The sequence below is a fragment of the Miscanthus floridulus genome, chromosome 9, assembly GCF_019320115.1.
Source record: "Miscanthus floridulus cultivar M001 chromosome 9, ASM1932011v1, whole genome shotgun sequence".
Lineage (NCBI taxonomy): Eukaryota > Viridiplantae > Streptophyta > Magnoliopsida > Poales > Poaceae > Miscanthus > Miscanthus floridulus.
The window spans coordinates 41,612,285-41,684,373 of record NC_089588.1 but is presented as its reverse complement, the minus strand read 5'-3'; the positions used below and the strand labels follow the sequence as shown (position 1 = coordinate 41,684,373).

General features: G+C 45.2%; 2 protein-coding genes across 6 annotated transcripts; both read left to right on the top strand.

Annotated features, from left to right (window-relative positions):
* The first annotated feature begins 22,405 nt into the window (after positions 1 to 22,405).
* LOC136481810 (uncharacterized) lies at positions 22,406 to 46,118 on the top strand. 5 transcript variants are annotated; one of them, XR_010764855.1, is made up of 3 exons: positions 22,406 to 22,920; positions 22,994 to 23,268; positions 46,055 to 46,118. XR_010764855.1 is itself a non-coding variant. In XM_066479100.1 (2 exons), the coding sequence occupies exons 1-2, from the start codon at positions 22,592 to 22,594 to the stop codon at positions 23,151 to 23,153; spliced, it is 489 nt and encodes a 162-aa protein (XP_066335197.1). In that variant the 5' UTR covers positions 22,406 to 22,591; the 3' UTR covers positions 23,154 to 23,491. The 5 variants fall into 5 exon arrangements, 1 of the variants encoding a protein (XP_066335197.1); XR_010764856.1 differs by lacking the exon at positions 46,055 to 46,118 and adding an exon at positions 41,886 to 41,915; XR_010764854.1 differs by lacking the exon at positions 46,055 to 46,118 and adding an exon at positions 24,664 to 24,970.
* A 3,236-nt stretch (positions 46,119 to 49,354) lies between these two features.
* Positions 49,355 to 52,612, top strand: LOC136481809 (LRR receptor-like serine/threonine-protein kinase FLS2). The gene is made up of 2 exons (XM_066479099.1): positions 49,355 to 52,309; positions 52,425 to 52,612. The coding sequence occupies exons 1-2, from the start codon at positions 49,396 to 49,398 to the stop codon at positions 52,487 to 52,489; spliced, it is 2,979 nt and encodes a 992-aa protein (XP_066335196.1). The 5' UTR covers positions 49,355 to 49,395; the 3' UTR covers positions 52,490 to 52,612.
* Positions 52,613 to 72,089: the final 19,477 nt, after the last annotated feature.

The following is a 72,089-nucleotide window of genomic DNA, read 5'->3' as shown; positions in this document are numbered from 1 at the left end:
AAGAGGTTCACAACAACACGCCAATTTTACAACAAATACAACAACACACGTTACATCGATAAAAAATAGACATCAAGTCGACCCTTGGCGTTGGAACTCCCAAACATCGGGAGCATCCTCTTCAAAACACACCTCCCATGCCATATCCCTCGCCATCTCCATAACTATATTTTCAAGCACACTCTCAACCACTTCATCTGCTACACCCTTCATAGACTCAGCTATATCATCCACAACCACCTGCAAACCAACCTTCACCCACCAAAAATGATCGAATGAGGGCGGCGTAACCCTAAACCCTAGGGCGAACGAGGGCGGCGGTGCTCCGCTGTATAAACCCTAGGGCAAACGAGGGCGGCGGTGCTCCGCCGTATAAACCCTAGGGCGAACGAGGGCGGCGGTGCTCCGCCATATACATAGAAACACATGGCGCTTATACATAGAAACGCATGGCGCTTATAGATGGCGCGTATACACTAGAATTTTTTTCTATCTGTTCCTTTGGCGCTTTCTTTCTTATAATAGTTAGCGCGACAGAGAATAATGCCCGTCTGAACGCTGTGTGCGACGTGCCATGAAAATTAGCTAAGTATACATTTGGGTTTGTGATCGATACACACATTTGTTGACGTACGTACATATGCAAGTGACAACCAACAAAGTTTCACTACTGTATCAAAGCATGTACGTAGGAATAAAAGAAAACATGAACAACATGTATGTACGGTTACCATGATCGTTGCCTAAACATATGTGTTTCATGCATGGAGATCGATGGAATAGGATCGGAGCAAGCATAGCTAGCGTACCTCGGGGCGGCCGGCGGTGTGGCCGCGTGTCTGGCCGGGGTGAGGGTACCGGCGGTGTGGCCGCGCGTCTGGCCGAGGCGAGGGTACCGGCGTGGTGTGGCCGCGCGCGCACGTCTGGTCGGGGTGAGAGAGTACCAGCGGTATGGCCTTGCGTCTGGCCGGGGCGGTCGGGCAGCAGCTGGCGCCGCGAGGTCATCGGCGTGCGGGGTGGCGTGGGGACCATGGACACGCGCGAGGCGGTGGCGATGACCGACGTCGGGCGGGGTGGCGGCGGTGTCCTCGGTGTGGCGGGCCAAGTGGCGTGGGCGCAGGGGGAGAGGAATCGGCGAAGAACGCAAGGAAGAAGATGGCACTAGTATATATATATGCCACGCCCCTTTACTCCCGGTGCCATCCCCCCACCGGGAGTAAACGTCCTTTACTCCCGGTGCGTGTTACCAACTGGGACTAAAGGTATACCTTTACTCCCGGTTGGTAACACGCACCGGGAGTACCCTGTTGGTAATATGTATCGGGAGTAGAGGTTTTTTTGGCGGGCCATGAAACTGCAGGCCACCTTTACTCCCGGGTGGGCTTCCAACCCAGGAGTAAAGGTGGGCTGCAGTTTTGTTTCCCACGTGTTTTAAGAAATAGTCTTGTTAAATACAATAGAAATGCAATAGTTTTTGTTAAATACATAGTAAATTAAATAAAAGGCATAAAATTATTTTGTTAAAAATATGGATTTTCTTTTTCTTTATTGCACATAGGAAAAATCTATAACCTAACTTTTTTTATTTTTTGTTACAATTATAAAACATATTGTAACTAATATGTATTATTTCATTAATGCAAAAATGTAGTGTTTAATTAAAATTTTTAAAACTATTGGTTTTGGATAGGAAATTTGTTTTCACATCAATTTAACGTTAATATTTTAATTTTTCATCACTCAATATCCTAATTTACCTTTTTGAGAGAGAAATCCCACCAAATCAAACATTGATTTAATTTGAAACATGACATAATAAACATCTGAATTCACAATTATTACATAATATCTCAAACACACACTATATTAAATCACTATATCATCAAGTGGGCATAGCAGTGAACTTCTTTACGTATGTCCCTTGGTTATGATCACGTCGTAACCATGGAGTGTCCTCATCATTTACCAAGATGCTAGGGTCTTTGTTCACTTTGAAGGGTGGAATTCGGTCATCCTTTTCATAATCTTCTGACATGTCCGACTTGTCCTCAATTCCCACGATGACTCTTTTCCCTGAAAGAACTATGTGGTGCTTTGGCTCTTTGGTTGAGTCATTATCGTTTTTCCCTCTTTTTTGGTTTGGTAAACATATCATTGACATAGAACACCTGATTCACATCCTTGGCAAGGACAAATGGTTCGTCTTTGTACCCAATATTACTAAGGTCTATTGTTGTCATTCCATACTCGTTGTCTACTGTTACCCCACCTCCGGTCACCTTGACCCATTGGCACTTGAACAATGGGATCTTCAAAGTAGGTGCATATTCTAGTTCCCATATTTCATCTATGCGTCCATAATATGTCTGATTATTCCCATTCGGGTCTATGGCATCTATGCGGACACCACTGTTTTGGTTGATACTCCTTTTATCTTGGGCTACTGTGTAGAATATGTTCCCATTTATCTCGTACCCTTTGTATGTGACGATATGCCATGATGGTTGCATAACCAATAAATACAGTTGCTCATGGATGCTCTCATCACCTTGACATTTTTTTCGCAACCAACCACCGAAAGTTTCCATGTGCTTACGCGTAATCCAAGCTTCAGTCTTCCCTGGAAACTCGGATCGTAAGAGATCCTTGTGTGTCTCAATATACGGATCTACCAAAGAGGAGTTCTGTAGAACTGTGTAGTGCGCTTTATTGAAATAATCATCATCCATACCAATATATGTTTTCCTCCCTAGTGTCCCCTTTCCGCTTAGTCTCCCCTCATGTCTCGATTCAGGAACACCAACTGAGTCAAGGTCGGGAATAAAGTCAACACAAAACTCAATGACCTCTTCTGTTCCATAGCCCTTGGCGATGCTTCCTTCTAGGCGAGCATGGTTGTGAACATATTTCTTTAGGACTCCCATGAATCTCTCTAAGGGGAACATGTTGTGTAGGAACACAGGATCGAGAATGAAAATCTCCTTGACTAGGTGAACTAGGAGGTGTGTCATGATATCAAAGAAGGAAGGAGAGAACACCAACTCAAAGCTGACGAGACATTGAACCACATCATTCTGTAGTTTAGCTAGATTAGTTGGATCAATTGCCTTCTGAGAAATTGCATTGAGGAATGCACATAGCTTCACGGTGGCTAGACATACATTTGGAGGTAGAATTCCTCTTAATGCAACTGGAAGTAATTGCGTCATGAGAACGTGACAGTCATGGGACTTTAAGTTATAGAATTTCTTCTCTGGCACATTTATAATACCCTTTATATTCGAGGAGAATCCAGATGGTACCTTGATGTTGTTTAAGCATTCAAACATGATTTCCTTCTCCTCTTTGCTTAGAGTGTAGCTGGCAGGACGTAAGTAATGGCGTCCATCATCTGTCTTCTCTAGATGCAGGTTGTCTCTTTCTCTCAAACAACACAGGTGCTGTCGTGCTTCAAATGTGTCCTTAGGCTTTCCATACACACCCATGAAGCCTAGCAGGTTCACACAAAGATTCTTCGTCAGGTGCATCATGTCGATCGAGCTGCGGACCTCTAGGACTTGCCAATAGGGTAGGTCCCAAAATATGGACTTCTTCTTCCACATGGGTGCGTGACCGTTAGCGTCGTTCGAAACATGTTGGCTTCCATGTCCTTTTCCAAAGACGACTTTCACATCATTGACCATATCAAGTACATCCTCACCGGTTCGGTTGTGAGGCTTGGTCAGGTGGTATGCCTTCCCTTTAAAATGCTTGCCTTTCTTTCTTACGGGGTGATTTGCAGGAAGAAATCAACGATGGCCAAGGTACACGACCTTTCAACATTTTTTCAAGAATACACCTCTAATCTCACCGAAGCAGTGTGTGCATGCATTATATCCCTTGTTTGACTATCCTGAAAGATTACTTAGAGCAGGCCAATCATTGATTGTTATGAACAACAATGCTCGCAGATCAAAGTGTTCCTATTTGTACTCATCCCACACACGTACACCTTCTTTATTCCACAAAATGAGAAGTTCGTCAATAAGTGGTCTCAGGTACACATCGATGTCATTGCCAGGTTGCTTCGGGCCTTGGATGAGCACAGGCATCATAATGAACTTCCGCTTCATGCATAACCAAGGAGGAATGTTGTAGATACTTAGAGTAATAGGCCAAGTGCTATGACTACTGTTCTGCTCTCCAAAAGGATTGATACCATCTGTACTTAAAGCAAACCTTAAGTTTCTTGCGTCATTTGCAAACTCCGGAAATTCTCTGTCGATTGCTCTCCACTGGGACCCATCAGCAGGGTGTCTCAACATATTGTCTACCTTACGGTCTTCTTTGTGCCATCACAACAATTTTGCATGTTCTTTATTTCTGAACAGACGTTTCAAGCGTGGAATTATAGGAGCATACAACATAACTTTGGTAGGGATTTTCTTCCGCGGACGTTCGCCCTCAACATCACCAGGGTCATCTCGCCTGATCTTATACCGCGATGCATGGCATATCGGGCATGCATCCAATTTCTCGTACTCTTTGCCACGGTACAGGATGCAGTCATTAGGACATGCATGTATCTTCTCGATTTCTAGCCCCATAGGACAGACAACTTGTTTTGCTTCGTAGGTAGTGGCGGGCAATTCATTGTCCTTCGGAAGCATCTTCTTTTGGATTTTTAGTAACTCTCCAAATCCCTTGTCAGATACACCATTCTTTGCCTTCCATTGCAGCAATTCAAGTGTGGTTCCCAACTTTTTCTGCCCTGCATCACAAGTTGGGTACAACAATTTCTTGTGATCTTCTAGCATCCGCTCGAACTTGATTTTCTCCTTTTCACTTTCACATTCTCTTTGTGCGTCTCGAATGACCTAAGAAAGATCATCAGCCGGCTCATCTTCTGCGGCTACCTCTTCTTCAGCTTCTCCCATTGCAGTATCATTGAAGCACGCACCATCGGGAATAATATCATTGTCGTCCCATTGTTCTTCTTCACCTTCTTCCATTACAACACCGGTTTCTCCGTGCTTCGTCCAACAAATATAGTTTGGCATGAAACCCGACTTGAACAAGTGTGAATGAAGAGTCCTTGAGCAAGGATATTCCACCGTATTCTTACATATGGCACATGGGCAGCACATGAAACCGTCGCGTTTGTTTGCCTCGGCCGCACATAACAAAGAATGCACGCCGTCAAAGAACTCTTGGGAGCGGCGATCAGCATTGTACATCCAATGCCGGCTCATCTGCATTACATGATATAAATACCATATTAAAACTTAGATCATAATTAATTATTTATACAGCATGCGTGCCACCACAAAAGATACAAATTTATGAAAGCATCGCTACAATATAGACAATCCCAACTACCACTAAAAGAACTAAAGCTAAAATACATTTCAGGAGCACAAGGATTTCGCGACCAATCTCAACTAAAACAGACAGATCCCCCGATTGTGCAACATCTTTGGGCTTCTTCGGCTGGATCACTGCCTCATTAGCCGCCGTATCTGCCTATTGTGCAAGATATTTTTGCACGAGTTCAACATACTCTTCCTCCCAGTAGAAGCCTGAACATCGTCCACTGCCATCCCACTGAAATTAAAACAAAAAATTAGAACTTTAATCACAATCATCATTAAAATAGTTATAAACTAACCATAATCATTAAATACGATAAAATAACTCACATTGCGATCCGGACACTTGTAGAAGATACGATCCTTGTTGGGACCCTCCTTCTTTACTCGGTACTCCATCACAATCTTCGTCTCATCACGACACTTGCCGCATGGAATGAGAGGGATGCCCGGCCTAAGTCGCTTTGGAAACCCATGAGAGGCCGAGGACCCGGAAGCAGTTGCCATCTACTCTCTATACTCATTTTTTAATACACTATAAATTTCTCATTTTATAAACAAATAAAATTAAGAAACTATAAAATTATCTGTATCTCTAAACAATGAAGCAGTTGCCATCTACTCTCTATACTCATTTTTTAATACACTATAAATTTCTCCTTTTATAAACAAATAAAATTAAGAAACTATAAAATTATCTATATCTCTATACTCATTTTTAATATATTATAGCTCAAAAACATGTTTTAATATCCGTACTAGTTGACCTTGCTTACGTGATCATCTCGGCGAGCATTTCTCCACCGGACGACACCGTACTTGGTCAAGGAAGAGCTCCGATTCTACGAGGAAGGGAACACGGTCTTCCACGACCATTGTCGCTCTCCCTCATAGAATCAAAGATCCTCCTTGATATCCGTTACCGCTCGGCAGAGAACATGCTCGCCGAGTTGAACACGGTCCGTAAGTTCAGCTAGTACGGATTTTCTATAATTTTCTAACTATTTTCTAAGTTTATATTTATATATACTACATTTGAGTACGGTGATTGACAGACTACTGCGACGATATCGGGACATGTGAATAAATAACCATCCGTACTAGTTGAACTTGCTTACGTGATCATCTCGGCGAGCATTTCTCCACCGGACGGCACTGTACTTGGTCAAGGAAGAGCTCCGATTCTACAAGGAAGGGAACACGGTCTTCCATGACCGTTGTCGCTCTCCCTCGTAGAATCAAAGCTCCTCCTTGATGTCTATTACCGCTCGGCAAAGAACATGCTCGCCGAGCTGAACACGGTCCGCAAGTTCAACTAGTACGGATTTTCTATAATTTTCTAACTATTTTCTAAGTTTATATTTATATATACTACATTTAGGTACGGTGATTGACAGACTACTGCGACGATATCGGGATATGTGAATAAATAACCATCCGTACTAGTTGAACTTGCTTACGTGATCATCTCGGCGAGCATTTCTCCACCGGACGGCACCATACTTGGTCAAGGAAGAGCTCCGATTCTACGAGGAAGGGAACACGGTCTTCCACGACCGTTGCTGCTCTCCCTCATAGAATCAAAGCTCCTCCTTGACGTCCGTTATCGCTCGGCAGAGAACATGCTCACCGAGATGAACACAGTTCGCAAGTTCAACTAGTACGGATTTTCTATAATTTTCTAACTATTTTCTAAGTTTATATTTATATATATACTACGTTTGGGTACGGTGATTGATAGACTACTGCGACGATATCGGGACATGTGAATAAATAATCATCCGTACTAGTTGAACTTGCTTACGTGATCATCTCGGCGAGCATTTCTCCACCGGACGGCACCGTACTTGGCCACAGAAGAGCTCCGATTCTACGAGGAAGGGAACATGGTCTTCTACGACCGTTGCCGCTCTCCCTCGTAGAATCAAAGCTCCTCCTTGACGTTCGTTACCGCTCGGCAGAGAACATGCTCGCCGAGATGAACACGGTCCGCAAGTTCAACTAGTACGGATTTTCCATAATTTTCTAACTATTTTCTAAGTTTATATTTATATATACTTTAACCTTCTTTCATGTAAATATGCAAGCTTGAAGTGATTTTGAGCTCAAATTGCTTACAAATGAAAAAAACCACAATAAAGAACCATATATATATAGTGAACAAAATGACATAAGACAATGGTGAAAAATGAGAGTATGAGATTGGTAACCTTTACAACTGAAGAATCGATGGAGGAATCTAAGAAATCGACGGAGGAATCGAAGAATGGATGGACGAACAATGGAAGGAGGGATTAAGCAAGAACACTAGTGCAGTGAGCTTCAAAATGTGCTGAGCTCGGGCTCGGGGAGAAAGAAGGAGACGGCTGATATATAAAGGGGGACCTTTAGTCCCGGTTGGTGGCTCCAACCGGGACTAAAGGTAACTTTCCAACCCCGGGCGCAGCCACGGCCTGGGAGTAGACCTTTACTCCCGGTTGGAGCTACCAACCGGGAGTAAAAGTATACCTTTAGTCCCGGTTGGTGGCTCCAACCGGGACTAAAGGTCCCTGCCACCTCTGTCTAGCGCAGTAGCCGTTGGATAGGGACCTTTAGTCCCGGTTGGAGCCACAAACCAGGACTAAAGGTATTTCTAGTCTCGGGCGCAAAAAATTCCAGGACTAGAGCCCATTTTGGCCGAGGATCAAAGGTCTGTTCTCTACTAGTGTGAGATAGTTTTATTCGGTGGAAAAATAAATATCCTGCAAAATATATGAGAGCACCAAAACTCATGGAACTTGTTAGTTTAAAGCACTATGCCTACATAGATGATGGAAATTATGAATATATGTATGGCAAAATGATGGTTTATGATTGACGTTAACGACCGTCAACAGAAGGCCAATAAAACAGTTGCTTCATCTTCTGGTAAGAAGCTGGTGCCCCGGAATGTCCCCCAACCGGGTTGTCATGAAGAGCAGTCAGGACTGCAGCCTACAAGGTGCGGTTAGACCCCAACCAGAGTCTGTTCTTGAATCGGATGAGCCCTTGGTGAAGAGAGAACGGTGGGCGGGATGCTGGATCGAGTACGAGCTGTGCCAGGAGCTTGGACGCCTCAGGATCAGATGGGTACCAATCAGTTAACTGAGTAAGCCAAGCATGTGAAGGAGCCGAGATGACCATAAGTTCCTCCGAGTGACGGCGTCGAGACAAGGCATCAGCCACACCATTCTCCACACCACGGCTGTAGACAACGCGATAACGGAGTCCCAAGAGCTTGGTCAAGACTCGTTTCCATAGTGTATGCAGCCGCTGTTCGTTGAGGTGTATCAGTCTCTTTTGATCGGTGTGGATGAAGAATTCATTTTACAGAAGATAATGGCACCAATCAACTGCCATGACAATAGCCAAGTACTCCTTTTCATAAGTGGAGAGTCCCTGGTTGCACAGGCCCAATGCCTTGCTAATGTAGGCCAATGGGTGACCATTCTGTTGAAGAACTGCGCCCACCCCAGTGCCTGATGCGTCCGTCTCAATGTGAAATGGCAACGAAAAATCCAGAAGAGCCAAGACTAGGGCTGTACTAAGGGCATGCTTGAGAGTAGTAAAGGCCGAATCATGCTCCGGCGTCCAGACAAACACCGAGTCCTTCTTCAAGAGATTTGTCAACGGTCTAGTAATGATACCGAAGTCCTGAACAAACTTACGGTAGTACCCGGCCAGACCGAGGAACCCACACAATTCCCAGACATTGGACGGCGTCGGCCAGATGATAATGGCGTGAATCTATGCGGGATTAGTGGACAAACCCTTCTCGCTGATAACATGCCCCAGGTATGACACAAAGTGTTGTGCAAACTGGCATTTAGACAACTTTATCTTCCACTGATCAGTCGACAGCCATTGGAATACTTGTGACAAGTGAGACAAGTGCTCCCTCATATGTTTTGTTGTACACCAGTATGTCATCAGAGAACACAATCACAAACCGGCATAGCCCCGGAGCTAGTGTGGCGTTCATAGCCCCTTGAAATGTCCCAGGTGCACCGATTAGACCGAATGCCATTACTCGGAATTCATACTATCCTAGATGGGTTTGGAAGGCGGTCTTGAATTCCTCACCGGGTTCTAGCAGTATGCCAGTATCTGATGAAAACCGGCGTGAAGATCCAAGTTGGAGAACCAACTGGCTTGAGACAACTTGTCCATCAACCACTACGGGAAACAGGGCCTTTGCCGAGTGCAACTTTCTTTGCCGAGGGCTAAAAGTCGGGCACTCGGCAATGATATACACTCAGCAAAGAAGGATTTGCCGAGTGTCAGGCACTCGACAAAGCCAGACACTCGGCAAAGGCCCTTTTTGCCGAGTGTCAGCCACTCGGCAAACCCTGGCGCTCGGCAAAAAGCGGCGTCAGGTAACGGCCGCCGCCTGCTGTCTAGGTTTGCCGAGTGCCAGCGGGTAGACACTCGGTAAACCACTTCTTTGTCGAGTGCCAGACCCTGACACTCGGCAAAGAATAACGGCAAACTATTTTTTTCCCACTTTTGAACTCCAAAATTTTTCCTTCTACAGCACTTGGTACTCCATGTCGAAATTTGGCACATTTCCCGAACTGTTTGCTATATTTAGTTAATTTATTTCATTTAATTGAATTTTTTCGGAAAATGCAAAATTGAACTGCACGTGCATCGAATAATGGAATTTAATGATTCAAAAAATGATATTCATGGTATTGAGTATAGTGTATCTAGGAATGGACCCGAAATTTGGAACATCTTGTTCACGAAACATGACCACGAACTTGCGGACGAATTGTTTTTAAATTATATAAAATGCAAACGAAGTCTGAAAATCATGAAACTTGTCGAGATGTCATGATATCGTATGTGGAGGATGTGATAAAAATTTGAGAAGGTTTGGTGCACGTTATCACGTACTATGCTTACAAACCAGGACATCTCCACATGTGATATCTGATATAGCAAATAGTTCGGGAAATGTACCAAATTTCGACATGGAGTACTAAGTACTGTAAGAGGACTACAGAAAAAGTTTGGAGGTCAAAATACAAAAAAAATTGGTTTGCCGAGTGGTTTGCCGAGTGTCATCTTTTGACACTCGCCAAACATGCTCTTTGCCGAATGCCAGCTGCCAGGCACTCGGCAAAGAGCGTGCCAATTTTTTTAAAAATGTTTGCCGAGTGCCTCTCCGCCCGGCACTCAGCAAAGTGGTATTTTTTATAAAAAATACGATGCAGTGCGGTTTAGGGTTTAGATTTCAAAAAAAAGGGAAACACGTTTGCCGAGTTCCGCGATCTGGCACTCGGCAAACCGACCCATCCACACTTAGACAAACTGGCCCAATCGTTACCTCCCTCCCTCCCACACATGCACACAAGTGCGCCGCCGTCCTGCCCTGCCCGCGCATGCCGCTCCCGCGCCGCCACTCCCGGCCATCCCCGCGCCACCGCCCGCCAACGTTGGCCCGCCCCCGCGCCGCGCGCCGCCCTCCCCTCCCCGTGCGCCGCGCCCGCAGCCGCCCCCTCGCCCGCCAGCCAACGGGCCACCGCTGATGCCACGCGCCGCCACCCTTCCCCGCGCCGCACGCCGCGCCTGCCCCCGCCCCCGCCCCTGCGCTCGCGTGTGGCCAAGCGTGGCCAGCTCACCCACGCCAGCCCGTTAACGCCGGTGGGTGGAGGAGGGGAGGAGGAGGAGGAGGGGGAGGAGGCGAGGAGGAGGAGGAGGAGGAGGATGGGGAGGAGGGGAGGAGGAGGAGGAGGAGAAGGAGGAGGAGTAGTAGGAGTCGGCCCTGCCCCCGGGCGCGCCCCATGGACCGCCTGCCCCGACGCCGCTCGTGCCCGACCCCGTTCCCGACTCCGGCGACCCCGAGCCCAACCCCGACGCCACCTGCCCCTACCCCTGGCGCCCATCAGGTATGCCCTCTCTCTTGTTGTTGTCGTGGTAGTGATAGTTGTATTAGTACTAGTTGTAGTAGTAGTGCTAGTGGTAGTAGTAGTATTAGAAGTAGTGGTAGTAGTAGTAGAACTAGCGGTAGTAGTAGTAGTAGAACTAGTGGTAGTAGTAGTAGAAGTAGTGGTAGTAGTAGTAGTAGAACTAGTGGTAGTAGTAGTAGCAATAGTGGTAGTAGTAGTAGTAGAACTAGTGATAGTAGTAGTAGCAATAGTGGAAGTAGTAGTAGAAGTAGTGGTACTACTTGGATATATTCTTCTGCATGGATTGATATCCAAACTACATGGCTTCTCTTGAGACATGTGCTTGTCGGCCATCGTGCCGTTGTTTTTTGCAGGTTTTGGAAACCTCACCGTGCAGGGGAGGTTCTGCCAAATTTTTTTTAAATGACAGTATTTTGTTCCATTTTTGTAGAGAACAGCCCGTCGGAGCCGAGTCAGAGTTCCTGTCGCTGTGCTGGTCTGCCTGCACCGCGTCGCCTCGCCACTGCACCGACCCGCCACGGCCCCGCTAGCCTGACTCTGCCGCCACCCTAGGTATAACCCCTCTTTCTGTATCATGGTCGTTGATCGCGTAACCCAGTTAGGCGTCTCCCGTTCGAAAGAGATACGGTTGGAGGTATGCAGATCTTTGCATATCTATGACCATATCTGTTTCAGATTGTCCACGTTTTTTGGATAGCCCGCGGATGCGTAGATGGGTTAGTTTCCATGGTCTGCTTCGGTCTGAGACAGTGTTTCGGCATCACCTCCCTGTTGTTCTCCGGATACGCACTCTTCTTTGGCAGGACGTGTATCTAGAGAACAGCGGTGAGGTGCTGTCAAAATTCTATCTCGGATAGGAGTAGAGCATGGAAACTAACCTCATCTACGCATTTGCAGGTGGGATTAGGACCTATCCTCACCTATTAGACAGTAGGAACACCATGTAGATGCAATTGATGGTTACATTACTTGCTGATACATATGTTAGAGGATGGATGACCGTCAGTGGATGTACATGGGCTGGAGAAGTCAGAGTGATTACACCACAGAATGGATGAACAAGACTGATGCTTTCTTGAACAGTGCATTTGGCAAGGCTGCTAAAGGACATTGCCTAGTTTTGTGTCCCTGCAGCAAATGTGGAAACAAGAGAAGGGTAAACAAGGTGGAAATGGGTAAACATCTTGTGAAGAATGGATTTACGTCGGACTACACCCGGTGGGTCCACCATGGTGAAGCCCATCGTATGAGAGAGGAGGTGGTGAGACCACGGGTGGAGGCTTTTGATGCTGATGCCGGGGTAGCAGACATGTTAGATGACTTTCACCAAGGATAGTTCGACGAGGGACGTGAGAAGGAGGAGATGGAGGCAGCCGCACAAGCGTTCTACGACATGATGGGCTCGGCACAGAAACCCCTTCACAATCGATCAACGGTGTCTCAACTGGATGCCATTGGACGCTTAATGGGGTTGAAGTCTGAGTTAAACTTGAGTCGAGAAGGCTTTGATAAGATGTTGGCCGTGATTGGCACCCTACTTCTTGAGGGCCACATTCTGCCAAAGAGCATGTACGAGTCACAGAAACTCCTTCGTGCACTTAAGATGCCGTATGAGCAGATATATGCTTGTCCGAAGGGGTGCGTCCTATTTAGGAAAGAACACGAGCATGCAAAGTTCTGTCCAAAGTGTAAATCCTCCAGGTACCTAGAGGTAGACTCTGATGATGGCTAGAAGAGGCAACTTACGATTCCCATGAAAATCCTATGGTACCTTTCGTTCCTACCGAGGATCCAATGGCTATACATGACCGAGGAATCCATGAAACAGATGACATGGCACAAAAATGGCAAATGGTATAATCCTGACAAGATGGTACATCCATCCGATGGTGAAGCTTGGACCCGCTTTAATGACAAACATCATGACAAAGCAGATGAGGCTTGTAATGTACGTGTCGCGTTGGAAACAGATGGGTTCAATCCTTATGGAATGATGGCTGCCCCATACACATGTTGGCCCATCTTCGTTACCCCCCTTAATCTCTCCCCCGGTGTCTCCTTTCAACGACATAACGTATTCTTATCGTTGATAATTCCTGGACACCCAGGGAGTAATATGGGTGTGTTCATGGAGCCTGTGTTTGATGAATTGGTCCGTGCTTGGGATGAAGGGGTATGGACATACGATCGAGCTACAAAGACAACCTTCAAAATGCACGTTTGGTACCACTACTCCCTGCATGACTTCCTGGCCTATGGGATATTCTATGCCTAGTGTGTTCATGGGAAGTTCCCATGCCTAATATGCAAGGAAGGTGTGAGGTTCATTTGGTTGCAGAAGGGTGGCAAGTATTCATCGTTCGACAGACATCGTTAATTCCTACCTCTTGACCATCCATTCAGACAAGACATCAAGAACTTTACGAAAGGTGTCAAAGTGACAAACCCTGCACCGCAGATGATGACTAGTGCCAAGGTTCATGCTCAGATAGATGCTCTCGTGCCCAATGAAGAAGGTGGTTTTGTGGGATATGGTGAGTAACATATGTGGACTCATATCTCGGGCATGACGAGGCTCCCCTATTTCGATGACCTTCTTCTACCACATAACATTGATGTAATGTACACTGAAAAGAATGTCGTCGAGGCACTTTGGGCAACACTCATGGACACTAAAAAGTCTAAGGACAACCCTAAGGCTAGAGTGGACTAGGCAACGTTGTGCGATAGACCAAATCAAGAGATGCAGCCTCCTAGTCGTGGCAAGACCTAGAGAAGGCCTAAGGCCGATTTCATCTTGAAAAAGGACCAAAGGAGGGAAGTACTTGAATGGATCCAGATGCTAATGTTCCCTGATGGGTATGTAGCGAATCTAAAGAGGGGAGTGAACTTAGGCACTCTACGAGTCAACGGGATGAAGAGTCATGACTACCACATATTGATTGAGCGGCTTCTACCGGCGATGGTTCGAGGCTATGTCCTAGAGCATGTCTGGCAAGTGCTGGCAGAGTTGAGCTACTTATTCTACCAACTTTGTGCCAAGGAGCTCTCTCAGACTATCATTGATGACTTGGAAAAAGCGGCACCCGTGTTGCTCTATAAGTTGGAGAAGATCTTTCCACCCGGCTGCTTCTTGCCGATGCAGCATTTGATTGTGCACCTCCCGTATGAGGCATGGATGGGGGCGCCCATGCAGGACCGTTGGTGCTATCCAATCGATAGATGTCTGAAGACTCTTCGCAAAAAATGTAGAAATAAAGCCAAAATTGAGGCTTCCATTGCAGAGGCATACATTCTAGAGGAGGTGTCGAATTTCAAAGAGAAATACTACACTAAGAACCTTCCTAGCGTTTATAATCCACCCCCTCGTTACAATACTGGCGAAAATTAATCAAACCTCAGCCTTTTCCAAGGGCAACTCGGAAGCGCAAGTGCATCGACCACTAAGCAATTGAAAAATGAAGAGTGGCGCAGTATCATGCTATATGTGTTGACCAACCTTGTTGAGGTGCAGCCATTCATTGGGTAAGTTCTGAACGAACTTGTTTCATTTCGCCGTATGTCCTTGTTTCTTCGTCCAACCCCCTTGTTTCTCATTGGTACAGGGAATTTCTTCATCAATCCTGGCATGGATCAAGGCAACCTACCTCGCAAGAAAATGATACCCTTCTTTCATAGGGTGCGAGACCAGAGAGCCCCGATTTCATTTGTTGGTTCAAACAGAAAGCCCAAACTGATGCGCCTATAAGTGACGAGCTGAGATAGGTTGCAAATGGCTGTGTCGTTAGGGTCAAGTCATTTACCAGTTATGACATGAATGGATATCGTTTTCACACAGCAAGCTACGAGCAGAGTCGACCCAATCGAAAAACCACAAATAGCGGAGTTGTTACGCCTGACACTGATGGACTCGACTATTATGGAAGAATTGAAGAAATCTACGAACTATCATTCTATGGTTCCAAACCTCTTACTCCTGTCATATTCAAATGCCACTGGTTTCATCCTGGAGTAACGAGACGGGCCCCTAAGCTTGGGCTAGTCGAGATTCAACAGGATTCCGTCTATCCAGGAAAAGATGTCTACATTGTGGTTCAACAGGCCGTCCAGGTTTATTATACGTCATATGCGTGCAAAGACGCCGAGCATCTTAAGGGTTGGTCTATTGTGCACAAGGTATCGCCACACAATAAACTACCTGCCCCAAACGATGAAGATTACAACTTCAACCCAAACACATATGATGGAGAGTTCTATCAAGAAGAGGGGCTACAAGGGAGGTTTGACATAGACTTAACCGAAGAGATAGGAATGGAAGTAGACAATGAAAGGGATGATGACGAGGACGCTGGAGACGAGGTGCGAAATCTGAAGGACATACAAATGCTTGAGCGATTACGTTTAGGCAATGACAATGAAGACAACATTCCTCCTTCGGATAGTGTTGATGAGTTGGACAATGTTGATAGTGATGACGAGACCTATGATCCAGCTAATCTCAATCATGAAGATTATTTCTAATACATGTAATACTATGTTTTTTGTAATTATGTTTTGTTCATTTTTGCATATATTTCTAATACATGTATTACTATGTTTTTTGTAATTATGTTTTGTTCATTTTTGCACCTATTTCTAATTACGTCTTATTTTTCTTTTCTATTGCAGGTGATTGAACAAAGATGGTGGGCGACCATCATAGGTCCGTGAACTCGATTTACCAAAGACCACGCCGGCTGCAGGAGGAGGCGGAGGGGGCGGCAGAGGGATCGGACAGGAGGAGGAGGACCGCCAGCCGCAAGAGGGGGCCGTCTCCTCCCATGCCGCGTGAGGAGGAGCTGGAGGAGGAGGCGGCACCCGTGGACGAGTTGGACGAGGAGCTGGTTCAGCAGACAGACGAGGAGGAGGGGCCGCACGAGGACGACGAGTGTGAGGCGGCAGGCACGGGTTCCGCTTCCTCCGACTCCTCTTCGAGTGTCTACTTGCAAGGTCCCGCGAGCCTCCCACAGGTTTCGCTTCCTCATCAACGCCCAGTGATTCGCCCCAAAGGGCAAAAGTAAGTAACTTTATATGTTATCACCACTACTTCATATGGTATGATGAAAAAAAACTAATAGTTTTTCTTAATCACTTGTGCAGGAACTGGGTGGTTGTGTCAGGTGGTAGCGCACGGCTAGTCAACGGCATCCTAGGTCTTCTGTGCAGGCAACACTTCCCCGGCATTGTCACGTACGCATCGAAGATGGAGCTGGCCTACTCGTTTAACCACTACGCCATTGCCCTCGATGCGGAGTACCCCAACAAGGCGGCGCGGGTGAAGGCAGAGTTTTGGGTAAGTCTCCCTCGCACAACATTGCTCAATACGTCGCATTCATTGGACTTTTCTTGAAATAATGAATGGATACATCGCTTTTGTATGCAGACTTATTATAGATGCGAGGAGGGATTTGAGGCTAGGGCGGAGCAAGTGACTACCAAAGCCTGTAAAAAACTCATCACCGACATGCATCACGAGGTGCGCATCCAGGCCATCGTAACCTACTATGGGTCAAAGCTTGGAGAGAGGAAAACCAAGAAAGACGCAAGAGAGATGCAGCTGACCCGGGAGCAGTACCTTGAGGTAAATGAAGAACATCAATATTGATTCGTTTTGAGATTAAGTTGGTTTAATTTGATCTTGTTATATGTCCAATACTTGATGACGTGTAGATGATTCCCTGGTGGTGCTAAGCGTATCCCGAGTGCTGGGCGATGATGGTGGAGAGGTGGTTCACGGAGGAGTACCTCAAGATGCACAGGGATGCCCGGGACCGTCGTTTGCAGATGCAAGGTCCAGCACACCATCAAGGCAGCCGCAGCCTCGCCGGATACAAACAAGCATGGGTACGTGAATTCATTTATCTATTGTGACGCTCAGTTCTGCCTGATTTCTAATCATCGTGCTATCTTTCTCGCAGTCGGCGTCACATAGTGGCCAGGCTTGCTCGGACTTCCAGGCATGGTGTATGGCCCACAAGGGCAAGGCGACATCCGATGTCTCCTTCAACCTGGAGGACCCACCCGAGGCATACACGAACCCGAGCATCCACTCCCGCATCAGTGAGTACACTGAGGTAGCGAGGTCGCTCCATGGGCCAGACCACGATCCGAGCACCCAGGACTTCGATGGAGGGGCCGTCATGAGGGCAGGGCAAGGCAAGAAGCATGGGCGGTTCTGGCTTGGCGACGGCATCATCGACACGGCCTCTACTCCCTCTCTCTCCCAAATCCGAGCACGAAACACGAGCGAGAGCCCGGCCATTCACACACGGCCGACCGCTGCACAGCACTGGGTCGACGCACTCGAGGTTATTCATGTTTTACTCGTCATACATTGATCTTTACACACCTTAATTAGTTTTGCATTACTGAAACATTGGAATGAAATATTGCAGGCCCGGCTGGAACAAGAAATGAGGCAACGTCAGGAGCTGAAGGCCGAGCACCAGAGGATGGCGGCCCAGCTGGAGGCCGAGCAGCAGGCCTAGGCGCAGAGGCTGGCAGACATTACGGAGTTCCTACAAGGGCTTGGGCAACGTGTGGGCTTCTCTCTGCCAGTTGGGCTGTTGGTTCCACCTCCGCCTCCGGGTCCTGCAGCTGCAGCTACTCCTGTGAGTATGAAAGTTTTTTACTTACGCTTGTGCTTTGCTTGTATGGCATCTACCTTCCTAGATTAGCTATCCAAATAATCTTGTCTCACATGCAATCTTTTCTCCTTTGTGCAGTCTCCATCTGATGGTGGTTCGAATAATCCACCTTATGCACCTCCGAATGATGAAGCTGGGCCTTCAGCACAGTCGCAGTGGCCAAGATGAGTGCACGTTATATTTTTTCATTTGTTGTTCACTTGGTGATGGACTTGTGATATACTTGTGATGCACTTGTGGACTTTGATGGACTTGTGGATTTATTTGGATGGACATGAGCACTTATTATTATATATGTGATATATATTGTGATGGATGTGATATGTGCGGATGGATGTGTGGATGGATGAGATATATATGTGATGGATGAGATATATATGTGATATATGTTTGTATGAATTTATTTGTCATGATAGAATGTAAAAAAAATTAAAAATTGCCGTTTTGGGTCACTTTGCCGAGTGTTGCACTCGGCAAAGAACCCCGTTGCCGAGTGCCATGGTCACAGCACTCGGCAAAGCTGGAAAAATGGGCACTCGGAAAACTATTTTTTCAGCTTTGCCGAGTGCCATGACCATGGTACTCGGCAAAAAAAATTAAAAAAAATTCAAACTTTGCTGAGTGCGGGTCAGAGGGCACTCGGCAAAGAATTTTTTTTAAAAAAAAAAATTCAAACTTTGCCGAGCACTGGCCAGGGGGCACTCGGCAAAGAATCTTTAGAAAAAAAATAAAACATCTTTGCCGAGGACCGGATAGAGGGCACTCGGCAAAGATTTTTTTTTTAAATAAAAAATCTTTGCCGAGTGCCTCTAGGGTGGACACTCGGCAAAGCGACTGTCAACGGGGCCGGCGCCGTGACGGTCGCTTTTCTTTGCCGAGTGCCGCCGGGGCTTTCGGCAAAGCCTGTGCCAAGTGCCCGATAAAAGACACTCGGCAAAGAGGGCTTTGCCGATCAATTTTTTGCCGTGTGTTCTTTGTCGAGCGCCGCACTCGGCAAATGCTTTGCTGAGTGTAATTTGGCCTTTGCCGAGTGCCTGTGAACTGATCAAACACCGGCACTGGAAATTTAGATTTTGCTGTCAAAGCATTGAGATGCCGGAAATCCACGCAGAATCTGTAAGTATCGTCCTTCTTTTTCACGAGTAATACTGGAGAGGAAAAACTGCTGGAACTTGGTTGAATGAGACCTTGCTTCAATATGTCAGACACTTTCAATCTCATCTTTCAGTCCTAGAGGATAGCGATAGGGCCGAACAAATACCGGACGAGCACCAGGAATTAGAGGTATGGTGTGATTGCATGCCCAACAAGGAGGCAGCGATGTTGGCGGCTCAAACAAGTGCTTGAACTGTTCGACCAGAGCGCCGATCTCAGGGGGCAACATAGCCGGTACGTCATTCTCCGAGTTGGGGTCAGATAACTGACAGACTTGAAGGTACAGAGTTGCCGGACGCTGGGAAGTCATACCTTGCAGCACAGTAAATTGACCATTGTAAGGAAGAGCCAGCCACTTTTGTTCCCAGTGAATGTGCATTGGGCTGAAGGATGAAAGCCAGTCCATCCCCACAATAGCATCAAAAGACTGCAGATCCAAGATTCTAAAATCCGAATGGAATTCACATTGGCCAACAGACCAAGGAAGCTGACACAGGAGCCCCTCACTATGCAGAACTCCACCCCCTACAACCTTGACAGTACTAGCAATAGCTTTATGCTGCACATCAGTTAACTTGGCAACCACAGATTTGCTGATAAAGGATGCAGAGCTCCCAGAGTCAAGCAAAATCAATACAGGATGTCCACCAATTGATCCTTCAAACTGCATTGTGCGGACAACCATGGAAGCACCAGCAGCAGCCTTAGAGAGTGCTAAATAGAGTTGCTCTGGAGCAGAGTCGTCTTTCGGTGACAGTGGAGGGCACTCGGCAGCCTCTTCAGAATCCCATATGTCCATCACAGCAAGCAAAATGTCAGGTGGACATTTGTGATCTTTACTCCACTTGCCAGCACACCGGTAACATAAGCCCATAGCCCGGCGTAAGATTTAACCACCGCCAATTTGGACTCAGGCGTAGCAACACCAGCAGAGTCTCCCGCCGCAGCAGCAATGGGCAACTTGTCTTGACGAGGAGGCACTTGCGCATTATACTTGGATGGTGAAGAACTCCTTGATGAAGAAGACCAATCACCATAGCGCGACGGCTTGGACATCACGGGGCCGGCCACCTCTTCCTGCAACAATGCGAGCGTACAAGCAGTGTCGAGGTCTTTTGGGCGTTGCATCAAGACAACAGAACAGATTTCAGGCTTAAGACCGCCGATGAAAGGCATAGTGTGGTACAGTGGATCGGTGGAGGTGGAGTAAGAAGACATCTGATCAACGAGCTCAGCGAATTGGGTGACATAGGCCGACACAGTGGAAGTCTGTTTAACCCAAAAGAGTTGGTGGATGAGGATTTCATGTTGATCACGGTCAAATCGGTCATGAAGGAGTTGTAAAATTCGGTCTAGGTACAATGGGGAATAGTGGTCTCAAATGAATGAATCTACCTCTTCACGGGACCATCGACATGCTGGCGGGACACTCGAATCCACATTGGGGACTCGACACCATACATGGCAAAATAATCCTCAGCTAAGGTACGCTAGGAACGGGGGTTTTCACTATTGAATCAGGGAAAAGTAAGTTTAGGCAAACGACCTAAGTGAGGATTTGGGGCTGGTGGTGGTAGATTTGGGGCTGGCGGTGGCGGTGGTGGTGGGCGAGGAAGCGGTGCCAATTGAGGAATCGAAATAGGGTGAGGAGCGGTGTTCATACCATTGGCCGGGACATGGGACGGGGTCGCTTGCAACCCGGCCGCAAGATCTCGTGGCGAGGTTGGAACGCGGTGCCCACAGGGCCCATCGGCGAATGCTCCGGCAGAGGCACGCCCGGTCGCCGATAAAGGTATACCGAGTACGCCGGGTCCGGCCGCAATGGGGTGAAGCAGGAACCCAGGAGGGTGAGTCAAGGAAGCCAGAGACGCGTGATCCCAAGTCTTCGAGATCTTCTGGACCTCCAGCTTGAGATCGTCGATGAGAGCCTCAACCTCGGGGCGCTAGGTGCCCAGATCCGTAGCCGCCGTCTCTAGGGTCGTCACTCGGTCCGCTGTCTCGGCGAACATGTTGTCGACGCGGATGGATTCAAGGGCGGAGAGGCGCATGTGGACGTCGTCTGACCGGTCGACGTAGACAGCCTCCAGGTTGGTGAGCCCCGCGTGGACGTCTGCCTTAGCGAGCTCGGCGCGGTCCGATTCGAGGACGGCAGCCGTCGATTCGAGGGCGGAGACGCGCTGATCGACCTCGTTGGCGCGAGCAGAGTGAGCCCGCTCGAGGTTGGAGAAGCACGACTCCCACTTCTGGTCTTGGGCATCAAACCAGCGGTTGATCTCGTCGAGCACGAGCTTGAGGTTCGGATCCATGGCGCCGCGGGCACATTGAATGCGGGTGAAGTGCGCGTGGGGCAAATCGGGATCCAGGACTGGATAGTCTGATACCAAATGATAGCAGAGAGGTGGGGGGAGGAGCAACTTGGGAGAGAAGGAAGAACACAGGAGAGAATCTCAGATGAATGCTTGATAAAAGTTTAGAGTTCACAGTTTTCTGATAACCTTGCCCTTCCTCTCTCGATACATATATATCACTCACACACGCCACTCAGGGCCAAGTACCGCTGGGTTGGGCCTTCTGTTCCTCTTGGGCCGAGTCTCAGCCGGCTGGTCCAAATGCTCTTGGTCATCGGCTACAGCAGAGGCTTCCTCAGTTGGAGCAGACGGCGAGGGGGCAGGGCTGCTGACAAGTCTGAGTAGCTTTTTGGGTTCCGGCCGATCCTATGGGTAGCTGTGAGGCTTTGGTTTTGCAACAACCACATAAAAGAGTACACCTTCTCTCCTAGGCCTGCTTGATCCCACATGGATTTTCATCTTTCCAGCATCTTGGTAATCCACATCAGCAACCTTTTCTATCCCGTCCAAAGTCACTCTCTAAAAGCACACAGGGTTACGAAAATTCCAGAAACATCACAATATATAGCCGAGCTAATAATGGTATATAAATTTTTTATAATGGTTGAGGGGAATTTTGACGGCTCACATCGTAGATCTGATGGCTAGGAAGGCAGAAAGCGATGAGAGACGATGAGAGTGAGGCGATAGGTGTCTATGTTCGGTGAACCCATATGCGTCACGTCGTCTCCCATCGCCTTTAAAATTGAGAGGATTAGGATTCTAAATAAAGAAGATGTAATTCCTTTTTCATAGTTCTTTTATTTAATGAAGGGTAAAAAGGTAAATTCATAATTGCAAAAAAAATATTTTGAGTGGTATAGTTAGGGTGTATGATTCAATTAAGTACTATAGTTACATAAATATTTTTTTGAGTAGTATAGTTGGGATGAATAATTCAAGTAATATAGCTTATTTCTAGGGTTCATTCGAGCTCCAGCACTCTGACTGGATCCGGTCAATGGCGGCGCAGAGGGGGTCCTCACGTCCTGGATCCGGCCAAGGGCGGCGCGGAGGTGGGCGGCCTGGCCTCGATCTGGTCAACGACAGCGCGGCCTGGCCTCGATCTGGCCAAGGGCGGCATGGAAGAGGCCGCCGGCCTCGATCTAGCGAACGGCGGTGTTGCTGCCGAGCTCTGTCCAAGGGCGAAGCGGAAGAGGCCTCCCGCTTTTGATCGGGCCAAGGGCAGCATGGAGGAGGGCCGCCTGGCCTTGGGGTCATCGAGCTTGTCGCACTCCGCTGCGGTTACCTGCGACGACGTTGGATGGAGATGCCAGTGGAGGTCTCGGCAGTGGGCTTTGTTGTGGCCGTTCCATCCCCATCCCTGGCGCCGGCAACCAGATCATCCAGCTCGGCCATGTCAGGTCCATATTCTAGATGAATCCCCATCAGTTAATCGAATAGATGTCAGGTGAAAACATTTTCCTGCAAATTTATGATTCAAAACATGAGATGTACACTCTTCTGATGAGGTTGCTTTGCAGGAATCAAGATTACTATGACAACAATGCTCTAAATTGTTCAGCAAATGAGGATGTTGAGACAAGAATTGGTACTAACATGGATAACATTGATGGGCCTTCAGTTTCAGAGTCTGATGTACTGAGGCAGGGGGCCGTAGATGTGCCTGGTCGTCAATATTGACCTGCCATCAGTTTCAAGTCATGGATATTCAAACACAACACAGCCAAATGCTACAATGGAAGACCCACAAGGAAACACACAAGCACAACCCCTTTCCCATTTTTCTTGCTTACTGGTACGTTCCTCTTTTTTCTCAGAAGAGATAGGATCAATTACAGTTCTATTATGATGAAATAAGAGCTAGAAACTTAACTTTCACCTATATAAAACTTGTCCTTTTGATTGGTTGCCTTGATCACAGAAGCATTAAGTTGACCAATATTAAGCTTTGATGAAATTACAAATTTATCTGTTTAGCTTAGGTTGAGGAAGAAAATAATAGCGTGGATGTTCAGTAAGTCTTTGCTTGCTATTTCTATTGCATTGCATTAATTGCTTTAATGGTTTTGGGATCTTTTTCTTTTAACAATCCCCAGGGGGTTCCATCCCAGCCATCGCACCAGCTCTGGCAGCACAGCTACTAAACCTTTAGATATCAATGAAGTCAGATTTTACTAATTTCGCTACAGAATCATGCTTGCATACTTAGGTTATATGATTTTCATTTGTCCAAACAAACATTTAGAGGTCGTATTTCAGTAACAACCTGCACATTTCTGAGGTACAGGGAGAGAAATCAAGGCCTGTAGATATTTGTGCCATTGAGGTAAATCATTATTACCATAGAAATAAACAGCCTAGCAGCTCAGCCTCAGATACTGTGATTAGTATTTAGCTATCTCCATGATCTGTAGTGCAATGATCAAACTGCAGCTGGCATAACCATTCTGAAGTTATATAACTTATAATTGGGGTGACAAAGGATACGGGTTAATCAACAACTTGAACATGTTCAAGCAGGCAAATCATTTGGCTACCCAACAAAAATTGTTTCAATTGTTTCAGCTAAGTGTCGCGGAAATGCGTATGTTGCGTTGGATTTGCGGGCATACAAGAAGGGATCGAGTTCGGAACGATGATATACGTGAGAGATTAGGGGTAGCACCAATTGAAGAAAAGCTTGTCCAACACCGGTTGAGATGGTTTGGACATGTGCAACGGAGACCTCCAGATGCACCGGTGCGTAGTGGAATCCTAAGTCAGGATAATAACGTGAAGAGAGGCAGAGGAAGACCGAAGTTGACTTGGGTAGGGGCAATAAAAGGAGACTTGAAAGGATGGAATATACCCAAAGACTTAGCCTTAGATAGGAGTGCTTGGAAGACAGCTATTCACGTGCCTGAACCTTGATTGTTTCTGTTGGGTTTCAACTCTAGCCTATCCCAACTTGTTTAGGACTTAAAAGACTTGACGATGGTCTATCACAACACTGATTACTATCTGTAAAACTTTAAAGGCAAAACACCGATCAATCACAAAATCTTTTAACAGAAAAATAACTCTGGCAATCAGGAGAATGCTAGTTCCTAGGTGAATCGCATTGGTCCCATTTCCCCCTCTATTCTTCCATTTGCTAGTGGGAAACACATACTCTGATGCTGCTTACTGAAAGAAAGTAACGAATTCTCAGGGAAATTAGGAGCTCCATGTAAAAGAGAAGGCTTACAGAGATGCTGCCGGCACCGTTGCCAGCAGCGTCGAAGCTGCAGAGCCGTAAGACGGACTCCGAAATCTCCACGGACCGGATCTGAACGAGAACGACGGTGGGGGCGAGGCCAGGGCGACAGCGGGGACAGCAGGGCCGAGGGCAGGGCGGCCACCGCGGTGGGCGACGACGAGGGCAGGGTGGTGGTGTCGGCGGCGTGCGAGGAAAGAGGGCAGAGCGGCTAGGGCGAGCACGCGAGCGAGGTGCGTGCGATTGGGGCAGACCGGCGAGTTCGGCGTGGGGTCTAGGTGGAGGGCCGTGCACAATGATCATGTTGTCTTTGGACGAATAAAATCAATACAAATAGCTATTTTGCGGAGGCAATAGAAAACGATTCCAACCATTATAAAAGATCTCAATGTTATAAAGAACAAACTTCTTATTAGCAAGCCATCTAATAGTAGCAATAAGTAACATCCTCCGAAAGATATGTTAAGCAGATCTGAGAGCTGTAGATGCAACGGGAAAAAACAAGTTGGCGTGCGGCAAGCTAATAGCGCCGGCGTCAAAAGCCCAAAAAGCTTGCTACTCTCGTAGTGTGTGCCAAAGGTTCTTGGCAATCCATTGAACTGCTATCTTTTTTGGCACGACTAGACTAACAGCTCCTTTGATTTTAAAGAGAGCTGGTACGTACTGCAAGCCAATCCTTTGGGGGCCTGAAAATGGATGGGGACTGGGATGTGGATATGTGGGCTGGACAGGTGATAGCTGATGAGCACGGGCTGATTGGAGCCTTAGCACGGCTTGACAGATGACAGGCTAGGCGGCTATCGGTGTCATGTTCACGTACGTCAATAAGCCGGCCGCAACAAGAAAATCTGTCCGAGTGTTGCTCGAGCGTCAGTTGCGTCACGCTGGTTGAAAAAACCTGTCAGAGAAGGAGGACATATGCTCTTTCGTTCCCAATTTTGTTTGAAAATGAGGCGTAGCTGGTAGTAAGTGGTAATGCGTCGCAATCCGGCCCTAACCCCGGCCCACTCCAATCCTAAGATCCAATCCCAAATGAGTTGATTCAGTCCCAATCCGATCCGATCCGTTCTTTAAAGCCTCATCATCCTAATCCACCCCGATCCTTTTTGAACTAGGGGCCAATCCTACCCTACAATCCAAGGGCCTTCACAAACAAACAAGCACTGACACGTGCTAATTGGATTAGAACAGCCCATGGGCTCATTTTGCAGCGCCGCCGTCACTGCTAAGCCCTACCTCCAACTCCAATCCAAGGGCCGGCTGTATCCGACGATCCACGCGGCTACAAGGGGCTACCCGCGAGAATCCGATCCTTCTGACAGGAAATCCGATTCAATCCAATCCTTTCTTTGGAGAGCCTATATTAGGATCCATAAAAAAAAAGCCCATGAGTTGGGGGGGGGGGGGGGGGGGGGGGGGGGGGGGGGGGATCAGCCCTTAGATTCTGACGGCCCGTTACCAGGTCACATCTATCAATTTTTTTACGAGGAATTTGAATATCTGATTTTTCAATACATTGAAGTATTGAAACCATGTATAAAAATTAATTACTCTAATACAATAACTCTTGACACTGTACCACTTAATGTCTCCTTTAGGAAAAAAAACATTACTAGGCAATACTGTAATTTGTTAGCAACATTGTGCCTAGTATGAAGAGACATTTTCTTTTATTTGCCTAGAAAATAATGGTAAACTCTATGTATAGATATCTTATCGACATAAGGAAAAAGGTTTCTTAGAAATTTTAGTGGCTAAAATTGTTTTTAAAATAAAAATTGCGGGGTTTAAAAAGAAGGGTTATTTTCACCAAAAATAATTCCACTAAAAAAACAGAGATTTTGTGTGGCAATGGTGAATTTTCATGAGTTAAGAACGAGCTCACACAAAATTAATCCTCTTTGTGAAGGTGTTGCCAAAACGGTCATGAAAATACATTTTTCATGAAGGGGGTGTGTAAACCTTCGTGAAAGGAGATTATTAATGTGCACCTAAACTCTTATGAAAATTTGCTTCACACCGCCAGAAAAACACCCTCACACACCACACAATTTCATCACGGGTGTTGTTTTTCATTCAAGCGCCATGTGAAGTCTAGCCCTTGCTTGCAAAAACCAAATTTGGCCGGCCCAATTTAAGCTCTTAACAGGTAAACCCTAGCCCTTCTTCTGCGTAGAAGGGAAAAAAATTTACCTCGTTGAACTATTTTTGTTGTCTGATTTTTTGGACGAATTTCAAGATATTTTACCATTACACTTAAAACAGTTTATTACCTCACTGCCTAGGTTAAGCGGTTTCAAGGCACTTTTATCAGTTTTTACAATAAAAAATCTGGTAAATACCATATAAGGCTTTTACACCCTGAAAAATGTATATACGATTATTAAATTTCGAGAAAATCCTAGAGATGCATCGGGACATGACATAAACCAAATAAAACATTTAGAGCTCGTGAAAATATCTCTAGAAGATTCTAAGAAAATAGATTTAGCTCTAGTGCAATGGGAAAATACCCAACAAATCTAGAAGTTCCCAACAAATGGGGGTGCCTCGAATCTGAGGGATATATTCCCCTCAGGGACAGACCCACCCTCGGCTGCCCCTCATCCAAACACCGGTGATCCTAGGATCGCACTAGTCCATCCCAGATGACCCCTAGAACCAAACACTACCCAAATGATTATGGATATGTGTGTGTGATACCATGTGTGCCACCCCATGCTTTTGACTCCATGATGTAACGGTCAAGCCTCTACTTATTTCTTTGTCACTTTCCTTTTTTATTCACAAATGTTCATACATTCACATGTTTCATCCAATTTAGTGGCTGACAGTGGGGCTAGTCTATTGACATCATTAGAGATTAGAAAATAGGGGTTGAGCGAGGAAAGTGTGGGGGAGAGCCAAGCCTATCAGCATCTTCCCCAAGTTGTACTTCAGCAGATGCGGGCATGTTGTAAGTAAGCATCCGGGATTCTTTATGGTAATTGATATCTAGATTTGGTAAGTGCTTACTTTAATTGTTCACGAGTTCACCGCTCTGACCTGAGTGCCTAATCAATACTATCAGAATTTAGATTAGGTTTGTAAGATATAGTGTAGACATGGTTTGTCTAGACTATACGCTTACATGTGTTTGTGGCTTTCCCCATGGACTGTTTGTGGTACTCAGTGGGTGGTGACAACCATGTCTGATCTCTGTATTCCATCACGTTCAGGCAAGTTCTTAAAGCGTTGGTCCACCGTTGCTAGCTGGCTTAGCACCCTTCTCATCCCTTTCCGCACCTAAGTGACTTAGCAACCCAAAGTATACAATTCTGTGTATCCACCTTATCTATCCATTTATCATAACCATAAAAATCGTATGTACCCAATATCATATACCCTTCTGCCAATATAGAATGAACCTGATTCTTTGTTAGTTAACTTCGTGTCCCCTATGGAAATTAATATTGTGGATTACTCTCGGGTGAAAGCTATATTGATAGTCGTGCACTTGTAGTTTATCTGTTTGCGACCATTGGTCTCAAACCTGCTCAAGAACACCGCCATTGCCTATGTGCCCGCTATGACTATTGAGGCACATCATCAATGGATTCCTGTGGCAGAACCGCTTGAAATAGCATACTTACGGAGGCGCTCGTCTTCCACCAGACACTAAACACCCTGGAAGCAAGCTACAATGAGCGGTGTCCATCGGGCACACCCCGAGGGAGAACCCGAAAGATCCACATTTTCCCAAGGGTCCAATAATGAGAACGAGTTACAACATAGTACATTTCATATATTAGAGTTTCTTAAAAAGTATATTATTACAATACCAAATACCAGAGTGCGGAATGATAACAGCGGAATTTAAAAATAACATCTAGCGGTAAGGGGCGAGGATTCCATCTGAGCCCACCAGAAGAACCCTCCACACAAGATACTCTTCAGGCATCACCTGTAACAGGGGTAAATAAACCCTGAGTACACAATGTACTCGCAAGACTTATCCGACTAGTGGGAATAATTTCCCGACTCCAAGGAATATGATAGGCTTTATGGTTTGCTGGTTTTCTTTAGCAGGAAGCAATACTAACAGTGAGTCCTTATTTATGTATTATTATTATTAGCCATTTTAAGTTATCATCTAGCCAGTCTATATAAGCACCTATTCTACATTCAAGCAAGGGTTGAGCAATCAGTCATATTTCTTCTCCTTTCTTCACTTTCAGTTCTTACTACGGAACTAAACCGCAGACAAGCCGTACCGGATCGCCCGACGATTCGCAAATCAATATGCCTAGCTGGGTGCCCCGAAAACATACGCCCCGCTTGTACCCCAGGCACAAGCAGGACTAACCCGCCACTCTCCTGTCCCAGGTGTCTAGGTCACCGTCCAAACTTGGACTCCAAGCCCCCACATCCTGAGTCCCGGACTCCGTGTGGTACAAGGACCTCCACCATCCCCGCCTCCAATCAGTTGGTCCAGAAAGAGCCGGATCCGCGACAAGAGAGCAGCAAGCCTTCCCTACGCCCATACCCAAGTATGCGCTCGGGACAATAATCTATGACTTGCCTAGAGTCATATGCAATGACCGGTCCTTAATCGACACAGACAGCGAAAAAGTGTAACTGAGTTATGCCCTGTTGGCCACAGGGCACAACCCCTCACACCCACCAGTGCCCAAATCATATCCCTGCCCGGTCACCATTTATGTTTCCACCATTTTATCATGAGTAACCATATTTTATTTCCTATTTGCGAGTAACGGCAGGTTACTCACGCTACCGAGATCCTGAGCATAGCAGCTACTCGACCTACACTAGTAGGACTCATAGGTAGATATATTTATGCATGTAGTTTCCACAAAATGCCTGTAACGTAAATGCACATCATATAAATACTCAGTGATCATTAAAATAGGGGTTATGCACCGAGGCTTGCCTTGGGCAGGCGACGGGTCAGCAGGGTCAGCACCAACAGGCTCATAAGCGTCCTCCTGTGCAAAGATCTCCTCCTCGTACTCCTTGATCACCTCGTCGTACTCCGGCTTGCCGACGGGCACGAAGTCTACCAGTTCGCGATCTACATGAAATGATGATGCACTATTTAATAATACGATAGCAGCAACTTATAAAATAAAAGTTCATCTGTTTAACTACTAAGCAACTGCTACCAACCATGGTACTAGGCTACCTATTGTTACTGATAACCACTTTGAAGTATGATGTTCATTATTATTATAGCAACTACAGATATCCTTACTCCTAATGCTAATTTATGATATATACGATAAAGCAAGGGTACTAGCTACTCTATCTAGCAACTCATTCTAGGGCTACCAAATTTACAGCAAGTACATAATACCCTAGTGAACCTACTGTAAAATTTTTAAAACTAAAATCATTAATAATTTGCCACACGAATTCCTACAAATATTAATCTACATAATAATAAGCTTTCTAATTAGAATTTATGAGCCTATCATCATAACAGCTAACTATGAACTAACTACACTAATAAATAGAGAGCATTTTTGTGAACCTAACAAAATTAGTCTCACCATTTTTGGACAACTACACAATTTACTACAATTCATCAAAGTTCAGCTTGAAAACTAATTGGAATAAGCAATTCTATTTTTACTGGAAATTAAGAAAATGAATGCTAACTCGCGGCCCACCCGCGCGTGGCCCAGCCCAGCAAATGGTCGCGCAGACGCGGCCCGGCGCGGCAGCGCGGCCCAGCGGTGAGCGGGCGCGCGCGCGGACGCCAGCACGCGGGCACAAACGCACGGACGCGAGCGCGACAGCGCAGCCCAGCGCGGCAGCAGGCCAGAGCGCAGCTCGGCAGCACGGCCCAGTGTGGCAGCATCATGCGAAAATGTCTCCGAACCATTCGGTATTTGCTACAAGCTCTACGATACTATTTCGCTAGTCTACGGTTTTACATCTACACCCTTGGAAACTCTTATCCTCTCACCCGCGACACCCCTACGGCTAGGCGTGCGCACCGGCGCGGCCGCGCTGGCACCGGCGACCTACGCCGGCCATAGCAGGCCTTCCCCGCCCCAATAACCGAGCTGACACTTACCTAGGAATGAACGCGAAGCGATTGACAGAGGAAACATGAACTGGGACGCAACCGGGAGGTCGGACCACGACGACGGTTAACCTGCAGTCACGGCGATGCCATTCCGGTGAACGTCAGCAAGGCCAGGGCAAACCAAGTAGCAATTGAGCACCAGCGACTCACCATGGAACCGAATGATGCGGTGACTCGACCGGAGATGGCTCGAGCCGAGCTGGCCACGTGCGCGTGAGGTGGTGCGGCGGTGCACGACGAGGGCATGGCTGTGCCAGCGACTGCTATATGGTGGTAGGGCTTAGGCTGTGGTGAGCATGGTGATGACCAGCTGGAGGAGGGGTTAGGAGAGCATGGAATTGGACCGGGATGCTGTGGTCGCGTGGTTAGCCGACGGCGCAGGGCACCCTGGTCTTATGGACCCGATGGCGTGGCATTACAAAATTGAAGCACAGTACGGAGCAACAGGCGGTGATGTGGGGTCGGTAGGGCTGCGGAAATACATAGCAGAGTCGAGGACGTGATCAAATTGTAACCCGGGACTGCTGCCACCGCGAATTTCAAAGAAATGTCTCGGTGGTCATGGAGACAACGGAGGCAGGGGAGGTCCTAGCATGGCTTGGCTCGATCCGTTCGTGGCGTCAACGCTACGAGCCAACACACAACACGTCAGGGGAGAGCAGGACATGAAGGATGTACCCCAGACGGCTGTCTGCATGGCCGCTACTGCAAGGCAACGAGGCAGCCATGGCGTCACAGCGAGCAGCGCCAGACAAAGTGGCACAGTGAAGTGTGATGCTGAGGTGATGGGGAGCAGGCTGTCATCCTTCGCGTGAGTGGCCGAGAGAAGTCAGCGGAGCAGTGAAGGGCTTGGCCGTTGGCGGCGTGTAGCGCGGGACCCGTGCGCCTCTGGCCAAAACAATGCAGGACGTGGTATGGCGCGGCAGAGCTCGGTAGACGGTCCGGATGCAGCGCAGCAGGCACGGCGAGGCGACCCGCGCGCCAGCGTGTGGCGGTAGGCAGCCAAGGCAGTAGCACCATGCCCTGCGCGTGTCGCTTTGGCGTGCTAGTGAGCCAGCAACGGCAGCAGGCGAGCAGCCGTGGGTGGTGACCGCGCCCAGGGCTAAGCTACGTGCTGTGCACAGTTTCTAAAGTAGTTAGAAAACGTGTACGCTGTGCTCCAAACGCTAAACTAATTGCTCGATGCGCAAGGGGGTACATCAAGGCATCAACCACAGTCACGACATTGCGCTACTCCTTAAGCCGATCATTCCACAAATATTGCGAAAGGTGGCTTCGTCGACCTCTTCTAAAACGTACACGAAAGACGTCGATTCGAATGATTTCACGTCGAATCCCAAATCCGACCTACGGGAGTTACTAGCTAGTTATCTGTGTCCTCGACCGCACACGTTTATCGTCGTTCGCAAAACGTTCTATAGCCTTTTGTTTTAAAAGGAATTCGATTAGGATAATAACAACGTTATGTGACACGAAACATACACTCGCTTTCTCGTTTCATATAAATGTTTCAAGGACCAAACATTGCTTTACAATTCCTGTTATACAGATATGCACATAACCATGATGCTCATGCTATATTTAGCAAAACAGTGCAATGTAACACCGAGGGTGTTACAAATCTACCCCCCTAAAACAAAATCTCGACTCGAGATTTCATGTGCCTAGTGTGAGAAAGAGTTGGGAATACATTTCGACGCATCAACTAACTATCAGAACCAGAGAGGAGGTGTTGGTAATGCTTTAGTAGGTAGCTCTCCTGTTCCCAAGTGGCTTCAGCCTCTGAATGATTTTGCCATTGCACCTTGAAATTTTTTATCACACTGTTCCTGGTCACTCTCTCCTTCTCATCCAAGATTTTCACAGGATGCTCAACATAAGACACATCAGGTTGGAGCGAAAGTCCTTCAATTTCCATAGCTTCTTCAGGAACCCACAGACATTTCTTCAATTGTGATACATGAAACACATTATGAACCGCTAAGAGAATTTCAGGAAGCTAGAGATGATAAGCAACGGGGCCACATGGCTGCAACACCTTGTATAGACCCACATACCGAGGGGCTAACTTGCCATGCACACCAAACCGATGCACCCCTCTCATTGGAGATACTTTGAGATACACATAATCCCTAGCTGCAAACTCCAAGGGCCTTCTTCGCTTGTCTATGTAAGTCTTTTGTTGACTCTGAGCTGCCTTCAAGTGGTTGTGAATAATACTTACTTTCTCTTGAGCCTCCTTTATGAAATCAGGCCTAAAGTATCCATGGTCTCCTACCTCAACCCAGTTCAGTGGCGTCCTACACTTCTGCCCATATAAAGCTTCAAATGGTGCCATACGGATACTCTCTTGGTAGCTGTTATTATATGAAAATTCAGCTAACTTCAAACACTTATCCCACTTCTCAGGAAAAGAAATGGTGCAAGCCCTCAACATATCCTCGAGCACCTAGTTCACCCTTTCAGTTTGACCATCAGTTTGTGGGTGGTAAGCTAAGCTTCTGAGAAGACGAGTACCCAGACATTCCTAGAGTTGCTCCCAGAAACGAGAGACAAAAGCTGACCCTCTATCAGAGATGATAGTAAGGAGAACTCCATGTAGGGTCACAATCTGATCCAAGTATATCTCCGCATACTTCCTGGTAGTGTATCTAGTATCCACCGGAAGAAAGTGGGTAGACTTGGTGAGACAGTCCACAATGACCCAAATAGAATCAAAGCCCGCGGAGGTGCGGGGTAAACCCACAATGAAATCGAGGGAAATATCCTCCTATTTCCAAATAGGAATGGGCAAGGGCTGCAGATATCCAGGAGCACGCATATGATCTGCCTTGACTCTACCGCAAGTGTCACACTCCACAACAAACTGGGTGATATCTTGCTTCATGTAGGACCACTAGTATAGTTGGCGCAGATCATGGTACATCTTGTTGCTACTAGGATGGATAGACAGCTTTGAATGATGGGCTTCATTCAAAATCTTTCTTTTCAGCTCTTCATTGGATGGAACCACCAGTCTATCCTTGTATCTCATGACCCCCTGCTCATCAATGCTAAAATGAGGGCCACGCTCTTCAGCCATCAACTTCCTGATGTGAGGAATCTCTTCGGGGTCTTCCTTCTATTCCCGAATAATCTGCTCTAGCAATTCCAAGGTCAATGCAATATGAGCTAGCACCTTTGTGTGGTTGAGAGACAAAGGTATTTCCTCAACCTAATGTGACTTACGACTCAAAGCATCTGCTACAACATTAGCCTTTCTTGGGTGATAATGGACTTCCAAATTATAATCCTTTATCAACTCTAACCATCTCCTTTACCTCATGTTCAGCTCGGACTAAGTGAAAATATACTTGAGGCTCTTATGGTCTGTAAAGATATGCACTTTGTTGCCCAACAGATAATGCCTCCAAATCTTCAGAGCGTGGACCACAGCAGCCAGGTCTAAGTCATGAGTGGTGTAGTTCACCTCGTGGTTCCTCAACTAGCGTGAAGCATAATCTATCACACGCCCATCTTGCATAAGCACACACCCCAACCCCGTCTTCGAGGCATCATAGTATACATCAAAAGGCCTATCAATATCTAGTTGGGCCAACATAGGAGCAGTGGTCAGAAAAGTCTTCAGAGATTGATAAGCTTCTTCATAAGCTGGGCTCCAATCAAACTTAGCTTCTTTCTGGAGTAGCTTGGTCATGGGCTAGGCTATCTTGGAGAAATCAGGAATGAAATGCCGATAGTATCCAGCTAGACTAAGGAACTGACGAATCTGATGCACAGACTTGGGAGACTTCCAATCTAATACATCTTGCACCTTGTTGGGATCTACAGAAACGCCTTCAGGTGTCAACACATGCCCCAAAAACTGCACTCGATCTAACCAAAACTCGCACTTGCTGAATTTAGCATACATCTGGTGCTCTCTTAGTTGAGCCAGTATTATCCGGAGGTGTCGGGCATGCTCTTCATCATTCTTTGACTAGATCAGGATGTCATCAATGAAGACTACCACAAACTTATCTAGCTCCGGCATGAAAACTGAGTTCATCAGGTACATGAAGAAAGCCAAAGCATTGGTGAGGCCAAAAGACATCACTAGGTACTCATACAGCCCATACCTAGTAGAGAAAGTTGTCTTTGGGATATCACTTGGCCTGATCTTGGTCTGATGATAGCCCGATCGAAGATCAACCTTCGAGAACACTTTGGCTCCAGCTAGCTGATCGAACAGAGTATCTATGCAGGGTAAGGGATACTTGTTCTTAACTATTACCACATTAAGGGGGCGGTAATCCACACACATCCATAAGGTACCATCCTTCTTCTTCACGAAAATAGCCGGGCAACCCCATGGTGAAGAACTCGGACGGATGAAACATTTGTCCATGAATTCTTCTAGCTACTTCTTTATTTCTGCTAGTTCTCTTAGAGCCATGCGGTACGGACGTCTGAAGATAGGAGCAGTACCGGGCTCTAGCTCAATGGAGAACTCTACCTCTTGGTCTGGTGGCAACCCCAGGAGATCTTCAGGGAAAACATCCGAGAACTCACAAAACCACAGGGATGGAGGTAAGATTAGGAGAGATCTCAGCATGGGCAGCAACAGGTAAGACTGGATCTGAGGGTATAATAAAAGACATCCTATCATCAGAAGAAGGAAGCCGTAACTCCACACTCCTCTGCATATCCAATACTACCCCATACACCCACAACCAGTTCATTCCAAGAATAGCATCAATGCCTTACCCAAGCATTATCATGAACTGTAGACGGTAAGTGTGGGTGGCTAATACCAAACTTACTGTATCCGTGTGGGTATTGATGAACATTTGTGAACCCACAGTACAGATCTTATAGGCATACGGTATAGCCATAAGTGATAAGTTGTGCCGCTCTACAAACCCCATGCTCATAAAGGAATGTGATGCACCAGAATCGAACAACACCAAAGCTGGATGGGAGTCGATGGTAAACATACCAGCCATAACTGCCTCCTGTTGCATAACCCGCTTGGCATGTGTGAAGTGCACCTGACCGGATCTGCTGGGCACCTTCTTCTTGATGATAGTCCTCTTGATAAGCCTGGAATTTGCGGACGGCTGAGATGACTGAACTAGCTGATGTTGGGGGCACTCTTTGGCATAGTGGCCATCTTTGCCACACTTGAAACAAGCACCAGGCTTGTTCCCGAACCCCTAACGAGGTGGGACCTATTGTCCCTGAGACTGCTGAGGCTAGACCTCCTGCGGAGGTGCACGGTACTGAGTAGAGGAAGTCTGCGACGTCTGCTAGGGTGGCTGAAACGAAGGCCCATCGGATGGTTGATAGGGCCCCCACGTGGACAACCTGTATCTTCTATGTGTGAGGGTGGCTAAAGGATCCAGCTGCCACCCGCTTCCTCTTCCAATCAGCCTGGGACTCCCGCTGAAAACCCTCCATGGCAATGGCGGCGTTCATCAACGCTCCGAAGGTCTGATAGTTCCCCGTACACAGTTTCTTCTAAAGGAGAGGAGCGAGGCCACGAAAGAAGCGTTCCCTCTTCTTGTCATCCATATCCACCTGACTGCTAGCATACTAAGCCAAGTGATTGAACTTGTTCACATATTCCATCACTGTCCTATTCCCTTGGCATAGCTCTAGGAACTCGGTCACCTTCTGGTTGATGACACCAGCAGGGATAAAGAACTCTCGGAAAGTGGTGGAGAACTCCTACCACGTTGCCAGATGATCCGGTAGCTCCATGGCTTGGATGGTTTCCCACCAAGCACCTATGGACCCCAAAAGCTGCTGCGCCGCAAAGTACACCTTCTGCTCGTCAATCGCTCCGAGCAGCCAAAATTTTTGCTCCAGAGTGCGAAGCCAGTGCTCCGCCTCTAGGGGTCATTAGATGGCATGAATGTGGGTGGGTGAGTCTTGAGGAAGTCCTGGTAAGAGGACTATCCCCTAGGATGGCGGGCACCACCCTCATTCCCACCGTGGCCCCTGTGGCCTCCACGGGCGAGGCCCGCGACAGCCTGTGCCATAATCTCCATGGCACGAGCTGTTTCCTGGCGAGCAGCAGCTAACTCCTAGTGAGCAGCCAACAGCTCCGCCATTATCTCTACGGGGGTCATCGGCGGAGGCAGTGGCGGCGGTGGGAAAGGATGAGGAACCAGAGGTGGAACCCCCTGACCTCCCCCGCTGCCATGCTCAATGGCCCAGCCACTGTCACCCTAGCCCTCGTGAGCCGCCCCCGAACTGGTGCTCCCACGTCCAGACCTTAGGTTCATCTGTAAGAGATAGGAACCATTCATGAGAACAGCTTTCCGACCCGAATCAAGGGATTAGAGAGATGACAGCACAATTATTAAAGCATTCATTTAGTTAGTCGTACTAATTTACTACTCACTTATACGTGAAGGGGGATTTTAGTTCAAGTAAGATGCTATTATCATGATGTATGCTTCGACCTATACGTTCACTCAAGCCGGAATATAGCGGCATTCGTAGAATTTTCGGCACATCGCACACTCACTTTCCATATACCAAGCAATTTCTTACACAACATAAGCCAGTGTACCTGCAGAAAACTGAATAGATAAAACTAGTGCCGCTATCCTAGATAGACTATATTGCTAGGGCTTATACTTATTTTCATGATGCAATCGCACCCTACTTTTTGCAAAGCTTTTGTTGGTCAAATTTTTAAGTTTTTGAAAAAGAGTGATGAAACTCATAACCATTATTGTCTCTGATACCAACTGTGGCAGAACAACCTGAAATAGCATACTTACGGAGGCGCTCTTCTTCCACCAGACACTAAGCACCCTGGAAGCAAGCTACAACGAGCGGTGTCCGTCGAGCACACCCCAAGGGAGAACCCGAAAGATCCATATTTTTCCCCTGGGTCCAATAATGAGAACAAGTTACAACACAGTACATTTCATACATTAGAGTTTCTTAAAAAGTACAATATTACAATACCAAATACCAGAGTGCGGAATGATAACAGCGGAATTTAAAAATAACATCTAGCGGTAAGGGGCGAGGATTCCATCTGAGCCCACCAGAAGAACCCTCCACACAAGATACTCTTCAGGCATCACCTGCAACAGGGGTAAATAAACCCTGAGTACACAATGTACTCGCAAGACTTATCCGACTAGTGGGAATAATTTCCCGACTCTAAGGAATATGATAGGCTTTATGGTTTGCTGGTTTTCTTTAGCAAGAAGCAATACTAACAATGAGTCCTTATTTATGTATTATTATTATTAGCCATATTAAGTTATCATCTAGCCAGTATATATAAGCACATGTTCTACATTCAAGCAAGGGTTGAGCAATCAGTCATATTTCTTCTCCTTTCTTCACTTTTAGTTCTTACTACGGTGCTAAACCGTAGACAAGCCGTACCGGATCGCCCGGCGATTCGTGAATCAATCTGCCCAGCTGGGTGCCCCGAAAACACACGCCCCGCTTGTACCCTAGGCACAAGCAGGACTAACCCACCACTCTCCTATCCTGGATGTCTAGGTCCTCGTCCAAACTTGGACTCCAAGCCCCCACATCCTGAGTCCCGGACTCCGTGTGGTGCAAGGACCTCCACCATCCCTGCCTCCAATCAGTTGGTCCGGAAAGAGCCGAATCCTCGACAAGAGAGTAGCAAGCCGTCCCTGCGCCCATACCTAAGTATGCGCTCGGAACAATAATCTGTGACTTGCCTAGAGTCATATACAATGACCGGTCCTTAATCGACACAGACAGGGAAAAAGTGTAACCGAGTTATGCCCTGTTGGCCGCAGGACAGAACCCCTCACACCCACCAGTGCCTAAACCATATCCCTGCCCGGTCACCATTTACGTTTCCACCCTTTTATCATGAGTAACCATATTTTATTTCATATTTGCGAGTAACGGCAGGTTACTCACGCTACCAAGATCCCGAGCATAGCAGCTACTCGACCTACACTAGTAGGACTCATAGGTAGATATATTTATGCATGTAGTTTTCATAAAATGCCTGTAACGTAAATACACATCATATAAATACTCAGTGATCATTAAAATAGGGGTTATGCACCGGGGCCTGCCTTCGGCAGGCGCCGGGGTCGCAGGGTTAGCACCAATAGGCTCCTGAGCGTCCTCCTGTGTGAAGATCTCCTCCTCATACTCCTCGATCACCTCATCATACTCTGGCTCGCCGACGGGCACGAAGTCTACCAGTTCGCGATCTACATGAAATGATGATGCACTGTTTAATAATATGACATCAGCAACTCTTAAAATAAAAGTTCATCTGTTTAACTACTAAGCTACTGCTACCGACCATGGTACTAGACTACCTATTGTTACTGATAACCACTTTGAAGTATGATGTTCATTATTATTATAGCAACTACAGATATTCTTACTCCTAATGCTAATTTATGCTATATACGATAAAGCAAGGCTACTAGCTACTCTATCTAGCAATTCATTCTAAGGCTACCAAATTTACAGCAAGTACATAATACCCTAATGAACCTACTGTAAAATTTTTAAAGCTAAAATCATGATCGATTTGCCACAAGAATTCCTACAAATATTAATCTACATAATAATAAGCTTTCTAATTAGAATTTATGAGCATATCATCATAATAGGTAACTATGAACTAACTACACTAATAAATAGAGGGCATTTTTGTGAACCTAACAAAATTAGTCTCACCATTTTTGGACAACTACACAATTTACTACAATTCATCAAAGTTCAGCTTGAAAACTAATTGGAATAAGCAATTCTATTTTTACTAGAAATTAAGAAAACGAATGCTAACTCGCGGCCCACCCACGCGCGGCCCGGCCCAGCAAACGGTCGCGCAGACGCGGGCGCACGGATGTGGCCCGGTGCGGCAGCGTGGCCCAGCGGCGAGCGGGTGCGAACGCGCGGACGCGAGCACGGCCCAGCGCGGCAGCAGGCCAGAGCGCAGCTCGGCAGCGCGGCAGCATCATGCGAAAACTTCCCCGAACCATTCAGTATTTGCTACAAGATCTACGATACTATTTCGCTAGTCTACGGTTTTACATCTACACCCTTGGAAACTCTTATCCTCTCACAGCGACACCCCTACGGCCAGGCGTGTGCACCGGCGACCTATGTCGACCATAGCAGGCCTTCCCCGCCCCAATAACCGAGCCGACACTTAACTAGGAACGAACGCGAAGCGATTGATGGAGGAAACGCGAACTGGGACGCAGCAGGGAGGTCGGACCATGACGGCGGTTAACTTGCAGTCACGGCGGTGCCGTTCCGGTGAACGTCAGCAAGGCCAAGGCAAACCAAGTAGCAATTGAGCACCAGCGACTCACCACAGAACCGAACGACGCGGTGACTCGACCAGAGATGGCTCGAGCCGAGCTGGCCACCTGGGTGCGAGGTGGTGCGGCGGTGCACGACGAGGGCACGGCTGTGCCAGCGACTGCTATACGGCAGTAGGGCTTAGGCTGTGGTGAGCATGGTGATGACCAGCTGGAGGAGGGGTTAGGAGAGCAAGGAATTGGACCGGGATGCTGTGGTCGCGTGGTTAGCCGTCGGCGCAGGGCACCCTAGTCTTATGGACCCAACGGCGTGGCATTACAAAATTGAAGCACGGTACGGAGCAACAGACGGCGATGTGGGGTCGGTAGGGCTACGGAAATACATAGCGGAGTCGAGGACGTGATCAAATTGTAACCCGGGATTGCTACCACGACGAATTTGAAAGAAACGTCTCGGCGGTCATGGAGACCACAGAGGCAAGGGAGTTCCTGGCATGGCTTGGCTCGGTCCGTCTGCGGCGTCAACGCTACGAGCCAACACACAACACGTCGGGGGAGAGCGGGACATGCAGGACGTGCCCCAGACGGCTGTCCGCATGGCCGCTGCTGCAAGGCGACGAGGCGGCCACGGCGTAACAGCGGGCAGTGCCAGACAAAGGGGCACAACAAAGTGTGACGCCGAGGTGATGGTGAGCAGGCTATCATCCTTCGCGTGAGCGGCCGAGAGAAGTCAGCGGAGCAGTGAAGGGCGTGGCTGCTGGCGACGTGTAGCGCAGGACCCGTGCGCCTCCGGCCAAAACAATGCAGGACGTGGTATGGCGCGGCAGAGCTCGGTCGGTGATCCGGATGCAGCGCAGCAGGCACGGCGAGGCGACCCGCGAGCTAGCGTATGGCGGCAGGCAGCCAAGGTTGTAGCGCCATGCCCTGCGCGCTTCGCTTTGGCGTGCTAGCGAGCTAGCAACGGCGGTAGGCGAGCAGCAACGGTGGCAGGCGAGCAGCTGCGGGTGGTGACCGCGCCCAGGGCTAAGCTACGTGCCGTGCATGATTTCTAAAGCAGTTAGAAAACTTGTACGCCGTGCTCCAAACGCTAAACTAATTGCTCGATGCGTAAGGGGGTACATCAAGCCATCAACCACAGTCACAACATTGCGCTACTCCTTAAGCCGATTGTTCCACAAATATTGCCAAAGGTGGCTTCGTCGACCTCTTCTAAAACTTACGCGAAAGACGTCGATTCGAATGATTTCACGTCAAATCCCAAATCCGACCTACGGGAGGTACTAGCTAGTTATCCGTGTCCTCGACCGCACACGTTTATCGTCGTTCGCAAAACGTTCTATATCATTTTGTTTTAACAGGAATTCGATTAGGATAATAACAACGTTATGTGACACGAAACATACACTCGCTTTCTCGTTTCATATAAATGTTTCAAGGACTAAACATTGCTTTACAATTCCTGTTATACATATATGCACATAACCATGATGCTCATGCGATGTTTAGCAAAACAGTGCAATGTAACACCGAGGGTGTTACAGTTCCCTCGAGCCGGTCATATGTCACGTCAGATCACATCGTCGCATATGGCTGCTCAAGCACACCATCGATGAGATCCTCTGAGTCGGTCATGCCACCTCTGACCATGTCTCCGCATATGGCTGCTTAGGCATGTCGCTGACAGGCTCTGTCGAGCTGGTCACGTGGCCCCGGCAACATCATCAACCATGACCGCTTGGATATGCCATCATTAGGCTTCACCTGAATCACCAGCTAAGTACACTTGTGTTTACACAAAAATTTAGGAAAAGAAGAACGCGGGAACTCGAAGATTCTAAGATTGTATCATCAAGGGATCGATCAAGATGTGAATCGATATCAGCTGGTTTGGATGTAGTGTCAGAATCGGCTATTTTGTAGATGACGTCAGTAGATAGCATCAATGGACTACGTACGGATGGCATCGGGGGGAAAATATGTCAGACTATATAAAAAGGAAAAGATTAGGGTCCAAGTTATCTTAAGTTAGGAATGCTTTCTTTTATTCCAAAGATCGTAATGAGTCGTGTTTGAATAGGATTCATGTTTAGGTTTCGGGTATAAATATTGGACCCCGGCTATTGTAAGAGACAACCAATCAATTAATACCAATTACTTTTTTGGCATCACGAAGCAGGGCTACATCGATCCGGTCAACCTCCGGCTTGTTTCTAAGTACCGTCATGGCTTATACTTTTGTTTGTAAGGCTACATCGGTTCGGCCGACCTCTTATGAGCTCTAGTATAAGTTAGTTATCGATCCTTATCTATTGTTCAAGTACGGCTGCTATCGGTTAAACTCGGACTTCTCGAAATAGATTAAGGTCAAGTTACCGGCTCTACCTAAGGGTGGCATCCTTCGGGTAGATTCATTAAGTATCGATCTTGCTGATATTCCTATTGTCATTAGTTTCAGCAATATCAACCTGCCCAATCGAGATCGATCTAGATCGGCCTCACGTCCTTTTAGTCCATCGTTTATTTTGCTATATTGTGATATTTTTTTACTTTAAATGATGGATTATGTTTTTATTGGCTGTTCTACTTCGATCTTGATCGTGCATTGTACGTGGACAAGGCATGTCTGATCTTGAGTAGGTTTACTAGCTAGTTAGTTGAAAAGTGTTGTAATTGCTCTTCTTAGCCTAATTTTTTTCTTCCTTTTTCGTTTCTTGAGCCCTCTGTCTTGTAACTGGTGAACTTTTGTTCGATAGTTTAATTTCTGTAGGAGCTTCAGCTCCTCTAGTTCCATAAAAAAAAATAGTTCAGATTAAAAATAGGTAAAGGTAGGCGATATACTTTTTGCTTAAAACGTGTGGGATGGCGATGTCGAACAAACCACGTCATGCGCGTAGTCGTTAGTGGAGGGCTCGCCGGGTGTACGTCAGTCGGATTTATTTAATTAGTCCGTGACCAAAGTCTAATCAAGTATACCGGGTACTTTTTGATGTTCTAATATGATGATTGACTCCCTTGCGCTGTGTTTGGTTTGCGGAGTCACGTCATGCTTCATGAGGTGATGCATTATAAGTTCATCCTATAAATTTTAGCCGAATTAACCTATTCTTGTTGCATATATTAATTATTAGCTTACGAGGAATGATGTGATGATGGATCAACTCATTCTATTACATGAACCAAATAAAAAAGTGAGAAGTGAGAAGAAATGAACCACCTCATTCATCGAACAAGCACACTCTTGTTGTTTCTTCGCCACCGGATTCACCATTAGTTTCTGTACATCAGTTGTCGGTGTGGTAGCAGACAACCGCCGCTTGCTTTGCTTGATATAGGCTTTGTTTAAATTCAAGGTGTAAAGTTTTGGGGTATTACATCGGGTGTCACATGGAGATATCGCGTGGGGTGTTTGGATACTAATAAAAAACAAATTACAAAATCCGTCGGTAATCCGCGAGACGAATTTATTAAGCCTAATTAATCTGTCATTAGTACATGTTTGTTGTAGCTACACATTGTCAAATCATGAATTAATTAGACTTAAAAAATTCGTCTCACAAAACCGTCTTAATCTGTATATTTAGTTTTATAATTAATCTATATTTAATACTCTATAAACGTGTCTAAACACCCGCGATGACCGAACTTTAGTAACCAAACACGGGTTACTCTATAAACGGAGCTCTAGTCTAGTTCGTGAATCGTGAAGACCAGCCCCCCACGGGTTCACTTGATGTGACCGCAACAGGATGGAGAGCATTCAGATACTGCTGTCTATATCAGGCCGTCAAAACAACGTGACTCCAGGCAGCACGTCGGGGGACAAAAGCCTGTTTCATATTGCGCGTCCGAGCAGCGCAATCTACACGGCAGTTTGGCCTGTTTGGATCGGAGCTCCGTTGTTGCCACTTGTCAGGCATCATTGACTTGACTCCAGCAGGCGACTTGGAGCGACCCAACGCGAGGAGATGGAGATCGATGAGGCGACGTAGTTGACCGATAACGTTGAACTGGGTTGATCAGCTCTGAACCCATGTGCTGATATCGATGTCGAGGTCATTGTTGCATGCCCTACTATACAAAACGAAGGAGAAAATTAGAGCATAGGCACCATATATAAAAAGCTATTTATTTACTCCCTCCATCCTAAAAAAATAGGATTATGGAATTCAATTTTTATCTTAAAAAGAAAATAATTCAATGTAGTTGGGGCTATCTTTATTCTTTACAGCTGTATGCATGCAGCGTTTTGTGGGGTTTGTTTTCTCTCGAATATATCCGCATGTATGTATACACATACTCCCTCTGTCTTGTATTATAGGGCATTATAGGAATTTTAAGACAAATTAAGAGAGAACATAAAAGACACATGTACCCTTATTTTATTTTCTAATCAGATGCTATCATCAACGTGATTAATGGTGATTGGTTGATAAATGGAAAATATTTTTTTCAAATGTAAAATTGGTTTTTATCCTATAGAATGCATTATATTTCAAGACAAATTTTAAATGCTATAATACACTATATTACAAGACGGAGGGAGTAGGTTAACGAAACTTCCAACTCAGGTCGGATGAGTAGGGCACATGAATTAATGTCAATACATATTTACGATAGTTGGGTTACTATAACACTTGGAGATATTTACCATAACGTTATAGTAAACCACTTAGTAAGGAGTTACTATAATCTCATAAATGAACATAGTAATTATCGTAACTCAAAGAATTCCTGAAGAGAACCTCAAAGTACGTTACATAAATATATTCATATATTTACAATTTCTTTTATTGCTAATATATATAAGTAATCACGTGACCAACACACACACACACACACATATATATATATATATATATATATATATATATATATATATATATATATATATATATATATATATATATATTCAGGACAAAACGAGTACATTCTTTTCACAAGTGGTAATGACTTAGGTTGTGTATTTGGTTTAGCTTTTGAAAAGTGTTTCTAAACCAAAAAGTAGAACATCAACCAAACATGCTGAACCTGAAGCTACTTCTACATAAACAGTGTTTTCGCACAATACAATTTTCAAAGCATCTTGGACCCCATTTTTCGTTTTCAATTTTTTGATTTTCCATGCGTGTGAAAATAGATAAATGTTTTACAACTTTTTCATGAGAGATAAAGAGACGAATATGTTTCATAGTTGTTCCAATCAAAAAACTTGTAGCTTTTCAGAACACATAACTCATAACAACTTTTACATAGTTTACAATAACTTTTCCACGGTTTGTGGTTCAACCAAATAGACTCTTGCTTTTCCAACCTACTGTATGTAGGAGCTGAGAAAAGCTTTCTTCGCCAGTCCGCCTATTTTCTTCCTTGATGGGCCTGCATATCAACTTGTGATGAAAACATACTTTGGATTCCTATGGTCCCACTAAATGATGGCAATAGGTACCTACAACCCGAAACCCAATGAATTTTTTCCCATGTAAGCTAATTACACGCATGTAAATACCATTCCACAGTACCAGCCAAAATGGACAAAAAAAATCTCATACTAATAACAAAACGAACACATCAAGAGGTGGATCTCCTACCAGTTGGGATACTAGTTAATTCAGATCATCTGACTAATTCTGAGCATATTAGTTTTTAGCGGGGGTGGTATTGACAATTTTGCTAATTTACTGACTCATGGCTGTGTTATTAATGGGTGAAAACCTTATGCACTGTGAGTTCATGGGTACATGCATGGTTCTGCACTATTTAAACCTATAAATCCATATAAACCTATATTTTTTATGCAACTATAATTTAAAGTCATCTGACAACCTAATATACTCCAAAACATTATCCAACTAGTGCCATGTAAGGACATGCATATATACTTTTTTTGTATTATATTTGTTATATATGTGTAGTCCTATTGACTATTGTTTACCCACATATTCATAGTTTAATGCATGTGTTACTGTTCTTCCAGGGTGGTGGGCAACCTATGGGTACCGACTAACCGCATGGCCATCCGTATGAGCACACAATTGCACCCACACATGTAAATGGGTTTCTTCGCAAGCGCAAAAATTCTAGGTAGTGTTTGGTTTGGGGACGTAGCTAGTTGGACTGGATGGACCTAACCTAGTTTTAGGAATGGGACGGTCCCTATTATCCATTTGGTTGAGACGATGGGACGGTTCATGTTTTCTGTTTGGTAGAAGGGATGGAAGGATGATGGAGGATGGAAGGAATTTTAACACCATCAGCTACAGTCTGTGGGCCCCACAAGATAACTTTATCTTCTTCCCGCGTCCTCTTCAACTTCTGTCTACCCACAACTCAACCGCTCGCCCCAGGTGCCTCAGCCGCCCACCCTAGGTGCTGTCGCTAGCCGCCCTAGGCGCCTCCACCACCCGCCCCAGGTGCCGCCGCCAGTGCACAGAGCTCACTGGCTGCTCCCTTCTGCCTCGCCAGCCCCAGGTGCTGCCATCTTCTGCCCCCCAGCGCACAGAGCTCGCAGGCTGCTCTCTTGCGCCCTCACAACCATGAAGATGGAGGACCACGCCATGTACCGGGGACGACCCCATCCCCTCGATTTTGTGAGACGGGGGTGCCTCGAATCTGAGGGGTATATTCCCCTCAGGGACAGACCCACCCCCGGCTGCCCCTCATCCAAACACCGGTGATCCTAGGATCGCACTAGCCCATCCCAGATGACCCCTTGAACCAAACACTACCCAAATGATTATGGATATGTGTGTGTGATACCATGTGTGCCACCCCATGCTTTTGACTCCATGATGTAACGGTCAAGCCTCTACTTATTTCTTTGTCACTTTCCTTTTTTATTCACAAATGTTCATACATTCACACGTTTCATCCAATTTAGTGGCCGACGGTGGGACCAGTCTATTGACATCATTAGAGATTAGAAAATAGGGGTTGAGTGAGGAAAATGTGGGGGAGAGCCAAGCCTATCAGCATCTTCCCCAAGTTGTACTTCAGCAGATGCGGGCATGTTGCAAGTAAGCATTCGGGATTCTTTATGGTAATTGATATCTAGATTTGGTAAGTTCTTACTTTAATTGTTCACGAGTTCACCGCTCTCACCTGAGTGCCTAATCAATACTATCAGAATTTAGATTAGGTTTGTAAGATATAGTGTAGACATGGTTTGTCTAGACTATACGCTTACATGTGTTGTGGCTTTCCCCATGGACTGTTTGTGGTACTCAGCGGGTGGTGACAACCATGTCTGATCTCTGGATTCCATCACATTCAGGCAAGTTCTTAAAGCGTTGGTCCACCGTTGCTAGCTGGCTTAGCACCCTTCTCATCCCTTTCCGCACCTAAGTGACTTAGCGATCCAAAGTATACAATTATGTGTATCCACCTTATCTATCCATTTATCATAACCATAAAAATCGTCTGTACCCAATATCATATACCCTTCTGCCAATATAGAATGAACCTGATTCTTTGTTAGTTAACTTCATGTCCCCTATGGAAATCGATACTCTGGATTACTCTCGGGTGAAAGCTATATTGATAGTCGTGCACTTGTAGTTTATTATCTGTTTGCGACCATTGGTCTCAACCCTGCTCAGGAACACCGCCTTTGCCTATGTGCCCGCTAAGACTGTTGAGGCACATCATCAATGGGTTCCCTCGAGCCGGTCATATGTCGCGTCCGATCACATCGTCGCATATGGCTGCTCAAGCACACCATCAATGAGATCTCATGAGTCGGTCATGCCACCTCTGACCATGTCTCCGCATATGGCTGCTCAGGCATGTCGTTGACAGGCTCCGCCGAGCCGGTCATGTTGCCACCGGCAACATCATCAACCATGATCACTTGGATATGCCATCATTAGGCTTCACCCGAATCACCAACTAAGTACACTTGTCGTGCGCACACGACTAAAAGAATACAACAACTTCAAGTTTATCGTCCGACTGGTTCTCCAAATCGCTCAGAGACTAGGGGGCTAGACCTACTGGGTCCGCTTGCGCAGCCCCGATGAACTATGGCTACAGAAAAACCATCTGGACATCAATTAATACTAACCTCCGTTCGATTCTCCAAATACCACAAAGGTTTGGGGACTACTATCGTTGCTATGGTAGAGAAAACATCTAACTGGGACGAGATGGGCCAACAGAGTTGCACAGGAGGCCTAAACCGGATGAAGTACTATGTCTACTTTGCAGACAAGGTATAGCAAGTTGTACATAGAGACCAAGTCTATTCAACTAAATTTTATTGTAATAAACAAATGAACCTACGTGTAAATCCATCATAACGCTATCTGTAACCATACCTGGCTATATAAGAAGGCATAAGGATCCTATTATAGGCATCCTGCATAAGGGCGCGTTTAGTTGGCAACAATTTTTGGTTTCGGCTACTGTAGCACTTTCGTTTGTAGTTGGTAATTAGTGTCTAATTATGGACTAATTAGGTTTGAAAGTTTCGTCTCGCGATTTCTTACCCAACTGTGTAATTAGTTTTGTTTTTCATCTACATTTAGTACTCCATGCATGTGCCGCAAGATTCGATGTGACATTTTAGGGTGAAATTTTTTGAAATCTAAACAGGGCCTAGCTCCACCCAAAGACGCATAGATGCAATTCTCTACTCGGAAACCACTCCACAGCCCGCAGCGGAAAACAGTAAAGATTCTCATCTACACTGGATGTAGATAAATTTACATCTCGTATACTAAATTTCGAGTCAAATGCTAAATCCTATGACGACACGGCTGTTAGGCTAACGAATCTTACAATTCATGTGGGATGAGCAGGGCACATGCATTATTTTGAGAATAGTCCAAGAATTATATTATTTTGAGGACGAAATTAAGGAGTACATTCTTTTCACAAGTTGTGATGACTTATTTTCCAACCCTACCCTATACAGCCTACTATATGCAGGAAGGAGCCAAGAAAAGCAGTCTCCGCCAATCCGTCTGTTTTCTTCCAGTGACGGGCCCGCGCATCAACTTGGACGAGAAAAAAATGCCTCGGATTCCCATGGCTCTCGCACCCCACGTTTTTGGTCGCCGTCATCTAACGGTCAAGCTACTTGTTTCATTTTCACTTTCCTTTTTTTTATTCACAAATATTCAGATGTTCACACGTTTCCATTCCCCATGGTGCTCCTAAAGAAAGCTTGTGGCATACTAAAATTTCATTATAAAAACATTCATGGAGCTCGTTTGCGGACAGAGAATATAGAACTTGATTAGTGATTACCTGAAGTTGTCCCCATGAAGTAATGTTATCATCTTCTTTCCAAATTGAAGCCTCACACCAAAGACCACCATGGCACATGGACATCTTGCACGCATATCCATCATGCTGTGGATCGTGTTTTCCACTGCTGCTGCTGCTCTAGACGCAAGCAGGAGCAACGGCAGCAACTCCGACCTCGCTGCTCTGCTGGCTTTCAAGGGGCAGGTCGCCGATCCTCTCGGCATCCTCGCAAGAAACTGGACCGCTGCCACCTCCTTCTGCGTCTGGGTGGGCATCACATGCAGCCACCGTCGTCGGCAGCGCGTCACCGCCCTGGAGCTGCCGGGTGTATCCCTCCAAGGAGAGATCAGCCCTCACCTCGGTAACCTCTCTTTCCTCTCTGTCCTCAACCTCTCCAGCACCAACCTCACGGGCACAGTCCCGGATGGTATAGGAAGGCTGCGCCGCCTCAAGCTCCTTGACATTGCCCACAATGCCCTGTCAGGTGGCATCCCTGCCACCATAGGGAACCTCACAAGGCTTCAGATTCTTGATCTCAGCTTTAACCAGCTTTCTGGTCCCATCCCAACAGAGCTACAAGGCTTGCGCGACCTTGGCCGCGTGAGTCTCCAAATGAATTACCTCAGTGGTTTCATACCGAATGACCTGTTCAACAATACACCCTTGTTAACTTATCTGAACCTCGGCAATAACAGCCTGTCAGGAGTGATACCAGATTGCATCGGCTCCTTGCTCACACTTGAGATCCTTGTCCTGCAATTCAACAATCTTACGGGGCCGGTGCCGCCAGCCATATTCAACATGTCTACCTTGAACGTTCTCGCTGTATCCTCGAACCACTTGACTGGCCCTTTCCCGGAGAATGGAAGTTTCAGCCTCCCAGCTTTGCAATACATTGAGCTCTCTGATAATAGTTTCAGTGGTACCATTCCACAGGGGCTCTTGGCGTGTCGGCACCTCATAGAGCTTTCTCTAGCAAAAAATTCTTTTGAGGGTGTTGTGCCGGCATGGCTAGGAAAGCTGACCAATCTCCAGTTCATTAACGTGGGCTGGAATGACCTCACTGGTCCGATCCCTGCTCAACTCAGCAACCTCACCGGGCTAAATGTCATGGAAATCGCCTTTTGCAATCTGACAGGAATCCTTCCGGCAGAGCTTGGACGGCTAGGCCAACTTTCCGAACTGTATCTCTCGAGCAATCAGCTAACAGGAACTGTTCCTGCTTTTCTTGGAAACCTTTCTCAGTTAGTATCGCTGTTTTTGGATGGAAACCAGTTGTCTGGATCGGTACCGTTAACAATTGGTAACCTGAACTTGTTGACGACACTTAATATTGGGGGAAACAGTCTCCAGGGTGATCTTAGTTTTCTTTCTGTTATTTCCAACTGTAGAATGCTCTCAGACTTTGAAATCTATTCGAATTATTTCACTGGAAGCATCCCAGGTTATTTGGGCAACCTGTCAAGTCAGCTCCAAATATTTCTTGCTAATGACAACAAGTTAACTGGTGAAATTCCAGCTGCCATCTCGAACTTAACTGCTCTCACTGTGCTAGATATTTCGTCAAACCAATTTCATAGTGCAATTCCAGGACAACTGATGATGCTAGAGAATCTCTACTGGCTCAAACTCAGTAGAAACAGCTTGTCTGGCTCCATCCCTTCAAACATTGCAATGCTAAAGAATGTGGTCAAGTTATTCCTTCCAAGCAACCAATTCTCCGGCGCCATACCCAAGGGCATCGGCAACCTCAGCAAACTAGAGTTCCTAGTGTTATCAAACAACCAATTAACATCAACTGTACCACCGAGCCTGTTTCACCTTGATAGCCTCATCAGGCTAGACCTATCTCAAAACTTGTTGAGTGGTGTGTTACCGGTTGATACAGGCTATATGAAGCAAATTTATATGATGGATCTCTCTATCAATAACTTTGTTGGTAGCCTCCCAGATTCAATGGGACAGCTCCAGATGATGGCCTACTTGAACCTGTCACACAATTCATTCAACGATTCAATTCCACAATCTTTTCAGAAACTGTTCAGCCTGCAAAATTTGGACCTATCCCATAATGGTATATCTGGAACCATCCCAGAGTACTTGTCAAATTTTACCATCCTCATGATCTTGAACCTGTCTTACAATAAATTACACGGTCAGATACCAGAAGGTGGCGTGTTCTCAAACATCACGCTGCAATCACTGATGGGGAACGCAGGGCTCTGTGGTGCTTCACGCTTGGGATTGCCACCATGTTCAGCCAAGTCTCACACAACCAGTGGTCATGGTCACAAGATGAGATTTTTGCTCCCCACTATAATCATAATAATACTTGCAGCTCTGGCTTGCTTCCTATACATTATGTTCAGAAAGAAAGTCAATAAGCGTGAAGAGACTTCTGCTTGTATGGTCGACATGATCAGCCATCAGTTAGTCTCCTACCATGATCTTGTTCGTGCTACTGACAATTTCAGTGATGATAACATGCTGGGGTCTGGAAGCTTTGGGAAAGTTTTTAAGGGACAGCTGAGCAACGGTGTGGTGGTTGCAATAAAAGTTATACACGCGCATCTGGATTATGCCATGAGAAGCTTTGACGCCGAGTGCAGTGTGCTCCGAATGGCACGACATCGCAATCTGATAAAGGTTCTGAATACATGTTCCAACCTGGACTTCAGAGCACTTGTTCTTCAGTTCATGCCCAACGGTAGCTTAGAGGCACTCCTGCACTCTGAAGGTAGAAGGCACCTGGGGCTCCTTGAGAGGCTGGACATCATGCTGGGCGTGGCGGCAGCAATGGAGTATCTGCACCATGAGCACTCCGAGGTGGTCTTGCACTGTGACCTGAAGCCTAGCAACGTCCTCTTTGACGAGGACATGACCGCACATGTGGCAGACTTTGGCATTTCAAGGTTGCTGCTAGGCGATGATAGCTCCATGATCTCTGCGAGCATGCCAGGGACAATTGGTTACATGGCACCAGGTAGCACTAATGCCCAATCAAAGATGATTAGAGTTACCTTTAATAGATCAACTATGTTTGATCAATCATTAATATTTCGATCTGTCTTTTGTTTATGGTAACTTTGTTGTCACAGTATGGATCTCTTGGAAAAGCATCGCGGAAGAGCGACGTGTTCAGCTATGGGATCATGCTGCTTGAAGTGTTCACTGGGGAGAGACCCACGGATGCCATGTTTCTGGGAGAGCTAAGCATCAGGCAGTGGGTACATCAGGCGTTTCCTGCAGAGCTTGTCAATGTTGTCGACAACCAGCTTCTGCTGGATGGCTGTGGCTCTGCTTCTACAAATATTATGAGTGGCTTTCTTGTGCCAATTTTCAACCTGAGCTTGGTCTGCTCCACTGACTCGCCGGAGCAAAGGATGGCTATGACCGAAGTGGCAGTGACGCTGAAGAAGATCAGAAATGATTTTGTCAAGTCAACAGCACCGGAGCATTGCGTTGCAATCGATCACCATTAGTAAAATTATGTATGCGAAGGCATATATGTCTAGTCTCAAGTTTTGTTTTTAGGTTGTATTTGGACCTTTCTCCTAATAAATAAGAGAAAATTTTTATGGTGCTCCTTAACATGTCTCTGTTGATAGCTAAATTTAGCAAATTATAAATATGCACTAATAGAGAAACGATCTGTACTCCTGGTTCTCAACCCCCTTCAGTCCCGGTTTTGAAACCGGGAGCACGAATCCAGGACTAAAGGACCCCTCCTTTAGTCTCGGTTTCGCGCCCGGGACTAAATGTCCACCTTTAGTCCCGGTTGGTAATACCAACCGGGACTAAAGAGGCCTCCCGGCCTGGCCACGTGGGTCGTCCCTTTAGTCTCGGTTGGTATTACCAACCGGGACTAAATGTTTTATTTTTTATTTCTATTTTCAATTGATGATTCGTTTTGGTTTTCGAATACGCATTCTACGCTACTAATAATATACGTATTCTACACGTTTATAATGTTCGAACATTTTGTACAAACTAAAGTATGAAACTAACGTATATATTACATGCATATACATATATTGTACGTAATTTTATGGACATATAATATATATACATACATATATATATATATATAGGGTAAGGCTATTCGGCAGCTGGTCATAGAATAACTTATTCTTACCAATTTACGATAACATAAATATGTATTTATGATACCCGTGTTACTACAACTCACGGTGATATTTACCATAATGTTCTAGTAAACCACTTAGTAAGAAGTTACTGTAATCTCGTAAATTAGAATAGTAATTATCGTAACTCAAAGTGGCCACATAATAAGTTATTCTATGGCCAGCTGCAGAACAGTAGTTCTATATATATATATATATATATATATATATATATATTAAAAATAAAGCTTGCATTGTATATTCTATCATATCCTTGGGATAACAAATTCACTCCATTTGGTTTGGCTTCCATGTTTCGTTGACGTCATTGTAGAACTCACCGGCGGGGTTGCGGACCTGGTCATTAAGAAATCCTGCTATGGTCTCTTGAATTGCTTTTAGTTGATTACGTCGTATGACTTTTTCCTTTAACCATAGAGCCTTCAATAAAAGTTAAAGGAAAAATATTAATATATATATGTGTGTGTGAAGTGTATATATATATATGTGTGTGTTGGTTACGTGATTACTTATATATATTAGCAATAAAAGAAATTGTAAATATATGAATATATTTATGTAACGTACTTTGAGGTTCTCTTCAGGAATTCTTTTTTAGTACGCCATGATGAACTCGCAAACATAGTATCCGCAGTAGTTGTTCCCTTGTTCTTACCTCAGAACCCACTTTTACGAGAAAAAAGATCCGGTGAATTGAAAGCATGCATGGTGTTAATTGAATTATATATATAAATGTAGCTGGTACTTACTTTGTATGCGATTACATCCAGTGGCGCTTTGCAATGTTTCATGTGTTGTTCCTCAATGAAACTTTTTCAAACACTGCGCCCAATAAAATAAAAAATTAATTTGGCCTTTAATAATTGTTGCAGTTAAGAGATCGGAGTATATATAGTTGCTAGAGAGACCAAATTATCCTTGGATAATATCTATCATGTCTTGGTACTCTGTTTGCTCTTTTCTTAACGAGTCTAAGATGCGCAACCAACTATTGGCCATATCGATGACCATCAATATCCAGTGATTGCTGCATATGTTTTTATACATAAATATGATCGGCATTAACTAGAGTCAACATATGTATATGCGGGAGATAGCTTAGCTAGTAAGCAAATAATTGAACAAATGTCCATATAATCGACATTAATTATTTAACACTCACTTGAAGTTGTAGGGGAATAGTATATCCTTGTTTTGTTGGTTCACTAAGAACCTCATGAGATTTTTCTCGAGTCCAGCTTTCCATCCAGGCGGCGAGGGATCAGGGTGTTTGAATACGACATTTGGATCAACGAAACCAACATCATTATCCTGTCTCTTTCTAAGTTCTGTCATCTCATATCTGCATATATAAAAATATAGTGTGAGGATATATAATTTATATATATACATGTAGCTTTATATATATACACTTTAATAGTAGAAAATAATCACACTTACAGACAATAGCAGCTAATGAGATTTTTGTCGAGAGAGTCCAGGTGGCATAGTTGGTGTAATTCTCCAAACTTTACATATATAACGTCATCGCCACGGAAGTAATGTTGGTTTCTAATTCTGACAGAAACAAAGTTCTCTCCCCGTTTACACGCTGCCATGTACCACTTGTTTAGCAGGTACATTTGCGTACCCAGTTCACCTAAGGCCTCAGGGTTGTATAGACTCTTTCCATGTTTAAATTTCTTCCAAGGATCCGCTTTCGGAGCAGATGGTCCTTCAGCCAGCACTTGGGCAAGGTCGAAACCTGTATCCTCGTAAAACCGAACCAGTTCCTCAAAATCGACGTTCGGTAAGTCTAAGTTTGAACCATATTTATTATGAATGACAAGAGGGGGGACTGATTGTTGCAATTGTTGTTCGAGTTGTGCAACACCTTTCCCTGCTCTAGTCTTTTTCTGCGCCCCCTCAAATGACTTGGTGAGAGAGCGGTCGTAGTCCGATTTTGACCGGGTCTTTTGAGATTCCCGCTTTTTCTGGTCCACCTTCTTTCTTAGAAGATCTAGAGCTAGGTAGAAGTATGGTTTCTTCGGGTTCTCCTTCGCTTGTCGTTGCTTTCTTATATTTTTGAAAAAACTTTTCACATCTTTTTGTACTTCAGCCTTTAATTCCTTTTCATTTTTCTTGTAAGACAGTTTTCGGGGAATAACTGGATTAGAGGAGGCTTTCTTCTTTGCCGGCTGGTGGGCCAGCGGCTTTGTTTGTGGGGCAGACCTCTTAGGAGCTGGAGACCTCCTTGGAGGCGTTGGAGACCTCCTTGGAGGTGGCGGCGGTGGAGACCTCCTTGGAGGCGTTGGAGACCTCCTTGGAGGTGGCGACGGTGGCGGCGTTGCATAAGCATTGCCCAGAGCACTATGATGATCTGAAGATTGAATAATTGAACTTAGGTTGGCGGAGGCCCTACTGTGTGATTACAAAAAAGAATAATTAGGTATAAGAAATTATTATTATTAATCATGCATGTCAATAGAAAATTTGTAAAAAAATTGTTTCGTTCACTTTTGTCCGCACCTATTGTCTGGCAGTTGAGGAGGCGGCGGTGGACTAGAGACTCTGGGAATAATGATGTAGCGCTTGCGCCATAGTATGAATGTCTTCTCTGCTTCTCCTAGAGTCTTCTCCCCATCATCTCATGGAATGTCAAGAGGCAGATCACTAAAACCTTTGTTAACTCTATCCACTGAGACGCTAACATATCCAGGTGGTATTATTGCCCCATGGATTCTTGATGTCTTGGTAGGATTTGGAGGAGAAAACACACCGAGAGCCACCATGATTGTGGCATTCTCTTTTAGAATATGTAGCTCACATGATGTAAATGGTGCAGTAATGTCATCCACGGAGAAACGTAGCATTGTGTCATCTTGATTTGGCAACTCCGTGGAAGCGCAGCTGCTTTTTAACTGATCAGGGGGGCTAATATTAATGTTGATTCATGGATCTGATGCCTGCCTTTGGGCACTCATTGCTATTTGCACTTGCTTTCTAATTTCGTCATGCATTCTAGCTTGCATGTCTTTTTCGCGCTCCTGTGCTTGAAGCAACGCCTCCCGTGACTCACAAACCAATTCCTCCAACTTGCTGATCCGTGCTGCATCCTCATCCTTCCTTCTCTGTCGACTTCTGTAGGTATCTCTGTCATCAGGGAAACCATGCTCTTAAGAAATATTCCATCCTAAACCTCTCGTTCGGCCACTGTGTTTAGCGGTCCCGAGGGCATACGTCAGTTCATCCTTCTCTCTATTGGGCCTGAATGCACCAATAGCTTTAGCTTGTAGAGCATAAGACAATCTTTGTGTTGCTCTTTCGTGTTTTGTGCCATGAACCAGCTTGCCGGTCTCTAGGTCCAGTCTCCCCCATGAGCGAAAAACCAATTCTTCGCGCATGTGGGCCAATTGAGTGATTCCAGTGTGATACCCTTGGCAAGAATATTCGCTTCCATTTTCTCCCACTTGGGAATGGCAGTCGCGTAGCTACCTGATCCCATGCCATGGTGGTATACCTTGTGTCGGGCATTCTCTTGGTTCCTTCTCACCCGTTCCTCACCCTCTTCCGATGTCTTGTACTGTACAAAATCATTCCAGTAGGGCATCAGCTTCACAAGCAGGCCGCTAGTATTAAAATTGGGCGTTAGGTTCTTCTTGATGTATTTCGTGTATAGGTATTTCTTCCAAGTCTGGAATTGTGTGGCCATCTTCTTCATAGCCCACTTTCGAACTAGTTCCTTCAATTCATCATCGTTGATAGCATCATAATCATCCACTTGCAACGTGAAATGTTGAAGGATATCATCCCAAATTAAATTCTTATCAAGATCAGAGACAAAACTAACATGAGGCTCATTGATCTTTTGCTTCCATTCACGGGCACTGATCGGAAGTCTATCCCTTACAAGGCACCCACAGTGTTGCACGAACTTCCTTGCATGTGGACCAAGTGATTCGCCTGTCTCGATATTGAATTCCGATATTATGTAGCGCCCCTCCAATGGCTTTTTCGGGCCTCGAATTTTTTTGCTTTTCGCCGTTGTGGTCGTCGATCCAGAGGGCTACGTATAAAAAAGAATAAATTAATATCATGTGTACACATAATAGATGATAGATGTTCAAATATATATATATATAATATTCAAATATATATATAAATATAATATTCAAATATATATATAAATATATATACCTCGCCAGTATTTTCTTGCACAATATTTTCTTGGTTATCTTCAAGAGCCAGGTATTGACTCCCATCATCTACATCCTACAGGTCACCATCGGCAAATTGAGTGCCGGTGTTGATAATATTCATCATTTCTTCATCCATGTTGTCTCTCAAGGCAGCCATATAGCTTTTACACCACCAGATATATCTATAAAAAATAAAAACTATATTTATAAAATGAACTCCTGTAAGATGTGCCACCTCAAGGATAGTAACATTTGTAAAAATCATTTCTGTATCTGTACTCCAGTAGACTCTATTGATTACTCTATGGTTTCCGGAAAGTTCGTCAAAGGAGACTTTGGTAAAAGTAAGATATTGATGCAACAAATGTAATAACAGCACTCTAGGTATATATAACCCAACGGGGAAGAGGAGAGCAATGAATGAACAAGAACCCATCCAGACAGAGAGGAACAAGTGCTTCTCTCCATATAGTAATTCATCCCAACAACACAATGGTGCTTGCCGATAAGGTTGCTAGTGTTGTGTCGTTGGCATTTTTCATGGCCGTGGCCATGGTCATTGTGGCAGGTAAGTAATTCACATGATATTTCCGCAGGTTAACAAAAGAATGGGAGTGTACACACATAATAATCGTTTATCGTTTATATTTATATATATACTACGTTTGGGTACGGTGATTGACAGACTATTGCGACGATATCGGGACGTGTGAATAAATAACCATCTGTACTAGTTGACCTTGCTTACGTGATCATCTCGGCGAGCATTTCTCCACCGGACGGCACCGTACTTGGCCACGGAAGAGCTCCAATTCTATGAGGAAGGGAACACGGTCTTCCACGACCATTGCCGCTCTCCCTCGTAGAATCAAAGCTCCTCCTTGACGTCCGTTACCGCTCGGCAGAGAACATGCTCGCCGAGCTGAACACGGTCCGTGAGTTCAACTATTATGGATTTTCTACAATTTTCTAACTAGTCCGCGCCAAGGAGGCGAAGGTATGCCCGCCCGAGTACGAGAACTACGTGCCCTGCTACTACGTCACGGACGACGTCGAACATCTCGGATCTGGGGGCTGGCGTCCGCAAGTTCAACTAGTACGTGCGTTCCAAGCGACGGACGGATGGAGCCAACGAGCCAATGCCAACTTGCCCATCGAACGCCTCCTATACGCCATCCATGCCCACTTGGGCGCGTCAAATGCCATCCGCACTGCTTTACGCTCGACGCAGCTATCGACGCCCCCAGGCATCTACCGCTACTGCCACGGGCTTAAGTTTTTCCTCAACCGAAGCCACCCTCCCTGTAGCCGTGGCCATCGCCGCTTCCCTCCTCGTAGCCGTGACCGTGAACAGGAGCGTGTAGAACTCTAATCTCCCCGCACCGGCGACACCCAAGCCAAAAGGGATGGCGGGCACGACATTCTGGCCACCTGCAACAAGCTTCGCCGCATCGGCAGCACCCACCACCGACTAGACGTGAGCCGGTCCGAGCACACACTCATACACAAATAAAATCTACAAATAAATATACACACACTGTTGCTCACATATAGCACGGCGAGCAACACAAGCACGATGCCCGGAGGTTTTAATCAAGTCAACGATGAGGATGAGCGCGCTGACAAGGACGACGAGCGTGGAGGACGACGAGGATGGCCGGAGGTGATCTCTCGACGACAAGGATGCAACGGGGACGACGACGAGGACGAGGATCGATGACGATGATGAGGCCACGGTGGATCCAAATCAGATCTAGGCAAGGGCAAGGATGATGGCAGCGGATCCGGGTCTAGGCGCCGCGCACGAATGGGAGAGGCGCAAGCTAGGCCGCTGGCGGAGATGGCGAGAGATGGGAGAGGCACGTGGAGGCGTCTGGAGGCTATGGGGAGCGGCGGCGGCGCGGTGGCTCTCGGGCGAAGAATGAAGACGATGGATGGGGAGAAGAAGACGAGGCGATATATATTTGGTGGATCTTTAGTCCCGGATGAAGCCACGGACCGGGACTACAGAACCTTTAGTCCCGGGTTATGGTAAAGTGAAGCCACGGCCAGGGACTAAAGAACCTTTAGTCCCGGCTGATGGTAAGAACCCGGACTAAAGGTATGACCTTTAGTTCCGGGTGCAGCCATGACCTGGGACTAAAGTTATTTTTTTGGCGGGCCACGAAAACATAGCCAACCTTTAGTCCCGGGTGGTTGATCGACCCGGGAGTAAAAGTGGGCTGCAGTTGGTTCCAAACGTTTTTCTCTTTTTTATTTATTTCTTTTATATAAATATGCAGAGAGTTATTAATTGCCTAATAAATAAAATATCATCCAAAAAATTATAATAAATATTTCTGGACTTGGTTTTGCATTATTATACATAACAAAAATTTGTAACATAAACTCTTTTATATTACTGTATAAATATTTAACATAGTGTAAATAATAATTACAATTTGCACCATGCAAAAATATACTACTTGATTAAAATCATTAAAACTATTACTTTTTGACAGAAAATAAGTTTTCACATCTTATTAACGTTGATCATTTGGTTTTTCATCACACATTCTCCACGGGAAATCCACCGTCAAGCAGAAAATTTATTTAAACCATAGAAAATATGAAAACACAACAAAAAAATCTGAAGTCACAATTATTACATAATAGGTCTAATACATCACTATATATATCAAGCGGGCACAGTAGTGAACTTCTTCTTAACGTATATCCCTTGGTTATGATCGCGCCGTAACCATGGAGGGTCCTGATCATTTAGCTGGATGCTTGGGTCTTTGTTCACTGTGAAAGGTGGAATTCGGTTATCCTTTTCATAATCTTCTGATATGCCTGACTTGTCTTTAATTCCGACGATGTTTCTTTTCTCTGAAAGAACTATGTGGTGCTTTGGCTCATTGATTGTGTCATTGTTGTTTTTCCCTCTCTTCGGTTTTGTAGACATGTCCTTGACATAGAACACCTGATTCACATCCTTGTCAAGGACGAACGGTTCGTCTTTGTACCCAATACTGTTGAGGTCCACAGTTGTCATTCCATACTGGTTGTCGACAGCTACCCCGCCTCTAGTCACCTTTACCCATTGACACTTGAACAAAGGTACCTTAAAAGTAGGTGCATAGTTTAGTTCCCAAATCTCCTCTATGCGACCATAATATGTTTCCTTATTTCCATTAGGGTCGGTGGCATCTATGTGGACACCACTGTTTTGGTTGGAGCTCCTTTTATCTTGGGCTGCTGTGTAAAATGTATTCCCATTTATCTCATACCCTTTGTATGTGAGGATATGCCACGATGGCTGCCTAGCCAACAAATATAGTTGCTCATCAATACTCTCATCACCCTAACATTCTTTTCGCAACCAGTCGCTGAAAGTTTCCATGTGCTGACGCGTAATCCAAGCTTCAGACTTCTCTGAAAACTTGAATCAGAGCAACTCTTTATGTGTCTCGATATACGGATCCACCAAGGAGGAGTTTTGCAGAACTGTGTAGTGTGCTTTATTAAAATAATTGTCCTGCATACCAATATATGTTTTCTTCCCTAGTGTCTCCTTTCCACTTAGTCTCCCCTCATGTCGTGATTCAGGAACACCAATCGGATCAAGGTCGGGAATAAAGTCAACACAAAACTCAATGACCTCCTCTATTCCATAGTCCTTGGCGATGCTTCCTTCTGGGCGAGCATGGTTGTGAACATATTTCTTTAGGACTCCCATGAACCTCTCAAAGGGGAACATGTTGTGCAGGAACACAGGACTGAGAATGCTAATCTCCTTGACCAGGTGAACTAGGAGGTGTGTCATGATATTAAAGGAGGAAGGAGGGAACACCAACTCAAAGCTGACAAGACATTGAACCACATCATTCTGTAGTTTAGCTAGATCCATTGGATCGATTGCCTTCTGAGAAATTGCATTGAGGAATGCACATAGCTTCACGGTGGCTAGACGTACATTTGGAGGTAGAATTCTTCTTAATGCAACTAGAACAATTGCGTCATGAGCACGTGGCAGTCATGGGACTTTAAGTTTAGGAATTTCTTCTCTGGCACATTTATTATACCCTTTATATTCAAGGAGAATCCAGATGGTACCTTGATGCTTGCTAAGCATTCAAACATGATTTCCTTCTCTTCTTTACTAAGAGTGTAGCTGGTAGGACTTAAGTAATGGCGTCCATAATCTGTCTTCTCTAGATGTAGGGTGTCTCGTTCTTTCAAACACCACAGGTCCTGTCGTGCTTTAAGTGTATCCTTAGGCTTTCTATACACACCCATGAAGCCTAGCAGGTTCACACAAAGATTCTTCGTCAGGTGCATCATGTCGATCGCGCTACGGACCTCTAGGACTCGCCAATAGGGTAGCTCCCAAAATATAGACTTCTTCTTCCACATGGGTGCGTGACCGTCGACGTCGTTCGGAATAGGTTCGCTGCCATGTGCCTTTCCAAATACTACTTTTATATCCTTGACCATATTGAGTACATCCTCACCAGTTTGGTTGCCCAGCTTGGTCTGGTGGTCTGCCTTACCTTTAAAATGCTTGCTTTTCTTTCTTAGGGGTGATTCACAGGAAGAAATCGACGATGGCCAAGGTACACGACCTTTCAACATTTTTTCAAGAATATACCTTTAATGTCATCGAAACAGTGCGTGCATGCATTGTATTCCTTGTTTGATTGTTCTGAAAAATTACTTAGAGCATGCCAATCATTGATTGTTACGAACAACAATGCTCGCAGGTCAAAGTTCTCCTGTTTGTGCTCATCCCACACACGTACACCTGGTCTGTTCCACAAAAGTAGAAGTTCTTCAACTAGTGGCCTCAGGTACACATCGATGTTGTTGTCAGGTTGCCTTGGGCCTTGGATGAGCACTGGCATCATAATAAACTTACGCTTCATGCATAACCAGGGAGGAAGGTTGTAGATATATAGAGTAACAGGCCAAGTGCTATGATTACTGCTCTGCTCCCCGAAAGGATTCATACCATCCGTACTTAAAGCAAACCTTAAGTTTCTTGCGTCATTTGTAAACTCCGGGAATTCTCTATCGATTGCTCTCCACTAGGACCCATCAGCAGGGTGTCTCAACATATTGTCTACCTTACAGTCTTCTTTATGCCATCGCAACAATTTTGCATGGTCTTTGTTTCTGAACAAACGTTTCAAGCGTGGTATTATAGGAGCATACCACATAATCTTGGCAGGGATTTTTTCGTGGGACGTTCGCCCTCAACATCACCAGGGTCATCTCGCCTGATCTTATACCGCGATGCATGACATACCGGGCATGCATCTAACTTCTCGTACTCCTCACCACGGTAGAGGATGCAATCATTAGGATATGCATGTATCTTCTGGATTTCTAATCCCAAAGGGCAGACTACCCGTTTTGCTTCGTACATAGTGACGAACAATTCATTATCCTTCGGAAGCATCTTCTTTTGGATTTTCAGTAACTCCCCAAATCCCTTGTCAGATACACCATTCTTTGCCTTCCATTGCAGCAATTCCAGTGTGGTATCTAACTTTTTCTGTCCCGCATCACAAGTTGGGTATAGCAATTTCTTATGATCCTCTAGCATGCGCTCGAACTTGATCTTCTCCTTTTCACTTTCGCATTCTCTTTATGCGTCACGAATGGCCTGACCAAGATCATCAGCGGGCTCATCTTCTGCCACTACCTCTTCTTCAGCTTCCCCCATAGCAGTATCATTGAAGGCACCATATTCAGCAATAATGTGATCATCGTCCCATTGTTCTTCTTCACCTTCTTCCATTACAACCCCGGTTTCTCCGTGCTTCGTCCAACAAATATAATTTGACATGAAACTCGACTTCAACAAGTGTGAATGAAGACTCCTTGAGCTAACATATTCCTTCAAATTCTTACATATGGCACATGGACAGCATATGAAACCATCACGTTTGTTTGCCTCGGCCTCACATAAGAGAGAATGCACACCCTCAATGAACTCTTGGGAGCGGCAATCAGCATTGTACATCCAATGTCGGCTCATCTGCATTACATGACATACATACCATATTAAAATCTAGAACATAATTAGTTAATTATACCACATGCATGCACCACATAAGGTATTAATTTATGAAAGTCTCGCTACAATGTAGACAATCCCAACTACCACTAAAAAAACTAAAGCTAAAATGCACTTCAGCAGCATAATGATTTTGTGACCAATCTCAACTAAAATAGACAGATCATGCGTTTGTTCAACATCTATGGGCTTCTTCCGTAGGATCACTGCCTCATCAGCCGCCGTAGCCGCCTATGGAAGAGAGTTTTGCACGTGTTCAACATACTCTTCTCCCAGTACCAGCCTGAACATACAGTGCCATCCCACTGAAATTAAAACAAAAAATTAGAACTTTAATCACAATCATCATGAAAATAAGTATAAATTAACCATAATCATCAAATGCGATAAAATAACTCACATTGCGATCCAGACACTTGTAGAAGATACGACCCTTGTTTGGAGACTCACATCTGGTACTTGGAACGTGAGTAGGCCAGCAACTAAGACAAGTACTTGTGATACTTATTCAGCTTTGCTATTCAGTTGTGAATTTTGTTTTTCCTTGCTACTATATTGTGCCTGTCCAAGCTCCACTTTCTTCTAACCAAGTATAGGTTCACTTTGCAACTGTTACACTCAAGCTACAATGGTATCATAGTCACCGACCGATTGCACCGCCTGTTGCTTTAGTAAGAACACTTATAAGACCGTGGTAAGATGCTTGAGAGTTGAGTGTCTTGTTTTTCCTTGTCCACAACCTAAGTAGTTGATAGGGATAATACTTTTGTGCTGTCTTCTAATAATGACAAGTTGTTCGTATCCACCAACCTATGATGGTATATGTGCTGATGAGTACATGGAGTGTAAAATTGCCATCGATAACATTTTTGCTACTCGCTTTATGTGTCCAAGGAGGAAGGTAAAAATGCAGCTAGTGTTTTACGATATTCTGCTTTATCTTAGTGGGAGTCTTTAGATCCTTCTGATAAACCTCAAACTTGGAATGATATGAAACTTCTTATGCAAGAAACCTTTGTTAATCCATCTCCTATTTTGATTTCATATGATGAGGTGTACCATTTAGAGAAAGAGTCTGTTGTTATTCCTCTTGCTATGACTAACCTTCTACAGGATAATGTACATAAGCGAGAGGATGACATGGAAGAAAATGAGGAGCTCAGTACCTCATATGTAAATTCAGAACCATCACTTCACAATGCACCTATTACTCCTGCTGAAAACACAGGTAATGCCCATGGTGCTAAACTCACAGAAGCTGAGATTTGTTTTAATGTACTAAATTCTTCCACACACCATGCTATCATAGAGCAATTGTTAGTGGAACCCTCTCTTGATTTATCTTTGTCCCATGATAATTTACTTGATGTTCCTTGTGATAAAGATGAATTGGTTGATGATGCTTCAGTTTTACATATTTTAGAACCAACCACTTGCGCTGAAAATAAATATGTTATTCATATTGCTACTAAAACTGATGAGTTCAAACTGTTGTCTTCTTTATATACTTTGGGTTACATTGAATTTAATGTTTTGTGTAACCTAAATTGTTTGGAGGAGAGCCTATTTAAATATATTGATTTGCCTTGGTTTTCTAAACATACATATCATGTTATTGGCAAATATAACAATAAGGGACAATATATGATACATCGCGTATACATTCACAGTAATATGAATTCTCCTTTTGTTGTATAAGATTATGATCGTTTAGAGGTCAGCCATAATAATACAAACATTTTCTCATGTTCCTCAAAGAAATAAGTTCACTTCCAAGAAGGGGAGCATTGTTGGTTTCTACCTATGTCTGCTAGATCATCTATTCCTGCATTGTCTTTGGTTAGTTCTAATCTTTTGCAGGATAGTGTTGACATACATCGTGTGCGTTCGGATCATGGAGTCTACATGCTTGCTGAAATTTTTATGCAAGATGACATGCTACAAACTTGGAAACATGGTCACGTTCCTTCTCACAATTATTTCAGTTCTCTTTGTTTTCGCAACCCCGTTCTCCTTTATGTTGTGCAGGATCAGTTTCAAGCACAATCGATGCCGAGGACGGCTTTTCGTCAAGAAAGGGAGGATGATGAGGACATGACCTCTATACATATGACCATGCTTGGAGAACCATATGGAGACCAAGGAGATCAGCGAGGGTGTCCTAAGCAAGAAGGAGGCCCAAAGCTCATCCGGTTCGAGTCACCAAGGTGGAGGCCCAAATCAAGTTCGAGACCATCTCGGCCTCTAGGACCAGTCTGCCTTAATCTGGTCACCTAAGACGCATCCGGACTCTGTTTTCAATGATCCACATATGGATGGAAAGCTAATTGGATAAGGAAGCCAACCCAATTGGTTTCACGTCAAAAGCCCTTCAGAATCAACAGGAATCGTCAAAACAAATCAGCGTCCAGAATCTGCCAGGGTGCTGCGACACCGTCTTTTGGTCCGTTAGACCATTTATCGTGTTTGGGCCCATTAGGGGGCGCGTCTAGGGGGGTGACGCCCAAGACTCTATAAATACCAGTCGTCGCTCTCCTTAGGGGTTGTGTTTTGTTTAGTTCTTGATTTCTTCGTGAAACAGACATCGTTTTGCTGCAACTGTGCCGCCAAGGCTGCTTGCTGTGAACCAGGGCCCCAGTTCTTGATCTTGTTCGCCTGTGGCAATAAGTCCTTTCGAATAAAGACTTGACATATTTCTCATTATCATAAGCTTCATATTTATTTGCAATTTCAGATTGCGTTTATCTCGTATTCGCTTGTGTTCTCGATTTGCTTGTGTTCTCGATTCGCTTGCAGGAAAGCCTTCTCAGCGAGGTCAATCGCGTTCGCGTGGTTGATAATCAACGGAGCAGTGATGTAATGGTTGCGGAGGTCCAAATTAGCCTGGGTTTGAAGCCTAGATCGTGAACGTCGAGTCTCCACCAATCGACGCTATCATACCTTTCGGAAGATCAGGCCTAGTCAACATCATGGCCTATGCTGGAAGCCGGGGTATCCAAAATTTGCGAGTTGAAACAGACATCCAAGAGTTAGTGAAGCTTTAGGAAATGGGTGAGCTGCAGCGTTCGCGTGTTTCACCAATCATCAGAGAGATTATTAGAGAGTTACTGTTTTTCATGCCTTCTCTCTAGTGTATGCTAATAGATCTTTTAATCATGTAGCCCATACTTTAACTAAGCAAGTATCAGAAGGCAACAGGGTGGGTGAGTGGCATTCAGCCCCATCCTGCATTGCCAATCTGTTGACCGAAGATTGTATGCCTGTTGTTCCCTGATGTATGAATGAATCAAAGTCGGAAAAAAAGATCACGAACACGCGCGGCCGCCAAGCAACCCCCATGTTCGAGTGATGCTTCCTTGACGGAAAGATAAACATCTGCAACAGCTGTCGCTGGTCGGTGGGAGACTTCCGTCCGATCCGTCGGACAGGATGAGTTCCTAGAACAACCGAGCAAAAAACACTAGAAACATAAAACAAAGAAAAAATAACTTGAATAGAAAAAAGAAAGTAAAAGAAAGAGGATAAATCAAATGAAATAAGAATACACAACACCAAAACGGAAAAGAAAAAGGAAAAAGAAATAGAAACATAAAAAAATAGAAGCACACTTGCTGCAGCCGCGCGTTCCAATCCGGACCATGAAAAGAAAAAGAATAAAATAACATGAAACAAAGAAAAACAATATTTAGAAAAATAAATAAAATAAAATAAAAGGAAGAATAAAAAACAAAGAAAAGAAAAAAGAAATACAAGAAAGAAAAAAAATGAGAATCGCAAGGTGCCAGCACCGGCGTGTGGGATGGACGGAGTTGCTTGCTGAAAAATATAATAAAAAATAAAATTAGAAAAATCTAAGAAACAAAGGAATATATAAAAATTAAAAGAGAAATGAAAAAGAAATAGAGTAAGACAAAGGAAAACACAGTTACGTGTTGACTGGAGGCCCTATTCGTTTGAAATTATTAGCCGACTTATCAGTTAAAATCTATAATATTTTTCTCTCACAATAAAATAGTTTCAGGCGGCTTATGTATCAGCCGAACATAGCCTAAACGAAGACGGTGTAGCAGTGGTGCACCGTGAGGGATGCGGGCCACCTACCTACCACCTGGTTAGTTTGGGCTGAGAGAAAAAGACAAAAAAAAAAAAAAGAAATGGCCCAAAGAAAGAATCAGCAAAGCGCGGGAGCTGATGATGTCTTATGGTCAGCGAGGTGCTCCGGTCCGACTGATCGGACCGGAATTGCAGGTGCTGGGTGTTCACGTCGGTTTAAGTGTGCATTTATGTTTTTTTAGTAAAAGTGTGCATTTATGTGTTTGGGTCTTTTCTGGGAAGCTCCTGTTGGGCCTATATGCTTATGATTGGCCCGTTGTTTTGGTGTGTGTATTTAAAGCGCTAAGGCCTTGTTTAGATATTATTGGAATCACCTCAATTCAAGTTCGAACACAATTCATCCCAACACATATGAATTAATACAAATCTGACTACATCTAAATAAGACCTAATGTGGATGCCGAATGTATAATTTCGTATACTGTTCTTAGGTACACGTGTGGTGGTTTAAACCACATGACATTGTTTTTGTTTTTTAAATTGTCTGAATGGGACCTGCTTTTTATATTGGTGGCGTCTGTGGTGGTAGGTGCATTCTGTGCAGCGGATGTATCATTGTATTGGTGTATTCCATGCCGTGTTATCCTAAGTAAACAGTCGATTACTTTGTTTTAGCGTTTACACCATTTAGATATTGTTTAAGCGAAGCTAAACAACCTAAATGATTTTGCATTGGTAACAAGAACAAAAATACTATTTATGTATGAGCCAAATATGATAGAATGCATATATATTTATGCATATAAAAAGTAAGTATTCTACCAAAATCCTATTCCGCTCCATACACTTACGATGTTAATTAGTTGGGTGTCAAATTAAATGTGGTAGTTGTATTCCTACTATTGACAAAATGGTAAATTAAATGGCCATTTAATTCATTTAACCATGTTCAATTTTATTCTGTTTAGAGCAATCGGGTTTTAATGGTGTAACTATGTTTAAATGGTCCAACCGTTCAATTCACCATTAGTCCCTAAACAATATGGATTGCTTTTGTTTACCGTTTAAACACTGTTTAAACAAACATTAGGCGAATATTGATTCCATGTCGTATATATGGACGTTGAACCGATCTGGTGGGTAGAGGTTCCGGTGTAAGGGTTTTTAGAATTGGTGGTCTCGTTGGTTTTGCTTGTGCTACTACTTGGTAGTAGAAGTTGCTACCACTACTGCAGAATCGATTTTTAGGGGTGACTTATAACCCTTTGTAGGGACGGTTTGACCAGCCGTCCCTACTGAATCGTTTCTACAAATCATGTATTTATAGGGGCGGTTCCAGGCCGTGTCTATAAATCGATTTGTAGGGGCGGCTCGTATTACCAGTCGCCCCTACAATCGATTTGTACGGGCGGCTGGTACTACAGGGTGGCTGTAGTACCAGCCGCCCCTACAAATACCTGTTTGTAGGGACGGCTCAATCTAGAACCGCCTGTAAAAAAAATTCAAATTTACAATTCAAAATCATGTTGCCGAACGCCCCGCGACCAACGTTCCGAACAGCGTTCGCGTTGTTGAACGCCCCGCGACCAACATTCCAAACCGCGTTCGCGTTGCCAAACGCCCCGCGGCCAACGTTTCGAACCGCGTTCGCATTGCCGAACGCCCCGCGACCGCGACTACAAGCACAAGAGTATTATATAAACTACAATTACAAGTCCAATTCACAAGAATATATACAATCCATCATTAAATATACAAATTCCATATACATTGTTATCAACGTCCTAGAGCTAGCCTTTTAGTCTCACAAAGGTATTAGTACTGAGGATTTCTACCTAAGTCAGGCTCTCGGTCATGGTAGGCGCCTCTGACGTGTACAATCTGGTCCAATCTGAAGTTGCAAAGGTCACCGACGAGCTCTAAGAGTTGGTCATCCTTGTATGGATCTCTTTTCATTCCTTTCTCTTCTTTCCACTACAAGAGAACAAGTTTCGATTTAGTATTTCAAACCATGTACGAAGTTTTTATACTATGGGTGAAGAGGTTCGAACTTACCCTTAAGGGGTGTCTCCTGTAAGCACCGGTGTTACTCATCATAGAATATATATAGTATCCACAATGTACACTCCCAGGCTTCTGCTTGGGGCACTGTTTGTTTTGCATATAAAAATGTTAAATAATGCTTTTGACTGCCATGTAATAGAGTACTGAAGAAGTAAGTTACACTTACCGCACATAGTGTTTTTATAGCCAACTTTTCCTTCCTTGCTGGATCATGCCTTCCATGATGATTAGTGACATAGAACCTAAATGCCATGTTCAAATTATTTTAGCAAATACAACTTGTTAGTTTCCAAAAGTGAACGTTACAAGTATGTATACAAACATATAAGCTAATGAGGATTGTCGATATATATACGTCTTGAGAATCGATATGAAGTCTTTGTATGTCACCGGGTCCCTATCTATTGAATCAAAGACCCATGCCATGCTTCTCCCAACATCGATGGCTATACAAATCCAGTGGTTGCTGCATGGATTTAATCATAGAACTAGATAAGCTCTTTTGCATCGAATAAAATATACCGAACAAAGCTTTAAGTATAGAGTTGAACTTACTCGAAGTTATATGGTAGCCATATAGTAGAGTGTTGTTGGAGATTTTTGAAAGCCAGGGCAATGTATGCCGCAACCTTAAGGGACTCTTCCCTTAGTTTCATCGTACGGATGCGCTCTTTCTCCGGAAGAGTCTTTGCAGCAGCTAGCTCTTTGGCATCCAGTGTCCACTGTTTAGAGTAATTAAAATTTGTTTGGGCTATAGCTTGAGGGTCTAGATACCCAGCTTTCACACTTGGCATTTGTTTGGCAATGTGCACTTGCATTCTATAAATCACGGCGTGGGTTAGTTACAACAAAATTCAAAGATTATATTCATATCATATCGGGAGGACAAGGACTTACAGGCACCACATGCGAATTAGATTCATCTCCATTTCTCCCAGGTGAAAGCATGTGTGCATGTCATTGAAGTCAAAGACAATTTTTCCAGCTGGGCTTCCAAATGTGCCGGTGGGGATGCATGCTTGTATGAGATCTATGCTCGTTGGGAGAACACGCAAGTACCAATCATGGAACCTTCTCATTCCAAGTGGTAGACGCTGGATGTCCCAGTTTGATAGGAAGGGCTTGCCTCTTTCATATGTTTTCGGGCAATCCTTTGACCATTTGATGGCATCAACATTTGGATACTGCTTTGCAATTTGGTGAAGTTTGCTAGTGACGGCCTCCTCAGAACCCCGTGATGGGACTTTTTTTAACTTGGTTCTCAGGCTTGAACTGGTCATGGGAAAACTATTTGGACACCGACGAGATGTCTTTGATCAGAACAAAAACTGGCCTTATGATGATTGGATGCTTCTTTCGAAGTTCCCATTTTGGCACATCCTCATCTTCTTGTGCATCACCTTCTTTAGGAGGCACTCGTTGTTCATGTATCGGCTGTGCTTGTTGAGAAAACTGTGGTATCTCATGATGCACTTACTTGGTATGAGCTAGAGAAGGTTGTGGCATCTCATCAGGCCAATGCTCGCTAGGAGGTGGGGAAGAATGTGGCATCTTAGGAATGTGGTGGTCACGAGATGGTGAAAATATCTCCTTGACCTCAACAACTTGATCCAAATTTGGGAGAGGGGAGGCGGCGAAGAAGCAGTCAATATAATGTCCCGTTTGTGCCAGAGGATGAACTGCCCCATAACGTATCCGAGTAACACCAGCCCCTCGGGAGTTGCGTAGTCTATCCTCCACTACATGAACTCGGGCTTCACTGTATGCACCTCGACCCTAGTGTAGTCCGGTGGTATCTTATTATTCTGGTGTAAGCCACCGGAAGGATGTGCCACACCCGTTGCCACCTCCATCACAGTGTTCTGCCGGCCACTGAGAAACACCAAGGTGCAACTAGTTGGTTCCCATATGCGATCGATGGGGGTTGTGGCTGCAGTGGAACCTTGGCTCCTAGGAACTTTTATAGGGCTGCCAACTAATGCTAGTTCTCCCGGCGGCATCACTAATATCCGTGGCTCCGTAGACAGTCCTTGCTCCTCTAGCGCCTTCGCAACTAGAGCCTTCACTTGGAGCTCAAGACTAGTCTCCCAGTCTCTGCCATGTTTCTTGTACATGTGCCTGTCCTCTTCAAATCCTTTCTTCCATGTCATCCTTTTCCCTAGCCCCCTGGTGCGGCCTGTGTGCTCTTTGTTTCCCAAGCCAAGGCTAAGCTCATCCCTCTCTCTAGAAGGATTGAATGAGCCCTTCTCCTTGTCTTCA

Excerpts from the sequence above, each read along its gene's own strand:
- LOC136481810 (XM_066479100.1), top strand. The coding sequence starts at position 22,592 with ATGGAAGAGGCCGCCGGCCTCGATCTAGCGAACGGCGGTGTTGCTGCC. Across the intron at positions 22,921-22,993 it reads GTTAATCGAATAGATGTCAG|GAATCAAGATTACTATGACA; the intron begins GTGAAAACATTT and ends GTTGCTTTGCAG.
- LOC136481809 (XM_066479099.1), top strand. The coding sequence starts at position 49,396 with ATGGCACATGGACATCTTGCACGCATATCCATCATGCTGTGGATCGTG. Across the intron at positions 52,310-52,424 it reads AATTGGTTACATGGCACCAG|TATGGATCTCTTGGAAAAGC; the intron begins GTAGCACTAATG and ends TTGTTGTCACAG.